At 35.8% G+C, this 60,948-nt stretch overlaps 5 protein-coding genes and 1 pseudogene across 5 annotated transcripts in view; 2 read left to right on the forward strand and 4 right to left on the reverse strand.

Moving 5' to 3' along the window:
- The window catches only part of LOC120265246 (cleavage stimulation factor subunit 77-like), an 8,508-nt gene extending 4,925 nt beyond the window's left edge, over positions 1 to 3,583 (reverse strand). The window contains exons 1-5 of the mRNA XM_039273127.1: positions 3,329 to 3,583; positions 3,159 to 3,230; positions 2,994 to 3,056; positions 2,162 to 2,271; positions 972 to 1,072 (exon numbers count right to left, since the gene is read on the reverse strand). Coding sequence (XP_039129061.1) covers positions 972 to 1,072; positions 2,162 to 2,271; positions 2,994 to 3,056; positions 3,159 to 3,230; positions 3,329 to 3,346 — 364 coding nt within the window. The 5' untranslated portion in view covers positions 3,347 to 3,583. The remainder of the gene's footprint in view (positions 1 to 971; positions 1,073 to 2,161; positions 2,272 to 2,993; positions 3,057 to 3,158; positions 3,231 to 3,328) is intronic.
- A 24,354-nt stretch (positions 3,584 to 27,937) lies between these two features.
- On the forward strand, positions 27,938 to 28,712 carry LOC120265247 (NDR1/HIN1-like protein 13). The gene has a single exon (XM_039273128.1). It carries the CDS (start codon positions 27,954 to 27,956, stop codon positions 28,710 to 28,712), a length of 759 nt encoding a protein of 252 aa, XP_039129062.1. The 5' UTR covers positions 27,938 to 27,953.
- A 13,300-nt stretch (positions 28,713 to 42,012) lies between these two features.
- LOC120264396 lies at positions 42,013 to 44,026 on the forward strand (annotated as a pseudogene).
- LOC120264397 (chaperone protein dnaJ 72) lies at positions 43,794 to 45,809 on the reverse strand. Its single transcript, XM_039272212.1, has 3 exons — positions 45,307 to 45,809; positions 44,985 to 45,054; positions 43,794 to 44,069 (listed from the first exon to the last, which is right to left on the reverse strand). The coding sequence occupies exons 1-3, from the start codon at positions 45,705 to 45,707 to the stop codon at positions 44,001 to 44,003; spliced, it is 540 nt and encodes a 179-aa protein (XP_039128146.1). The 5' UTR covers positions 45,708 to 45,809; the 3' UTR covers positions 43,794 to 44,000.
- A 938-nt stretch (positions 45,810 to 46,747) lies between these two features.
- LOC120264395 (endoplasmic reticulum-Golgi intermediate compartment protein 3-like) lies at positions 46,748 to 53,784 on the reverse strand. The gene is made up of 13 exons (XM_039272211.1): positions 53,475 to 53,784; positions 52,562 to 52,635; positions 52,196 to 52,279; positions 51,996 to 52,076; positions 51,004 to 51,084; positions 50,763 to 50,855; positions 49,867 to 50,046; positions 49,690 to 49,757; positions 49,533 to 49,584; positions 49,217 to 49,270; positions 49,051 to 49,140; positions 47,360 to 47,426; positions 46,748 to 47,200 (listed from the first exon to the last, which is right to left on the reverse strand). The coding sequence occupies exons 1-13, from the start codon at positions 53,611 to 53,613 to the stop codon at positions 47,109 to 47,111; spliced, it is 1,155 nt and encodes a 384-aa protein (XP_039128145.1). The 5' UTR covers positions 53,614 to 53,784; the 3' UTR covers positions 46,748 to 47,108.
- A 978-nt stretch (positions 53,785 to 54,762) lies between these two features.
- On the reverse strand, positions 54,763 to 59,503 carry LOC120264872 (protein ROLLING AND ERECT LEAF 2-like). Its single transcript, XM_039272748.1, is given in 7 exon segments — positions 54,763 to 55,627; positions 55,712 to 55,935; positions 56,453 to 56,667; positions 57,378 to 57,452; positions 57,689 to 57,839; positions 57,842 to 58,396; positions 58,398 to 59,503. Coding segments are annotated over 7 exon segments (2,307 nt in total). The 5' UTR covers positions 58,809 to 59,503; the 3' UTR covers positions 54,763 to 54,951.
- Between the last annotated feature and the right edge of the window lie 1,445 nt (positions 59,504 to 60,948).

Raw genomic sequence — 60,948 nt, forward strand, 5'->3', positions numbered from 1 at the left:
TTGGTCAGAAGAAGTTTTTTATTTTTTATTTTTTTTATTTTAATTTTTTTTTTGTTATCAAACTGAACAACTCATCACCAGCAAATTTTTCAGCTAGCAGAAAAAGACCTCTGGATGGGTCCAGAAGACAAAAGTCATTGACTGACTCATATCCATATTAATCATCAATAAGAAATACTGACTTATAATAGCATTCTAAAAGCATTTAAAGTTGTGTATTATACCAAAAAACCAACCAATTTGTTAGAATATGATTCTGTTTGAAATTTGAAGATTAGTTTTGGGCATTAATGAACACGGACAGAACTACGACTCAATAAAAAATTTGGCGTAACCATATTACATGGCATATATCATTTGATAGGTGAAAATTTGCAAACTGTAGGTCACCATGAACCAAAAGAAACACAGGTAAATTATCAGTTGTTGAATTGAACTGTTAGACAAGGAAGAATGAAATATAGGTGTCTCCATAGGACATGAACATCAATTCTTGATTGTGATAAAAAATTTAAAAGGTAACACAAAATATTCTATATATGAGGTACATCTTCATGGATTTCTGTGCACAAACATAGGCATGGGTACCAAATATCGCAAACATATTCTTAATAAGCAATAAATAAAAATAATAATAGGTTGGGCCAACCAATGAATATATATATAAATACAGATATATGCATAGATACCAAATGTTGCAATTTGCAAACATATTCTTGGTAAGCAATCAATAAAAAAGAAAAGATCTTTATGATAATTAATACATACATGTAAACATGCATACATACATACAAATCTTCACATCTTTGAAATAATAGATATGAGAGTGTACCTAAAGAGAGACATAAACATAAACAAAATGAAATTGAGGAATCACGGATAATTTGCACAAGGTACTTGGTGCACAAAAAATTCAAACATCACCAAAAGCAAAGAACTTCAATACTTAATAGAAACTAAATAACACCCACCTACATAGCTTAGCATAAAATCAAAAGCTTTTCTTGTCTCTTCCAAACCCTCAGCCCCCTTTTTTTCGTTGACTTTCCTAATGAAACGTATATAACACTGCCTGCAAGTTGAGAACAAGCAAGTGAAAATTCTGAACATGGAAAATAGAAGTTCTTATGAGATAATTAAAAAGAAGCATGCAAGTTTCATACATGAAAACAAACCATAAAGACCAAGAGCGACCAATATTTAGAAGGGATCATTTCTTTGTTCAGCCACAAATTGCTTTTACAAAAAAATTCTTAGTTTAGCCATCATCCTTATTCTAACTAAATTGGAGTTCCTTTGCGAACAAGGGCAAACAATTTCAAATTCTGATAGATGATTAGTGCAAAGTCGCTGTAGCAATTTCATCAGAGCATATCTCCATAATACTTTCGTTATATTGGAGCTACCTTTTCTTTCAAAAACCAATAGTATCCCTTTAGCTGCTAACTTACAAACCATGAAGACCTGGGTGGCAAGCACTTTAAACATATACAAATAGCACTTACATCAGCTGCTATTTTTTTTTTTAATCTTAACTGATATTAATTTACAAAAATATTCTCTATCTTTATCATTAGGACTAAAGACTTTAAATTACTGTATCAAAATATCTTATCAAAATACTTCAGCAGGTCTTTATTATAGAAGCCAACATATACTGTTTGTTTTTAGAAAAATACAAACAGTCACAGCAAGAATACAAGAATAACTAATTACCACCAGGAACCACCAGATGTGGTGTCGAGGACCCTGCAACAATTCCACACTGAATTTGGAACTGCATTTCACAGGGTTTTATGACCAAAGTAGACACAGGTAGATGTTGTGGTGATGGCAAAAGGCAAATGTTATGACTAAATACAAAATGAAGGCTAGCCTGTATCTAGCAGCAGCGCGGGAAGAAAGGATTCAATAATGTCCCGGGACCTAGGGTAAAAGCTTCTCATTAGGCGAAATAGCTGATCAGATATGACAACCAAATATAACTACTCAGTAAAGTCTTGTTTCCGCATGCTTAATACTCCAAGAAGCCAAAAATTAATAGCTCACATTGTATGCATTCTCTGTCTTGATAAGAATACATGAACACCACCATCTACCAGTAGTTACTAACTATAAAACCAAGATCAAAATGATCATGTTAAGCAAAACTCAAGCATACCAAAGAGTAATCTGAAGACAGTTCAATAAGCATCGACTGAATATTTGTTTTGTAGCATCATCATTGTTGGTGGCCATATATGCCTCAACATACTGCTTCCAAAATTTTGCCTACAAAATATAAAAGACAAATTCAGCTAGATTGATGGTTCAGCGCAATTGAAGAAAAATGAAGAGAAGACAAAAAAAAGACGCAGAAAAGCCAAAGCCAATTTTATGATCACTTTAACTGCAATTTAATGTACTTAACTGATCTTCGTTTTGTGTCTAAATTCCTATCTGCACCTACTTCTAGCAGTCTAATTGTCAAGACAAGAAAAGATTGGCCCCTTATATCCCCCTGAACACAACTGTATACCCAAAATATGAACTATGGAGCCAGATGATCAGTTTCATTCACTTCCTAAAAAATCACCCAAGGGGCATCATCTGAAGAGAGCTTTTCTTGCTTAATCAAAAGGCAATTTAACTCGGCACCATCTCTTTTTACATGATCTAAAAGTCATGCAAAATACTTTTAGACTATTTAATGCTGTTTCCTCCACCTAAAATAAACTTCAAGTGACAATATGTTCAACTAGAACCTGATTAAAAAAGATAATTTATCCCAAAAATAAAATAAAGTAAAACAGGAGAAAAACATGGATTTAACATTACTTCACATGACTACACCTCCTCCAGTTTCCAGACTAAGCATGCATTTTGCTCAAAAACAAAAGAGAGAGAAGAAAACAAACGCATAAAAACCAGGCAGATGCTACCTAAACCAACAGTATCGATCAAAAAGCACATAAGAACTCCAAATAAATTTCAGAGACCCTTGAATGACTTACAGCAGTTGGAAAGGTTGAAAGAAGTTGCTCATAAATCGGGGCAGCCTCCGAAATAGGCAAATGCTACACAAACCAACGGTATCGATCAATAAGAACAAGAAATCAATCAAAAAAGATCCAAATTTAGATAAAATTATCCTCAATAGCATAAAACAAAACCCTCACCAGCGCTTCGTTCGCTAGAATTTCAGCAGCTTCCACATTATAAATATCAGTAGCAGCAACTTCCGCCTCTTTCTACTCACATATAAACAAAAACTCAAGACAAACCCAAGAAACAAACCCTAACCCCAGAATTCATTCAGAAATCCACACTAAAGGGTGGTAGAACTCACCTTCGATTCCTCCATCATGCTCTTCCTTTGAATTCTTGATACAAGACCCAATCTTTGTCGCAAATCCGATAATCAAGAAAAAAAAATAACCAATTGATACTTGGAAAAATAGCACCAATTCTTCGATGAAAGGAAAGGGTTTCAAAATTTTTCTTGGATCACCAAAGAAAATAAAGAAGAAGAAGAAGAAGAAGAAGAAGAAGAAGAGAGCGAGCGAGAGAGAGAGGGGTTGAATCTTGATTCGTTCTTGGGCTTAGATGAGATTTTGGATTTCGGATTTCGGATTTCGGGCCGTTGAAAAGGGCCTGCAACCTCAATGCATAGGGCTCGCATTACATAAAAATAACCACTTGTCATATTTGGAAATAGAGATCCTAAACCCTCATCTATATAACCTATAAAAATGACAAGGTTTACATGGTTTGAATTTTGAAATTTATAAAAGAAAAAATTACCCTAAACCCTCAATTATAATATATATATATATATATATGGGAATTCATCTCCTGGGGACGTCCCAAGAATTCATTTCTAGGGATGTCCCCGCATAAGCCGTTAGATGCCCATCTAACAGCTGATACTGATGATGTATACTTTTGAAAAAGCAAAGATCCAGCCCCTCTTTTCGTCCTTTATTTCACCGGTGCTCTCTCCCCTTTCCTCCTTCATTCTCTCATCAGTGGCTGCCCAGATCTTGGCCTCCCTCTCCCCTACAACCATCATCGCTCAAAACCAAAGCTCATCTCTCAAAGCGGGCACGAAGCAGCGGCCATGGCATCAGAGAGCGACCTCTAGGGCTTGTCCTCCTTCCCATGGCGGCTTCCCTAAAGCTTTCTCTCCTCCTATGCCTCCCTCTTCCCTTCCCCTCCTCCAAGAAGCTCGACTTGAAGCCATTTCTCTTTCGCTTGCCGCCCTGCCGCGCTGCCAAGCAGCAACAGGCGGGTCTTGTGAAGAAGAGACCAGGGAAGAAGAGAGCTTCGGAGAAGAAGATAATTTCCGGCGATGATGCGATTAAGGTTCTCCGAGAGTTGGAGGCGCCGCCACGAACCAGTGGAGGACGCACCTCGCCACTTCCCAAACCACCCGCTGGCTTTGTGCTCGACCCCCATGGCAGAGCCCTTGTCGCCTCTAACAAACGCATCGCCACCATTGTGAGTTAGTCTGGCCTTAACTTGATTTTGAAGCTTATGGTTTGTGGTGTGATGGACAATTTTGAAGTGTTTGAGATGTTGTTGATGATAGGCAAGGAGAATTGAAGCTTAGTGACTGTTTGATCATGTGAATAAGGTCTCTTATGCATGTTTATTTTGAAAATTAGGGTGTTGAATGACATTGAGGTGTTCTAGCCTTTAAGATATTAGATTTTGGATAATTAGAAGATGAAATTGGAGATATGAGTGTCTGTTTAGTTCATGTATGAAGCAAACCAACCTAGATTGTTTATTCATCTTGTTGATTTCACATGCTCACTACAGCTTTATCCGATATGAGTGTCTATTTAGTTCATTTGCCTTGCGGCTTTTCTGGTGATATTTGTTTACAGTTCACTACTTTATTAGATTACAATTTGACTCCGCATATGCAATGTTTTCTTCTCTCTTTAGTTCTTTTGTAAGTTGAAGTGATGAGTTAACACTGATCAGTGTCTCATCCAAAATTGGTATGTTATTTTGTATATACTTTGCTCTAAGATGACTCTGGCTATTTAAAAATTGAATTCTTTCATTTTTTGTGATTATATACTTCTGAAAATATAGCTTCAAAAATATAATGTTTATTTCTCAACATGTGAACTTTCACATGCCTGAAAAGAAGAGTTCATTTAACTCTTGAACTTCCTTGGAGTGCTGATCGTGCCATACAACAGTTTGGCTGAACTCATCATTCTAATCAAGCATCTGCTCCTGAATATAGGTAGATTGGTATTCCTTAAGCTCATCTATTTCTCAAACATACTTGCTAATTACCCCATCTTTGTTATTTTATCATATACTCTGTAAGACCATTCTTATTGGCTAACTTCTCTCAATTGTAAGTTTAATGGTTTTGTTTGTAAATTCTAAGCTGTTATGATGTTGCAAGAAAACCCCTATCCTTGTGAAAATTGTAGGAAATTTGAAGATTTGAAAGTGTAATTCTTAGATGTCCTGCTATCTCTTAGATCCTCCAATACTATTCAGTTTTGACCATCTGATTTTTCCAGTCCAACCTACATATGGATGAGATTATCCTTGACTGCTCTATTTGTACATGTCATTTGCAGATGCAAAAAACAGATACAAGAATGATGATGTTGAGGAACTGAACTTCAGAATGAAGGGTGCAAACATCATAAGCCAACATCTTCTCAGAAAATAAACAATATTATTACTTTGTATCTTTTTTTTCTGAGTTACTTTCAGCTGTTGTAATTAAATCTAAAGAACAAATACATAAAGTGGAGATAAATAATTCAATGTTTGGTGAATGGTGTGTCTAGTATGATACTTTTAGCAAATTACTGTAATTCTTTGATACTTTTAAGCTTTAGAAATGATACTCAAGTTTTACAGAGAATTAGAACATTGAATTGAACAACAAGTGAATCACAAATGCATACATTGAATTGAAGCAAATTATAGCAATGTTTTCATCTTTGAAAAACACAAAGAATTGAGAGTAAATTAGAAGATAGAACTTCAGATAACAGTAAAAAATTTCAACTGATTTCTGCATCACTGTTGTTGAACAACAATACCAGCATTTGCTACATCTACTTCATTTTTAACTGATTTATGCATTACTGTTATTGAACTCAAATCATCTGCATGATGCAATTCAGGCAGTCCAAAAATATTGACATGGTCCTGGAAAAACTAGAGCTTCCAAGATTAATTACATTGCATTTCCCTTTAGGCAGTTAAAACACTTAGCAATCACAAGAAGAAAAATGCACCACTATACTCACCAAATAATTCTGCAATTCCCAAAAATGTCATCCAAAATTAAAATACCATAAAACATGACCATCATGACAATTGAACCATTAAAGATCCATCCAACATTTACATAAATCACTTGTCCTAGATAACTTCAAAATGGAAATCATAAGTTCACAAGTATAACATAGGTATATATAGTTATTTAAAATAAAATATTTTAATAAAATCTTAAAACATTGTAATATACCCACTTAACAATAGAAAAGGGTAATCTTACCCTTCAACCTGAAGTGGTGACTATAACCCCACTTCCATCCAAACCAAACACTAGAACTGAGAAAGTGTCAATTTTCAACTTTTGACTTCCACCAACCAAGGAAGTGGTCACTGATTTGACACTTTCCCCTACAACCAAACACATGAAACTACACAATTCCAAATGAAGTTTACACTTCCACCGAAGTTATATTTTCAAGATTCCACCACTTCAGAAAACCACTTCCGAACTAAACACACCCTAAACCTAAATCTTAAATAGGGCAAATGTTTATGATTTAGAGTTTAAATAGAGGTTTTCGTTTATCATTTATAGTTCAGGTTTAAATTTAAAGTTTAAATAATAAAAAAACTAATTATTAAAAAAATTAAAAAAAGAGAAAGAATGATATGAATGCTAATGTAGATGCAACTTAGCATACATCATTCAGCAAAGCTATTTGAAAAACCTATTATATAAAAAAAAAAAGTATTACTTATTTGAAATATGTGTTTAAAAAATAAAATGAATTTATGAAATTTGACCAAAAATTAAAATGGTTTTCTAGTGGAATGTTGTACCCTTTCTTTTATTTTTAATGCATGTGGTTTATCCACTTTTATTCAAAAAAAAAAATATTTTTCCCTAATTATGAAAAATTGTCAAATTTTCAATAGACCCTTTTCATTTATGACCCTATAAAAACTTGAATTTATTTTATATTGCCCTTCCCATGTTCATTTACTAAAGTAATATTTTAAAATGGTGAAATGAAAAAAGAAAAATCTCTAGATCCTCAATTAAAACTTAGTACTATTTATTTTAAAAAATTTATTTACCATAGCAATATTCGAATAGTATGACACTTGATAATAAAAGGTGCACGTGAGATAACTTATTCACGTTATCAAAAATATTGAGAAAGTGTTCTCTGGGGGCGTTCACAGAACGTCCCCAGATAATTTAAAGTAAGAGAGAGGCTTGAGAGGAGAGAAATAGGAATAATTTGGTAGATGAATAGTGCAATGAACAGTGACCAACCATGGTACTTGCTTCAACTGGGTTGGTGTGGTGTTCTGTGGTTTTATTTAAGTTTTTGTATTCTCCACTGTAGATTTAGCAAAAATGGATTTTGTTTGCTGAGATTGTTTCAGTTACTGTGCTCAGATTGATTGAATGGTTTAGATTAAAATACTGTGCATCTCACTTTTTGCTATACAACTATTCATAAGCACAGTGTTACTGTTCATGCAACAGTACAGAACTGTTGGATTAAAATCCAACGGCCTGCAACAATGTTCATAGATTATAAATCTATGAAGGTGAATGGAGGATCAAAGCTCATATATATATATATATATATATATATATAATTCCATTGCAACAGCTAGAAGAGTACATTATATTGACTTTGATCTATCCAACTAGTATTGCTTTGTCAATCCATTTTCATGAATAATATTTGTGAGAAAAACAGACAAATATTCTAAAAAAATATATGGTCAACAAGGATAATTTAGTATTATCTAATTCAATTTTCTATATAAATATTTCTATATTTGATCCAAGTGACAAGGAATAAATTTCTAAACTAATTTGTCATAATATTAATCCTTGTAAAATCATTTAATTAAATTGACAATATATATACATATATATATATATATATATATATATATATATATATATATGTGTGTGTGTGTGTGTGTGTGTGTGTGTGTGTGTGGAAACTAAAAGGAGGCTTTAAATCAAACCAAATCATCCCTCAATGCAGAAATTATTAAAGGAGGGGGAGAAAGGCCCCATTCCTCTTGAACATCAAACTTTGAGACAGACTTTACTAGATTGTGTGCCAAATTGTTGGTCACTCTTCTTATGAAGACCAGTTGAACATTAGTGAAGGCGCGTTGGAGCACAACACAGTCACCTAGTATAATTGCTCGCAAAGATCCATGTGTGATATTAAGGACTTTTGCTCGGCTTTCTTTTTCTATTTTTGTATGTGTACTAGTTTGTTTTGAGTATTTTGTAGATTTTGTGGTTGAAAAATGATCGTTTCTGCATTCTTTTTTTCAAAATACATAGCTAGGAGTCCTCCTGAGCATGTATACGGCCTCCTAGCATTTCCAAGGGCCACATGCAGGCCTTCACACGCCCTTGTGGCTTTCTGGTTTTGCGGGAGTACTGTAGCAAATCGGCAGAAAGCCACAGGAGGTGGCACATGGCAGTGTGCAAATGCCACACACCTGTATGGATGTTTACATGCCCATATGGGTGCCTTTATGCTGTTCTGGTGTTTGGTATTGTACCAGTGGTACTGCAGTAGAATCATTATACCATTTGTCACGCCTCGCCCCGCGGGTCTCACACATGACATACCGCCACGACAACTCAGGGGAGGTCAAACACCTGCCTCAACCCCAGATCGTCGTAAGGCTAACATGTTCCTTGAACAAAACCACTATAACAACACAAAATAATTCAATAATGAACATATACAATAACCTTATTATACATGATCATCAATGTAACACAAGGTATGAATTATAAGCAACCCTTATAAGAACAACACAACAACAACAACAATGACAAAGACTCCATCAGGACATTTTGAAGTCAAGCAAACATTTACAATTACCTCCCAAAAATACAAATCTATACCCTGAAATACATAATCATCAAATCGTCCCAAAATATGGGTATGGTTTCTCAGAAAACACTAATAGCAATATACATGAATAATTAAGAAGGAGATTCATATAAGTCGGTTGACACTGTAACCTCAGGGATCCCACACCCTACATGCCAAATACAGGAATATACATACACAAACAAAAAGAAATAAATGCACTGCAATAACCTCTTGCCAAGCACTTCACGTCCGCATGGCTTCGCTGAACTAACACCTGGGGAGAAGAAAGAGGGGCTGAGTAACTTGGTAACTCAGTAAGGGGAATCGCATGGAACTATAAAACATATATGTCCAAAAGAAATATAACCAATTTTACAATAAACAGTTTTAAGAGTTTACCAACACCCAAAATAAAGAACTTAGCAACCGTAGAGTAACATTAAAATCCACAAAGAACATAGTATACCAATAAAAGTCTTTTACAATAACAATTTATCAAAGTCCAGCTTTAACTTAAAGAGGAATCACTTTCCAAACATCTCAAAATATAAATGTTTGAGGAAAATGAATAGTTAAACAAAAATTATTTTCTTTCCACAATTTCAAACCCAGGTATTTGCATAACACAAGGTTTAATAGTTGTAACATATTAAATGATTCAAAAGTGCGGCCACAATTAAAAGAGTATAAGAAACGAGCCAAAAAAAAAACAAGATTTCAAGCTTGCGCAAATGATATACACTATAAATAACCATTTTAAATCATAAACATTTTAAAACCAATTATAATTGCAAAAACATCCGTTCCTTCCAATAACTTGATAAAATAGGTATTCAAGAAATCTCAATCGATGACCAGATCTTAGTAAATAGCCTCAAAAAATTAGATTATCAAGTGAAGGACTAAATAGGAAACTACGTCTCATTCATGAACAAATAGAAAATGCAAAACAATAATGTGCTTTAAAATTCAACAATGATAAAATATTGTAGAAATCAAGTATAAAAACATGAATGCGAGCTTTTCATCAAGAATTGCAAGTCAACAACCTTTTCATTCATCAAAGAACCTAAAACAAGTTTAAATCCAAGAATCATACAATTTTCCTTCAATAACTCAACAATTCGAAACGTTTAGAAAATAAATAAGTAAATAATTAAGTCATAAGTCGATAGTATCACAAATAGCCTCGAAACCCCTCCGTCACTAATCGTGGCCTTGGTTAGGTCGGGAGCCACCAAGATGCGCGTATCTTGGCGTTGACCACTGGGAAGTTCGTGTGGTGATTCCGAACAACCCAACTATATCCAAGTGAGGGCTCTACGCTCCCACCTGAAATGGCATAGCCGGTTTGACAGTTTTCCACGCCACCTCTAAACAGGTCAGCCCATGAAAACCATCCACTCCCTTACTGCAGTAAATACTGGGGATCCCCCCTATGTCACCATCAACAAATAACCATATCCAGCCCGTAGGCTCTGTAAATACATCAATAGGAAAGCATAAATCTCACTGAGAGATCACAAGTGTACACAAATGCCAATTCAAGAATGGATAACTTGCTTATAACAATTTCAATGAAACCATCTCTATCAAGAACGCCATACAAGAGTATTCTTTGAAAAGATATTTCAAATATAGCATCAATCTCTTCAAATTATCACAAATTCTATCATATAAGTTTTCACTCCAAGAGTGAGTAAACTATCCAAAACATCACATTTGGACATCTTTTCGTCAAATAAGCATTGTTTTGGAAAATAAAAATTGAATACACATTTCAAGAATAACTTCAACAATAACATAAAATGTGTTGCAGAAATGGTTTGCATAAACTCATTTAATATCATAACAAGAGTCCCAAGTTTCATGAAAACATACATTTTAGAACCTTTAAAACACAATAATGAAGTTTTTAAAGACAATATGACATACTTGCAAAGTATCTTTGAATGGACTCAGTCATAATCCCAAATATTGTTTTCAGATGCCATAGAAAACAATTCGAGAAACTTTAGAAATATTGACATATCATTCCAAGGAATTGTAAAATCATTTTCATCTTAATTTCACAACTTTTCACATAAATCATCCTCACTCCATGAGTGACTAATTTGCACATATCAAATCAAATAAATGTTATGCTAATCGTGAAACAAATATTTTCATATAGAAAGACACCAATTTCAATAATTCCTTGAATATGCATTTCAAAACTAAGTTTTTAAACATAAATAACATCATAGAAAATATTCTAAATATATCATTCAAAAACTCAACCATAATTTCAGAGGATTGAGTCAATTGGTCATATGCCTCGAAAGAAATACTTTTTCATCAAGAAAACATCATGTAAGAGCAGCCTTAGAAAGTATAACATAACTATAGCATCGTCACAATGAAATTCAACTTAGTCTGCACAACTCATTTAGTCGTCATAACCAAGACATCTAGTTTTTCTTGAAAATACACAATTCGAAACATATGATCCAAACCATTGGGTTTTACCATCACAAGTAACTTATACTTTGCAAATATTCTTGAAATAGGTTAAATAATAAATCATCAAGTTTCTAAATGCCATAGAAAACATTTCAAGAGTATTAGAAACAATAAATTATCATTGAAGGCCAAAGCAACTTTAACATTTGAAAACATGCATGATTTATTGTGCATAATTTAATAAATCTCACTCACAAACTTGGCGAGCTAAAAACATCCGGTGTTACTTCTCCACTGGCTCTTTCCCCTTGATTGAATTCTCACCTCCTAGAAGCATTTAAACAACCAAAACAAGCTATGAAACCTCATCAATGACTTGATCAATTGAAATGAAGAACAATGCTCAAAATGGGAAAATGAGTGCTCCTAGGGTTTGCTAAACACTCTAGCAATAAGATCTAACAAGAATGAAACTCTCATAACCCTCAAAACTAACAAGAAAAGCAAAAGAAACCAAACTTGGTTCGGTGATACAGTAACCCTAATTTAGAACATGAAAGATCTTTCTCAAATCTCATTGGATTCAAGATTATACAACTTCAAACTTCTTCTATTCTTTAAATCCAAACAAAACCCATGATTATCCATAAATAACTTCAAATAAAATCCAAATAAGAGAAAGGAAGAAGAAGAAGATCAAATAAAACACATCCTTACCTCAAAGTTTCTCAAAACCCTAAGGAAAAGCACTTCTCAAGAGAGGAAGAAGAGATCTTCAAATTTTTTCTTGATGCAAGGCAAGGGATGATGGGTTTGAGAAGTGGGGATGAAGGTTCTAGAGGAGGAGGAAAGTGGAAGAGAAAAGGTCTCAAGGAAAGGTGTAAAAAGAATGAGAAAAAGATGAAAAAAAGGGCTTTTAAACCCTAGATTTACGCCCCAAATCAACCCCCATAAGGCCCCCATAAGGCCCGTCTGACCTAGATCAATGTTTCTGGAATTTTCATACTAGAGTCTATCCAGCTAGTGTGGACCCCGGTATGCCATTCAGCCTATAAAAAAATTGTTGTAAACAACTGAATTGGTATTCGATTGACCTCATTTTTGTTTCTATTGACTTGGGGCACTCTTAAGCACACTCGCACATGAAAATTTCTCTAGAAAACACATTGAAACATGAGGGGAAAAAATATACATATATATAAATATATATGAAAAAGTCGAATTACCACAATGTTGGTACTGTAGCAAATTGCCAAAAACCAACAAAGCCATGTGAAAAATGTCACAAGGCCGTGTGAAGCTTTTCCAGTGTTTTGAGGCAAGACTATAATGGTCTTTTGCCCATTTATCTTTCCTTTTAACCCTTTTCTTCCTTATTTGTTCTTCATTTCTCCTTCAATGTGAGTTCTCATCAACCTTAAAGTATCTTCTTGTTTGATGAGTAGAATGTTGTTTAAGTAAAATCCTTTTTGTATCTGGTTGAAATCTTGAGTAACCTTCATCCTTCAAATCACCTGCCCAGGGAGGGTGGGGGGTTTACTGTAGCAATTTTCCAGAAACGCACAAGGCCGTGTGACATTTTTCACATGCTAGTGTGAGGCTTTTTCCAGGTTTTTGAGGCAAGGGTATGATGGTCTTTTACTCATTTTTCTTTCCTTTTAACCATACTTTTCCATTCCTTCATCATTATTCTTGAATGAGACTTCTCTCCCCACCCTTCTCCACCTCCTCAACTTGTGCATTGAGGGATCATCCTCCACTTCTCCTCCATTTTTCTTGTTGAAACCATCAAGGTATGGTCCCTTCTTGTTTCCTCCATGTTTTTCATTTTGGTTGAGTAAATCTAAGGCTTGTGGTGAATGATGGTTTATGAGTCTTCAACCTTCAAATGTCTTCTTGTTTGATGAGTAGAATGTTGCTGAAGTGATTCTTTTTTGTATCTTATTGAAATCTTAAGTAACCTTCATCCTTGAAATCAAGGAGGTACTGTATAACTAATGTAGCACCCGTAAAACTTGGTCTTTTCCTAGAATTATTTGGGTTAGAGTGAAGCTCATTAGGGTTGCGTTGCATGGTTTCATTATTGTCTCTCTATGTTTAATTCTTTCTTGTTGGTTGCTTGTGTGTGTTTGGGTGGTTAGGTGGTGAGGACTCGTCGTGAAGCAAGAAGCTAGTGGAGGGGTAGCTTGCTCGGGGTTTCTCACCTAAGTAGTGAGTGGGAATTTATAATTTGCATAATTCTACAAGAATATTATCTAAAGATTTCCATTACTTTATTTGAAAGTATTTCATAGTTTTTATCATATTGAATCGCTATGTTGATCAACTCAAAACTAATTTACTTGCTATGGATTCGTGTTGGAAAACTCTTGGGGTGTGTTTGGTAGGTGGGAAAGTGGTTACTTTCCTGGGAATCTTTATCAAGGGAAAGCCTTTCCTGCGTTTGGTTGGTTTTTTCACTGGAAGGTTACATTGCTATGTGAAAATCATTGCCTCAAATCAATGGAATGTAATTAATTCAAGTTATAGATGGAAAACTAGTTTCCATGGCAAAGGAATATAATTTCATAGTGTAATGACAAGAATAACCTTGACATTAGTCAAAATGTAGCTTGTAGAGAGGATTGAAACAATAACAACAACAGTGAGTAGTGTCTTGAAGCTAACCTTGCCTACGGGGTTAGCAACTTTTCTAATAATTTATAATAAAACGCATTATTTAATTATTTTAGTAATTATAATATAATAATTTATTATTATTCATATATTTTTATTATTTTAAATATTATTTAGAAATGTAATTTTTAAAATAGATTATTTAATTAGAGGTGACGTGGAGGACCCAGTTTGTTTATCCTCTTCAGGTGGCGCTTAGAACCCTAATTGGATGATACATCGGGATTCCAGAGTCACCATACAGAATAGGTGAGTCAATGTCAAGGACATGAGTACCTCGATAGCTCTGAACTTAGCTATGGCCATGACTATTGTTTGGAGGGTTTTCTGATCGTAAATTGATTTATCAAGATGCAAGTATATTATTTGAGAAATTATGTAACTTATGTAGAATTATTCTTGCATTGATCCTTCTTTTACAATTGAAAGAAAAAGACTGATTTTATGAATAGTTTTTATGGTTTGATGTTTCAAAACTTGTATTAATCTTGGTTTGGTTTCTAATGTGGAATCCTTATTTGAATCATTTATAATGGTTATGAATTTCACCTGCATATTTATATTATACTGTTTGCTATTTAATTCAAGGTTATGAGTTTTATGCTAAAAGCTTAATTATTGTTGTTTCTTCTACTTGCTTTGATATTCTTGTAAGAGTTGTGTTAACCCACTTACAGAGTGACTTAGGTTACTCACCCTCTCCCAAGCTCTAGCGGCCAGTAAGTTTGAACTCAATTTGCATGGTTGTATGTTTGTCTAATTTATTTGAAACATGTTGTATTTGGGGGCAATTTACTCCGTGAACTCTTCTATCAGGTTTTGGTTTTATTGCTTTCCCTATCTATCTCAATGTTTTCTTTTTTATATATTCTGTTCAATGTGGGTCTTTCCAGGGTTTTGGTCAGCCTTGCGGCAACTCAAGGGTTGAGTGGTATGAGTATCCCTCCCTGGGTTGTCGTGACAATTGTCGCGTGCTGGGCACGCAGGTCAGGGCGTGACAGTTGAGTATGAACTCATTCTACTAGGATTATGGATCCACTAGTGTGTTTGTTTCCCTATGTGTAGTAATTTATTGGCTTGTATGTTATCTACTATTATTCAATGTTTTGAAAACCGGACCGGACCAGCCGGTCCTACCAGAAAAATCGGGAACCGGACCGCAGTCCGGTCCGGTTTAATGCCAATATTTGACCAACCTTGGAACCGGTCAAACCCAGATAAAACCGGTGAACCGGCCGGTTGGACAGGAACCGGGCAAAACCCGGTTTTTGAAGTAGGTTTGAATCATTTGTTTTTTTTTTTGGAAATTGGAATGTTGCTTTAGTGCTTTTCTCTTAGTCTTGGTCAAGACTCTTAGTCTTGGTCAAGACTCAAGAGAGTCCAAAGACTCCAAACTCACAGCAGAGTAGCCGATAGCCTTATGCCCTGAGTGCCCTCATCCTCATTCATTCATTTTTCTAAACTTCCGATCAGTGTTCTCATTCATTTTTCCCATGATCGTATTATCTTCTCAATGTTTTGAATTCTAAGCTTGATTTTTTATTTTATAATTTTTTTAATGGTTTTTTTCAATTTTCTTTGTGCTGTTTCTAATTTGTCTTATGGATTTTTCATTTTAGAGAGAAGAATTTGGTGGATCTGAGGAAGGGGTTCAAGATCTGAAAGATCGGTATGTTTTTTGTGTTTTTAGTTTATACTTTTTTTTTATGGAAATAATTAATTTTTTTTGGTTCTGAATATTAATTTGATGGAGTTGCATTGGATGGTTGATGTTTAGTTTTTGCATTTTTGAAAATGTTCAATCGAAATTGTTGATGCGCTTCTTCTAATTGTTGATGTTGATGGAGTTGCATTGGATGGTTGATGTTTACTACGCATTAGATGGTATTGATGTCCCTTAGCTGCTTGCTTGGATGATGGAATGAAAAAAAGATTGCTTCATTTGATCTATGTTTCTTTGATATACATAAATGTATACTAAAAGTGCTACTTTTCCATTTGCTTTTACATTGGTATTGATCTGACATATTTCACAATTCAGTGTGTGCATATTTTCCAAGTACTTGAACTCAGAGGCTTTAAAGATTCATGTTTAATATTTTACTACAAATTCTTACTAGCACTCCCAATTTTCCATCTATATGTTTTAACATTTAGATATTAATTCTCCTATTATTTCTTTTTTTTTTAATAAAAACACTTATGTTTAAAAATTATCATTAAAATGTCTTAACTGTAAACATATACTCCTAGTTGAGTATAGTGTACATTTGCATTTATACATACTAAGAAAAAGACCTTGATTTCTAAAGGGCTTCTCCTTTGATCAATCCAAAACTAAGCTTTCTAACTTTCAATTAATTATCAAATATTGGTATCCAAAAGATAAATTTATCATAAATATACCAAAAGAAGAGGAATTTATCTCACTTTTTATAAAACATCAAAATAAGAATTCCAATGTTAGACACAAACTCACATAAATTAACTTAACAATAAATTAAAAAAACAAGCAAGCATCAATGAAGTTCATGAAGTTGTTAACAACAGTGGCCTTTGAGATTGGCTTTCACTAACATTGAGATTATCATCCTTATATATATAATTAAATATATGCCGTGATAATGTTATTATATATATGTATAATTAAATATATATTATAATGCATGCATGCTATTATAATTATATATGTATAATTAAATATATACCATGATAACATTATTATATATATGTATAATTAAATATATTATTATGCATGCATGCATGCTATTATAATTGTATATGTATAATTAAATATATACCATGATAATGTTATTATATATATGTATAATTAAATATATACCATGATAATGTTATTATATATATATATGTATAATTAAAAATATATTATAATTCATGCATGCTATTATAATTATCAAGCCTTATAAATGCATGCACCTAGATAATGTTTCTTAAATTTATCATTCCATTCATGTTCCTATATAACATCTTTGTTTTTTTTTTAAAAAAAAAATCTTATAAAGATTTAAACAAAATAGATACTAATGAATCGGGATCGACACCATCGAATGAAGTGCAATCAGCTAGTGTAAATATTCTACAAAAAAAAGACATTGCATGGAGATATATAAGTGAGGCTCAAAATTCTCAAGGAAAAAGAGTGTTGGTTTGCAATTTTTGTCATAAACAAAATGCAGGAGGAGGGATTAACAAAATGAAGCAACATCTTGCTGGATCAAAAGGCAATGTTGATTCATGCAAGCGAGTACCTTCAGATGTTCGGTTTTTGATACAAGGATCATTGAAAGAATATGTTCAAAAGGCCAAAGAGAAGAAAGGATATTTTGATGAACTTGAAGGTGATGATGTTGAAGACACTTCTTGTCAAGTAGGCAAAAGTAGTAATTGTGTGAGTGCAAATCCCAAAGGTAAAAGAAAAGCTTCTTCTAGCATTGAATCATATTTTACACATGGAATTGCCGATCCTACCCAACCAAGTATAAAAGCTTCTTTGCAAAGTAAGGAGAAATGGCATGATACTGATATGTCAATTGCGATGTGGTTCTATCATGCATGCATTCCACTAAATGCTATTAATTCTCCTTTTTTTCATGTTGCAATTAGCAAGATAGCAAGTATGGGCCATGGTTATACTGCTCCTAGTTATCATGCATTAAGAGTTAACTTGTTAAGAGATTGCAAGCAACAAGTAAAGTTGACTATTGATAGTTTTCAAAAAACTTGGGCTGAAACAGGATGCACAATCATGGGTGATGGATGGACAGATTCTAGACAAAGATCTTTGATCAATTTTCTAGTATATTCTCCTAAAGGGATATCATTTATTAAGTCAGTTGATGCTTCAGGGTTTATTACAAGTGCAGAGACATTGTGCAATCTCCTTTATGAAATTATTGAAATAGTTTGTGCTAAAAATGTAGTTCATATGGTGACAGATAATGGAGCAAATTACAAGGCTGCTGGAAGGAATATTACAGAGAAGTATGTTAATATTTATTGGTCTCCATGTGCCGCTCATTCTATAAATTTGATTATGAAAGATATTTCTGAAATGCCTACTGTTCATAGCTTGGTCATTCTTGCTTCAAAGATAACGGTTTTCATCTACAATCATAAATGGGTTTTGAATTGGTTGAGAAACCAACCAAATTGGACAGAAATTATTCGTCCAGGAGTTACTCGCTTTGCCACTACTTTGAGTGCATTGAAGAGTTTGCATGACCATAAAAGTTACTTACAATCTTTGGTTTTTTCTTCAAACTTCAAAAAATTTCTTAATATGCAAAAAGGGTGAGAAGTAAAGCAAATTATTTTGGATGAAAATTTTTTGGAGGAATTGCATGATAGTGGTGAAGATAATGGGCTCATTGATTCGTTTGTTATGGATTTGTGATTCTGATGAAAAGCCGGCAATGGGATATGTGTATGATGGAATATATAGGGCTCGGAAAGGCATTAAAGAATAATTCAAAAAGAAGAAACATTTGTACAAGCCTTACACTTCCATTATCAAGGAGCGGTGGAATAGGACTTTATGTACTGGAATTCATGTTTTGGCATATTGGTTGAATCCGGCATTTCAGTTTGATGAGCATAACTTGTGCCAAAAATTGGAGGTTCAACGAGGCATACTTGATGTAATGAGCAACGAAAAATGTTTAAACCAACTGAACTCATGGAAGAGATGAAAATATTTAGGGAAAGACAAAAGACAAAAGACTTTTGCTCGCCCGCTTGCTTTAAATACTAGCAAGACTACTACTCCTGGTAAGAATGAAATCACTTTATTTTAACTTACATGACATATAATTGATTTTTTTAATTTTTATGATTGTTCAATATATTAACATAGTATTGCTATATATTTTTGTAGATGAATGGTGGAAATTCTTTGGTTGTGATGTTCCTAATTTGCAAAAGTTGGCAATTAGGATTCTTAGTCAAACTGTTTCTTCTTCTGGGTGCGAACGCAATTGGAGTGTATTTGAACGTATACATACCAAGAAAAGAAATAGATTGGAGCACCAAAGACTCAATGACTTAGTATATGTTCATTATAACCTACGTTTGCAACATAGGTACAAATATTTGTGTTTTTTTTACTCTCATAAAATATTTCATATGACATTGATTTAATTTTTTTTTCCTAGGTTGGGTTCAAAAGATAGATCTTGTGATCCAATTGATTATGAGTGCATTGATAAGACCGAATTTTGGGTGGTGGAAGAGGAACCGGAAGGAGAACTTGATTATGATGAATTGGAATCTATGTTAGAAGAGCAACCAAGAATGGATGAAGAATCAACCAACTTATCTAAAGGTTAATCTTATTAATTTTTTGAACTATTACTTTTACAATAGTTAATGTCGTTGATGTTTAATGTTCTTATGATTTTTTTAGGTGGCAATGAAGATGATATGGTGGTCATTAAGGATGATGATAATACAATGGTTGGTGTCCAAGGAATGACTACCAATGAGTTGGATGAAGAAAATTGGCTTGCATGATTACATGTCTTTTAAGAAATTAGATGAAAATATTTTTTGCTATGTTGTTGATTTGGTAGACTTTCATATTTATTATTTATGTATGGATGTTGTAATTAACTAGTTAAGTTTTTGCTATGGTGTTGTAGACTTTCATATTTACGTATGGACTTTGTGGTTAACTTGTTAAGCTTTTGATATGGTGTTGATTTGGTAGAATTTATATTTATGTATGGATGTTGTGGTTAACTTGTAAAATTTTGTGCTATTTTGGATATATATATATATATATATATATATTTTGAAAAACTATGTAGGATTATTTTTTTTTTGTTTGATCTCAAATTAACTTATGTAGGATTATGTTATTTAATTATCACACAAAATATTTATAATTTATATTATTTTAAATATATATATATATAGATATATATATATATATATATGACGTCATTCGGTCCAACCGGAATGGGTCATCCGGTCGGACCGACCAACCCATGACCCAAATATGAGGCCGGTTCGCGGTCCGGTCCGGTTTTCAAAACATTGCTATTATTGAAAACTTTGTTGTACTTGTGTCCAGCATATTTCTTGAACTCTACCATCAAGCTATGATGATATTTCTTCCTTTGCGCTATTTTTGATGTTCTTTGTATTATTTTCCTCTAAACTTGTAAATTATGTCCAGTACTGTTGAACCCCGGGTTTTTGTTAGCCTTGAAGAGACTCGAGGATTGAGTAATGGGGTGTCCCTCCTCAGGTTGTGGTAGTGGTTGTCGCATGCCAGTCCTGTGGGATGGAGCAAGACACCATGTTTTAAAGTGTTGGCATTAAACTCGGTGGCTATTGTGAGAGAATCCATTTTTACTTCCAAATGATCCCACCCTAGGTGTCGTAACCATAAGAGTGACTCTTTGAGGGCTATGGCCTCAACTAGGTTGGAATCAATGGTGAATGGGATAGAACCATGAATGGACCTTGGAAAGCTTCCATCTTCATTACGCACCCCCGTACCAAAATAAGTCAAGAGGAGTTGCTCATTGATGGGCGCATCAACATTGCATTTCAACAGTCCACCTATAGGTTTAGACCATTTTGTTTGATCCCAAATCATTGGTGTCGTTGTATTGTTTGGTTATGTAACTTACCATTATGAAAGGAACGTCATAGCTTGATTGGATACCCCCAGTAGGTGTTAAGTGTCTGTTATCCCATAAAACTAAGTTCCGGTTATTCGACAAGCCCCAACAAAAGATGGCAATTCGAGATTTGTCCAGTTGGGATGTATGATTCATTAAGAAGCCCACCATTCCATCATTTTCCAAAGCTTGTTGTAGCAAACCATCCATAGCAGATGATCTCCAAACTTGTATAGCAAAAGAGCACTCCATTAATACATGGAAGATCGTATCCTCTATATCAGTATAGACAAGACATCTCACCAAGTTAAATCTAGTAGGTAACACATTTTGGCAAGCTCGCCAAAGAAACGTTTTCACTTTTGGAGGTGCAATGACGATCTAGTAGTCTCACCAGACTTGAGACCTTGGGGGCAGTTCTAGAGCTTGCATTTCTCTTGTCAATGGTAGTTAGCTTTTAACTATGAAAGTTCATGAAGAGGTATACTGCCAGCCATGATGGTCAACTATGTCTCAAAGTAGTGGCGGAGCTAGAAATCACATACGAGGAGGGCAGAAAAATTTAATTAATCAAAGTTTAAATATATTCAAAATTATATAATAACATAAATTAAATACTATATCTAATTTCTAAAAAAAATTCTTTACATAAACAAGTACTACAAATGATCAACAACAACTTAGTGAATCTTTTTATTTTGAAATCAACAAATAATTGTAACATCTACATAATCAAATATATATTTTCTCAATGTTTATTACTAAACAATCAATTAGAATTGATCACCAATTCTATTACGCAAATGATTTTTCACAATTTTATGGTAACAAAACATGCCAAAAGAGATATGCCATTGACAGGGGTGTAAACAAGCTGTGCCGAGCTGAGCTTGGCCATGTTCAAGCTTGGCTCACCATTATTTTAATCAAGCTCGAGCCGAGCTCAAGCTTTTTTTATCCGAGCCTGAGCCGAGCTCGAGCCTACATCGAGCTTCATAAATAGTAAAGCCCTCAGGTTCAACTCATTGGCTTAATGGCTTGATAAAGATCAGTCATTTTTTTCATAATTAATACATCATCATAATTATTATTATTATTTTAAATATTGTTTCAAAATTAATATTTAACCTTTTATAATAAAAATTATAAATTAATCTTATTTTTTCTTAAATTTATACTTAAAAATTAGTATAATATTTTTGCAATACATTATTATTAATGATCCCATTGATGACGATGTTAATATTACTATAAAAGTTTCTTCTATAAATACTTTACATAAATGAGATTGTTGATGATATATAAGCAATTCTATTAATGATTTTTATAAATAAACTTGTTAATAATATTATAAATGAACATTTTAACGATTCTTGTAAGAGTCATACACGAGCTGTGATGAGCCGAGCTTGGTGGTATTCAAACTCAGCTTGTTTACCTTACGAGCTTTAACAAACAAACTGAGCTGAGCCCTTAACGAGCCCAGCCTTCAAGCTTTTAACGAACTTATTGGTTTATTTACAGCTCTAGTCATATTGACAGGGCATTAAATTTAAAGGTTTATTTTCAAATTAAATGCTATAAAATTAAATTATTTTTCATTTTAAACTCAAAAAAAAAAAAATTAAAATGTTTAGTTTTATATTAGATCCTATAAAATATATGGACACATTTTTTTTACATTTGCAATACAAAATTCAAAATTTATTTTCATATTTAAAAATATATATTATTAAATATATATATATATAATTGAAAAAAAAAAGGGAGAGGGCATAGAAGAATCTGTCTGATTCTCTGCATGTCCCTCTCCTCGAATAGAGCATGCAGAAGTTAAAGAGATCTTTGACCAATAAGTCCTTTCGTCCTGGTGATGGACGTGTTTTGTATTTGAGGTTCTCCAATTGTGGGAAGCCAAGTGTAAGGGTTCTACCTTACACGCTCGGCATAGGGTGGTCCCTGGCCGAGGGAGATGGCTAATAAAGCCAAGGTTGGCCAAATTCCAAGTCCAAATAGGGCGTTGTCCGTCCGATCATCCGATGCGCGGGTTGAGTCTGCGCATGACCGAGGATTCTAGCCGGGGGTGCCGAGTGAGCGGATATGCGGGGCATGGTGTCACGCATTGCCGAGGGCTCGCTAGGCAGCGCGCGTGGCGTGATGCGCGTGGCCGAGGAATCTCGATCAATGGGCGGGTGATCGTGTGATCACGGTCTGGAGGCCGAGAATTGGCTAAGTGTGGGCCAATTAGCCGGATCAGCGTAAGCACGGGCGGTACGGTCGATCAAGGGACATGTACGGTCGGTCAGCTGATCGGGTGGGCGGAGCGGAGCTCTTAGCCCAGCCGTGGGCAGGATAGCATATGCGCGCATGGGCGCGTTACCGAGGGCCTTTACCGAGAGGAATGCGCTGCGTGAGTGCGCTGCGTGGCGGTGCGCGTTACCGAGGACCGGATGAGCGCACCGGCAAGGGATGACCGGGAGAGGGCTGGTTGGATGATCAGTGCCATTGGTTGACACTGTAGCACGATCCAGGTGTGTACAATGAACAGTGTTGTGTTTCTTGGCACTGTAGCACTGTAGCACTGTAGCGTTTGTGCTTGTGTTGATGTGACAGCCGACTCATCCTCAGCCTCTTGTTGAGGTCCGGTTGATCTCAACCTCTCATAGGTTTTCTCTATAAATATGGCTCATTCCCTTGAAGAGGAGTAAGGGGAAAAAGGGAGAGATAGAACTCTTGTGAGCTTTCCTCTTGGTTGGGCTGGTTCCTCTTCATCTCGGGTGGGATGGAGATCTTGGCTTTGCTATCCATGTTCATGGTGTAATCTTGGTTTCTAACATTGAGAGTTTATGTTTTTCTCTCTAATATCCTTGTTTGTGTGCATGGTTGCTTGTATCTTGTTCGTTGTAGCTCATCCTTGGCCGTAGGCTGGCTCGGCGCCTTGGTGGCGTGACGAGCGCCGCGCGGTGATCGTTGGTGCGATCGGGAAGGCCGTGACAAGTGGTATCAGAGCTATTGAGCTCGTTACCGTGCAAGATCGGTGCTGGGAGTAGCGGACTGCTGCCAGACAAGCAACTTCAAACAAGAAGAGTTTCTCTAGATGGCTGGAGGGACTAAGGAGAGGCTGGATCGTTTGGAGGAGATGCAAGCGCGGGTCGACAGTGTGCTGGGAAGCTTCGCCGAGGAAGCAGCACCCTCTAAGCCTGTTTGTGCTAGGTTGGTGGACTTAGACATTCATGGGCTGGAGATGAGACGTTCCGTGGAGGCACTAGCTTTGAAGGTCCAATCTCTCTCGGACGAGCTGAGGGCGTTGAAGGATGCGAGGACTCTCGGTGGAGTAGGGGAGCGAGGTACGGTTATCAAGTTCCCTGAACCTTCATCATTCAACGGAGCTCGAGAAGCCAAGGAACTGGAGAATTTCCTATGGGATATGAATCAATATCTCATAGCTGCAAAAATCCCGGAGAATGAACAAGTAGCCTTGGTGGGCATGTACTTGTCCGGGGATGCCAAGTTATGGTGGAGGAGTCGCCAGATCGATGATGCTCGAGTGGGACGGAAGACTTTCAGTTCATGGGAGGAGTTGAAGAAGGAGCTGCGGGATCAGTTTCTTCCTTGCAACACCGCGTGGGTTGCAAGAGTCGCCCTAAAGGAGTTAAGGCAAACGGGGACCGTCCGGGAGTATGTGAAGGAGTTCACATCCTTGATGCTCGACATCACCGATATGTCCAAGGAAGATCAATTGTTCAACTTCCTTAGTGGACTGGAACCATGGGCCCAAACCGAATTACAGCGGCAAGGTGTGAAGGACTTGCCGACCGCCATCGCACGTGCGGAAGCGTTGGTGGATTATCGTGATGACCCTGCTGATAAAGGGAAATCTCGATTGTGGAAGCCCGATGTAAGGAGGGACTTCCCCCGCGAGCCGGCTGGTGTCAAGGCTCGTGATACAAAAGCTCGGGAAGCATCCGTCGAGACAAAACAGGAGGGCTCGACGAGGCCGGGGTGTTTCATCTGTGATGGTCCGCATCGGGCAAGGGAGTGTCCGAAGAGGGGGAACCTGGCTGCACTTCTCCTTGCGGAGGCAAGTGAGGATGAGTCAGATGTTTGTTTGTCTCCTCTGCAGCTGCGGGAGATGTAGTTGTTGCGGAGCCGGAGGATGGCGCTTGGCTGCTTGTGATGCTAGGCGGAGTCCGAAGAGGCATCCAAGTGCTTTTGGGGTCGAGTCTTTTGTATGCCCAAAAGGGATGTGATTATTCTCTTTTGGATGTGTCAAAGGAGGTGTGTATTCTCTTTTGTATGTTTGGCACTATGTATGTGAACATGTAAACCATGAGGGCAGTCACCTCTTCATTGTATGTTTGTGCTTGTAAGCAAGAGGGTTAGGTGATCCTTTTGTAGGCAAGACAACGAGTTGGAGGCAAGGGGCTTGTGAGGCAGGAGCAAGAGGGTATCGCTTGGCCGTCGAGAAAGGCGAAGCATAGGTCGCTTGACTAGTCGACCAAGAGCGGTATGTTTGGCGAGGAAGGGGACGGGAAGCGGCGCAGTTGCTTGGCCAAGAGCAAGTTGAGAGACTTTGTTGTCTGTTACAATGAAGACAAGCAGGGCGGGTGGACCGTGGTGGTATCAGGGCGTGAGGTGAAACGGGGCTTGGGGCAGCTCCTCATGTCAAGGTGCCAAATTTGTCATCTGTTATGGATGGCGATGTCCCAAAAGGAAGGTCTGAAGTTCGACTTTGGCCGAGAGGCGAGGGATGGGGTTGAATTTTCGACATGCGGGAAATCGGACATGTATGCTACTTTGGCCGTGTGAGGTTAGCAACCAGACTTGCATTCTGTTCGACGAGGACGTCGAACTTTCTCTAGTGGGGGAGGTTTGTAAGGGTTCTACCTTACACGCTCGGCATAGGGTGGTCCCTGGCCGAGGGAGATGGCTAATAAAGCCAAGGTTGGCCAAATTCCAAGTCCAAATAGGCGTTGTCCGTCCGATCATCCGATGCGCGGGTTAAGTCTGCGCATGGCCGAGGATTCTAGCCGGGGGTGCCGAGTGAGCGGATATGCGGGGCATGGTGTCACGCATTGCCGAGGGCTCGCTAGGCAGCGCGCGTGGCCGAGGAATCTCGATCAATGGGCGGGTGATCGTGTGATCACGGTCTGGAGGCCGAGAATTGGCTAAGTGTGGGCCAATTAGCCGGATCAGCGTAAGCACGGGCGGTACGGTCGATCAAGGGACATGTACGGTCGGTCAGCTGATCGGGTGGGCGGAGCGGAGCTCTTAGCCCAGCTGCGGCGAGATAGCATATGCGCGCGCATGGGCGCGTACGAGGGCCTTTACCGAGAGGAATGCGGCGTGCAGTGCTGGCGCGTGGCGGGCTGGCGTTACGGGGACCGGATGTGCGCACCGCAAGGGATGACCGGGAGAGGGGCTGGTTGGATGATCGGTGCCATTGGTTGACACCGTAGCACCCGATCCGTGTGTACAATGAAACGATGTTGTGTTTCTTGGCACTCGTAGCATCGTAGCAATCGTAGCGTTTGTGCTTGTGTTGATGTGACGACCCGACTCATCCTCAGCCTCTTGTTGAGGTCCGGTTGATCTCAACCTCTCATAGGTTTTCTCTATAAATATGGCTCATTCCCTTGAAGAGGAGTAAGGGGAAAAAGGGAGAGATGAACTCTTGAGAGCTTTCCTCTTGGTTGGGCTGGTTCCTCTTCATCTCGGGTGGGATGGAGATCTTGGCTTTGCTATCCATGTTCATGGTGTAATCTTGGTTTCTAACATTGAGAGTTTATGTTTTTCTCTAATATCCTTGTTTGTATGCATGGTTGCTTGTATCTTGTTCGTTGTAGCTCATCCTTGGCAGTAGGGTCGGCTCGGCGCCTTGGTGGCGTGACGAGCGCCGCGCGGTGATCGTTGGTGCGATCGGGAAGGCCGTGACACCAAGCATCATGCCATACTCTAATTCGGGATAATTGGATTTTTTTTTTTTTTTTTACACTTTGCCTTTTGTCCCTTTACCAATTAGTTTTAGTTCCATTGTTGTCAAATCTCCTATCACTTACGAGAATCAGTTTAAAGCCGAGATTCCTAAGAAATCAATGGTTCAAAAATATATATATCAATTTCTAAATTGAAAAAAAAGTATAATTTGAAGTTTTAATTATTGTTTAACATACAATAATAATTTTTTTTTTTTTTGAAAAGGTGGATAAACCACTTCTATTAAAAAGAAAACCGAAACAGACCCCAATACACGGAACAACAACCAGAACCACAAGAAGTGGAAACAAAAGACAAAACAACAGAAGACCAGACTAACAAAGAAAGAAACAACAACAAGCAGGCCGCCACAACGCGCCTGCAGAGAGACATGATGACTACTCCGTGATCTGAATCTGATTCTCCTCAGAAGGAACGGCTCTTCCTGTCTCGTTAGTGGGACAGACACCTCCTGCCTCCTCCACCTGGTTGCCAGCAAACTCCAAACAACGGTGGATGGCTTCACAGGGTTCCCTCAATTTCTCTCTATGGCCCTCCGAAGCTGTAGAGAACCAAGATAAAAGCATACGATCAATTTTCCTTGTTAGGACATGCGCAAGCAGACAATTAGCATTAAAAATGCAATCATTTCTAGCAATCCAGATATTCCACACAATTGCTTTGACCACTAAGTCCCCCATGTCTCTATAAGCCGGTCTCACACCGGACCTCCAGCCCCCCCACACCAAAGACATAGAAGCGGGCGGCTCAGGGAGCTGCAGAACATACAATAATAATCAAATAAAAACTATATATATATATATATATATAACAAAATCTTACCTCCAGATACACAGCGTTTGATGCACAAATCTCAAGACAAAATCCACGGCCACAATTCCATACCAACTCCTTTCCAAGGATTCCACCGAACCACACTCCTTTGTCCTTCTCCCTCATTCCCTCTTCCCTCTATAAAATCCCCATCCAAAACAACCATTTTCCATCTTCTCTCACTCCAGCTAGGGTTTCATCCATCTTCTCGCCGGAGCTCCTCCTCCTCCTCCTCCTCGCCATGGCGGACCGCATCCACCCGGAGCCCCCATCTGGCTATGCACCTCCTCCTCCTCCTCCGCCCCCACATTCCAAACCCCCGGAGAAGAAGTCTCGCCCCCGATCCGGCACGTACGTGATCCAGATCCCCAAGGACCAGATCTATCGTATCCCACCGCCGGAGAACGCCACACTCTACGAATACTACACCCGCCGCCCCACCTCCCACCGCCGCCGCTCTATCATCCTCACCTCCATCCTCTCCATCCTCTTCCTCCTCTCCATCCTCACCGCCATTACCGGCCTCTTCTACCTCTTCCTCCGCCCCAGGCTCCCTTCACTCTCCGCCGATCGCCTCACCTTTATCAACATCACCTCCACCGAGATCGACGCCATTCTCCGAGCATCCAACCAGAACGACAAGATCGGCTTCCGCTATCTCCCCGGTGGATCCCTCTCCATCTCCTACTCCGGCGTCCCCCTCGCTCGCTCTCCGTGGCCGGAGTTCAAGCAGGTCCCCGGCAACATAACGGTGTTAGACACGGCGTTAGCTGGGGACGGCTTCCGGCCAACGGATCCCATCCAGAAGGCTTTGGAGGCGGAGCTCCGGCAAGGCGAGGTGTTGTTAGGGATGAAGATGACGGCGCCGGTGAGGTTCTTCGCCGCCTCGTTGACGACGTGGACCTTCACCGTTAGGGTTTGGTGTGACGTCGTCGTTGATCGGCTAACGGCGGACGCGAGGATCATCTCCCAAGAGTGTAACTCTGCATTGGATTTCTGATTTTTTTTTTCTGAATTTTAAATTATAAGTTATTATAACATAAAAATAGATATTTCAATGTGTTTTATTGACTGTTAATTAATTACTTAAGTATATTATTATGGTTATCATAAAACATTAATATTTATGTATTGCAATTTTCGTAATTTATCGCTAATTGTAAACTCACCAAAATGGGATAATTCTTGTTTTTTAATGTTGTTGATGAAGATCTTAATTATTGGAATTTTATTATGAAAAATCTATCTGGTGTATTAATTTCTTGCATGACCTATATAATTAAGATATGAAAATTAATATTAATTAAAAAATATTTTTAAATTCAAATTATGCTGCAATAATCAGTGTTTCATAATGTAAATCATTATCACATGGATTCATTTAAAGTGTTGTTAAAAATATTATTGATGCTTGATTGAAGAAATTAGAGGATAAATAGTCTGTTATTTTAATTTTAAGTTGAGAAATATTATTGGTATAGACATCACAACTAATTAAACCTTCCAATCTCCACCTTCTCATTTAGATGATTACTTGATTTGAATAGTAACAGTTATACTTATCATTTGAAATTTTAGATTGCTTAAATTGTCAGAGAATTTAAGAGTGTATGACACAAATCATTTTTATTATATTGATAATATGGGAATGTCTATATTTTACTTGGATATCATAATAAACTAATTTCTAGGTTATTCCCTTATATCAATATAAAAAAAAAATACTCCCTCTGATGTTTTTTATACATAGATTTAAAAAATCGATTAAGGTTATTTAATAATTTTAAATTTATAAATAATTGTATCAACTTTCCAAAATCACCTTCATTAAAAATCCATTAATATTTTATTAGGTTTTATCTATATATTATTATTTTTTATTCACCCTCTCAAAATAATGTTTTAAGATTCCAAAAAAATATTTTTACTTTCATTATTTATTGTTATTAGAAAGTATAAAAGTACATTAGATAAAATAAATTCAAAAAAATATTTAAACACTTCACAAATTTTTCTAATTAAATGGTGATATAAAAAGAAATAAAAATACTTCCAAAAGAGGACATAAAAATAGAACCGGAGAAAACACTACTAACCCATGAGAAAATTATGATCTAAAATAATTAACTTAAATACAAATCTAAATGAATCTTATTCTGAAGTTAATCTAAATAAAGTTTAAATTAACATAAATTACATTTGCATGGCATCACTCACCAAGGCTGAATTCTAATAAACACACACACACACATATATATATATATATATTTAATGATATATATATAATATATTAAATAAATCATGAATTCTGCATGGAGTGGAAAGCCATGCTGCATACATTTGTCTTGAAATCTAAGGATTGAGTTGCTCTTGATAAAGACTTCCAAAAGCAAAGACCAGCCCTGTTCAAGATTATTTTGCTGGAAATCTTGGGAAACATCGTCTTTATACTTATTATCATGTCATTTGGCCTTTTCTGTTTGCTTCTATATATATAGTTTGATGGTACTGATTATTACTTCAAATTTATAATTTATAATTATGTTCACTTAACTTGTTCTGTGTTGGCAGGACATCTGTGGAGTGTCTGCAATTCATTTGATAATTTTACAACTCTCTTATTTTATTGATTTGATTCTTAAATGTCATGTTTATGATTTCCATCAATCTCCAAATGACATCAATATATATATATATATATATGTTTGCAGAAATAGGTTCCTTCATGCTAAATACCACCATTGCACTAGCAACTTAAATCTCCAGAAGTAGCATCAAATGTTTGCTAACAGACATAAGCTTTTTGACCCCTTTTTGGTGTCTTGTGTTTGATATGAAGCTCACTTGTTTATTCATCCGACCGATTTATTTTTATATTGATATAAATTATATATATATAAATATAATGAATGAGAAATACCGGATTCACTGATCTTATATTTGAGAGAAAAATAAAATATTACCTCTTCTATTGTAGTGCTAGTAAATCTTTTCCTTCTTTTGGATTTTATAAATTTTATTGTAGTGAGCTTGTTTATCATGATATGTTTACTTGACTCATTTAAAGATTTTAATATGATTTAAGTAATAAAGTATAAACTGAAAATTTTCGGAGTAATTTTCAATCTGCAAAAACGGAAATCACTTGGCTATGTTTTCAAAGTTGACTTTGCTAAAGCCTTTGACTCTCTTGATTAGAATTTCCTTCTTGATGTCCTTGCTGCTAGAGGTTTTGGACCTAGATGGCTATCTTGGATTCACACTATTCTCTGTTCTGCAAAGACCCAATTCATCATCAATGGTACTACCCAGGAGTATATCCGATGTAGAAGAGGATTGCGACAAGGTGATCCTCTTTCACCTCTTCTATTTGCTTTGGCTGCTGATGTCTTGAGCGCTATGTTCTTTCATGCTCTTAGATCCAAAGTACTCGTGGGAGTTCCTTTGAACCAATTTGATAGCATCTGCCACCTTCAATATGCTGATGACCTGTTAATTTTCTCTGCCGGGGGTCAAGATGATCTCCGAATCATCAAGCTTATTCTTTATGTTTTTGAAGGTTCCTCTGGCCTGTCAATTAATTTCTCAAAGAGCTGTTTGTATTCGACAAATTATGGTTTCCAACCACATTCCTCAACTGCCAGAATCCTTAACTGCTCTAGAAATTGTTTACCCATCACCTATTTAGGGGTCCCCCTTTCTGGAAAAAGGCCAAGACGCCTAGACTGGGATAAACTCATTGGAGCGGTGCGCTCTAGACTCACCCCTTGGAAAGCAAATTACTTATCCCTAGGTGGTCGTTTAACTCTTATTAATTCAGTGCTCTCAACTGTTCCAGTCTACTGGATGTCAGTATTCAAACTACCCGCCTGGGTGATCAAAGATATTGATCAAATCCGTAGAGATTTCTTATGGAAAGGACCTGATTTGGGTTCCAAAGGTATTAGGTTGGTTGCTTGGAATAGGATCACTAGACCCAAAGACATGGGTGGCTGGGGAATTCTCAATCTTCGTGATTTTAATATAGCCTTGCTTGGGAAATGGTGGTGGAAACTATCTTGCAACCCAAATTGTGGCTGGGCCAAAATCATATACATCAACTACCTAAACAGAAGCCCAACTGGAGTTTTGTCTTATACTCCACCCAGAAACAAATCTTTCTTCTGGGCGGGTGTTATTCCCGCTCTTTTACCTTTTCGGTCTTGCATAAAATTAAACCAGGACGATTCTCCTAACTGGGTTTTGGAAAAAAATGGGAAGTTCACTGTCAAATCCTTTTACAAATTCCTTATTGACGGTGGATTGCGTAGTCCACTCTACTCGCATTTCTGGAAAACTCGTAGTCCTAGCAAAATAACTATTTTCTGCTGGCTTGCTGGAGAGGATAAAATTCTCACTCTTACAAATCTTTTCAAAAGAAGGTGCAACTTTCAAAACACCTCTGATACTTGTGTTTTATGCCACAATGCCTCAGAGGACCTTGATTATCTTTTTCTTAATTGCACCTTCTCAAACCGAATCTGGGCATTTTTTTCTTCAACTCTTTGACCCAATCTTCCCTCCACAATCTATCCCCTCGCTCTGGACTACCTAGTTACCATCCATTAATCTTCAACTCCGATGCATCTGGGATTTCATCTCCCGAGCGATCTTATGGAATATTTGGATTGAACGGAATACCCGTATTTTTCAACTTAATGCTTTACCGTTCTACACTATTATTTTTAAATCTGCTAACATGCTACTCTCTTGATTTTCTTTAGCTTCTGACCGTAACCAGCAATCTCTCTCCGAGGCATCCCTACGAATCAAGCGCTCTCTCAATTTCCTTAGTGCCAGAGTCTCCACTCATTCTGGCGATCAAGATCCAGATGTAGCACAGGAGTAGTCCCTACACCTATCTGACTGGACAGGCCTGATGATCCAGACTGTGTTTTTCGTTTGTCCAGCTTTTATCTTTGCCTTTTCCTCGTTTTCTCGTACGTTGTTGTTATGTTGTACTTAGTTTTGTTCCTCACCTCCGGTGAGAGGGACCGTTTCTACTCGTATCTTTTTACTATTTCAATAAAAGTCGTGGTTTATCCACATTTTTCAAAAATTTTCGAGTCAATCATCATAAATTTTTCGTCTAAACTTTTGGCACTCTTGGCTAGTATTTTATGTTGAATAATTCCTCTAATAGTCTCCTTTGTGTCATAATGAATTGGCTTGATTTGGGCATTAAACTCCTACTCATTAAATTATTTTTCATAATAATTATACTATAAAATGGGATTCATAATAATTTCATTCATATTTTTAACTAGTTCCAAAAACTTAGTTGATCTTGGACATTTAGATAAAAGTGGGAGAAATTTTGTGAGTTAGGATAATTTTGAGAATTTTGAGGATATTGATAATTTTGTATTTTTTATAAAAAGAAAAATTACTAAAAATTTTAAAAATTATTTGAAAAATTTGGAGTTTGGCAGAATGGGGAGAAAAATATAGGTTTTGTTTGAGAATGTGGGGCTAATTGATTAAAATATTGTAATTTTTTTAATTAATTCTCAAATTACGTATTTCCGTAATTATTTACGGAAATCCTCATTTTATATTTTTTTTATTATTTTTTTTAAAATTAACGGTCTCACTGTATTTTTTTAATATTTAAATTTTATTTTTTTAAAAAAAAACATCGGGCCCCATTATTTTTTTAATATTAAGTTTTTATTTTTTAAAAAAATTGTGGTTCCCTAGGAATGGGGGTGGGGCGGGGAATCCCGGTTCCCCGCGGGTCCCCGCCCCGACGGGGCGAGGATTCCCCGAAACGTCCCCTGCAGGCGGGAGGCGGGGAAAAAGTCCTCCCCGCCTAGCGGGGCGGGGCGGGTGCGGGGAATGGTCTCCCGCCCCGCGGGGATCCCCGCCCCGCTCCCCGCGGGGAACCCCGTGGGGATTCCCCAAAAAAATATATTATATATTTTTAATATATTTATTAAAGATTATTTTCAACATTAACATAATATTATATATATATATAATCAATAAATATTTATTTGTTAATATTTTTTTAGTTATTATTATGGAACTCATAATTATTTCATACAACTTATTAACTATTTAAATTTATATATTTCATTAAAAACATATTTATTTAATAAAAATCTTAAATTATTTTTAATAAAATTATTGTATAATATATCTACAAAAATTAAAAATTCAACCTTCTAATTTTCAAATTTCTAATATTCATAAAAAAACTAATTATTTATTTAATTTAAATGAATTGGATAATTAGGTAATTGTAATTTATCTAGATTTTTTTATTCAAATATCCATGTGTTACTACATATAAGCATTATATTTTTATTCAAATATCCATTTGTCTCAGATTTTTCATCATACATTATATTTTTTTATTTTTAATTGTATATAACATCTTTTAGACGTAGTAATATAAATATATTAAAAAAATATTATAGTTATTTATAAAAAAATTTTTATATTAATGTTTTTAGGGCGAGGGCGGGGATCCCCATGAGGGGAGTGAGCGGGGAGGATTTTTTTCCTCCCCAGTGAAATTTTAACCGGGAATCCCCGCCCCGTGGAGAGCGGGGATGGGGACGGGGATCCCATTCCCCGCCCCACCCCCATTCCTATGGTTCTCGGTAGTTTTTTAAATTAAAAAATTTTACATCTGAGACCTTATAATTTTCATTAATTTTTCTTATAACTTATTTTTTCTCACTTCTATTATGTTATTTCTACTTTCACTACAAGCAACCGTAGTGGAAGCTTGTTCTTTTTTTCAAGAGTCTTTGCCGTTCTTGGTCGGTGTTCCTCTCGACCAAGGTTGTCACCTTTGTTCAGTATGACAAAAATATGAATTTTGCTAGATTTAATTTAAAAAATAAAATAACTTTGCAAGAAAATAAAAAACCTACAATGAAAAAAAAATGTAAAGAAGAGCTTCTCTCTATATTGATATTTTTTTTTTCTTATAGAAATATTTGTGTGTTTTAGAAAAGTAACTTGGAGGGTTTATATAGGCCTCCACCTAACAAATGGATGTCTAAGATCAATTTCATCCAATGGCTCTTATGAATGGGGTAGGTGCTACATGCCACCAATAATTCATCCCAACAACCCCTTATTATGAAAAAATATTAAAATTATTTATGTAAATTATTAACAATCGGTTACAATTAGTGAAATTAGAAATAACATAGTAGAAGTGAGAAAAAAAATAAGTTTTAAGAAAAATTAATGAAAATTATAAGGCCTCGGATGTAAAATTTTTTTAATTTTAAAACTACCGGGACCTGTAGTTTTTTAAAAAAATAAAAAGTTAATATTAAAAAATAATGGGGCACTCTTTTTTTAAAAAAAAATAAAATTTTAATATTAAAAAAAATACAGTGGGACCGTTAATTTAAAAAAATAATAAAAATAAAAAATATAAAATACGCATTTCTATAAACAATTACGGAAATGAGCAATTTAAGAAATAATTAAAAAAATTATAATATTTTAATCAATTAGCCAGAATGTGGGTGCATATATATATATAGAGATAAAACGTTTAAAAAAAAAAAAGAATTCTAACGTGGACAAACAGAGAGAAATGGGTGAGTTTGGTTTTAAGAAAGTGTCTTTTTGCGTTTGTTTGAGAAAAGAATAATTCTCTGCGTCACAGCTTGTATAATGTGGAAACTTACTTTGCTGGTTTTAAAGAATTTCGAACATATCATAAGAAACCACAACATTGACTTGAATTTTTAAGAATCTAATTTTTAAAAAAGTAAAAAATAAACTTCCATATAATGCTCAGAGTTTCTATAATAACCCATGTCATGTCATATACAAGTGATCACTTTAACATTGAATTTAAAGATGCGTTTGGTTAACTGTAATTGAAAAAACAGTAGATTTCATATTACAATGTAATTGTAAATCCTGTAATTGAAAATGCAGTGAAGTAACAAATCCAGTGTTTGTTTGGATGTAGCTGGAATGTAGGATTTTAGAATTTTATGTTTGGATGTAGCTGGAATCAGTTTTCTCCATCTCTCTCTTGCTCTTGTATGTGCAAAATGAGATGCATAAAGCTTGTAATAATTAATATGTGTGTCGAGAATGTAACTAGAACATAATGAGATGAATAAAGTTTGTAATAATTAATATGTGTGTGTCCAGAATGTAACTAAGAACATAATGAGATGAATAAAGCTTGTAATAAATAATATGTGTGTGTCCAAAATGTAACTAGAACAATGAAACATCACAGTCTGCAGGTATTCTTCTCTCAATTAAAATTTAATATGTGTGTCCAGAATGAGCCCAAATCTTTGAAAGAAATCTAAATCCATTCCCCCCACGAATTACTATTGTCAGTATATATTAAAGAACCATGACAACTTAAAACCAATCTACCTTGAAGAAATCACAACCATAACATGACATATATACATGAACAAAACCAACTTGACAATGATCATACACCATCTATGCAAATCCCGACATCATTCCAACCCACACCATTCAAAATGCAGACTAGAAAAGTCCAATCATATGAAACACAAAGCATACAAGCTAAATTTAAAATACACAACCTCTCAAGTATTAAGGAGACAAAATTATTTGACCAATAATTAAGAGAGTAACAAGGAGATTCAAACCTTCTGTTTAGTAGAATAAATTAGAATGAACAAAATTTAAAGCCTGATGTTATATATATGTGTCTGTGTTGGGTTTTAGAGATCATGGTTGTTTGTGTGTATCATTGATCCCTATCTTCAAGCAAAATGCACAATCAATAAAGTAGAACTTTTAAGAAAGATTTAACATGAAAAGCCTGATTTCCTCAGCCTACAATGATATGAACTCTAGTTATTGTTCCTGATTTCCTCAGCCTAGAATGAGAATGTTTTTCAGAACTATTTTGATATCTTTCTATCAAAAGAGAAAGAAGTCACCTTGCTTTTTCTTGATGTTGTGGTTCCGGCGACAAGACAAGATGGTGAATTGACAAAAGAAGAGCAAGGCGAGGGGGCAGGGCGGTGTTCACTGCCCAGATCTTAACGATGAAGGCCGACAAGGGGGCGGCGTTCTCTGTGCAGATCTATTGGATGAAGGTTGGCGAGGGGCAGCGTTCACTGCCCAGATACGTTTGATGAAGACTATCTCTCTGAAGAAGAAGAACTGTGCTAGATCTAGAATTTGGGCTATTTATGCTTTTCAAATCCTTGTATTCAGTATTACCTTAGATTTCAAGGTAATCCAAAACACATCTGACTGTGGATTTAGGGTTATTTAGAATTACACTTGGATTTGCAAATACCCAAAACAAACACCATGTTTTTAAAACTGCAGTATTTGCAATTACATGTATTTTCAAATACCCCCAAACAAACAGGCCCTAATTTTTCATAGATTACTCTTATGAGTGAAATTATGTAAACGAAATCTCACAAGCTTTTTTTTAAAATAAATTAGAAATTGAATAAAATACTGAAAATATAGAACACTAATAACAAAACTAATTCCGCCACATAAATCTTTATACAAAAAGTAATAATAGTAAATAATAATATAAAAGTTTCTGATTAAATCAATCAACTCATTTGTCATTCAAAACAAAGAATCAAAATATACGAAAAATGCACGTCACAAAGGGGCACTATAATATTTGGGTGAATTTCATACATATATATATATATATATATATATATATTATTTCACAAAGGAATGGCAGTGCTTGATTCAAAATCATAAAAAGTTTGTTACTTTTATTCTGGATCACCAAATTTACATTGGGGGTTACCATTACATGAATATATGTAGTACCCTTTAGATAATCATAAAAACCTTCAAGTGGCCATGAGAGTGCCACCACTTTACTCATACAAGGTGCAGTGCCTCTAGTACGTTGGATTAGGCCCCATATATTACCACTAGGGTGCCAGTCTTCCCTATACTAGGGTTTGTAAGTTGCGGTAGGGATGTCAACCATCTCATGTAAGGCTTTTTTGGGGTGGCTTTTGGTACCGGGTAAAATGCCCAAGTTTCTTAAAATGTAATATAAGGGAATCATTTTATCATGTTTAGTTGATTATTTATTCTGAAAAGTAACATTGCTAGAAGAGAGTGACTTCATCAGATTGAGGTGCTATATCTACTAAGTAGGGACATCATAGGGTGCCACTAAAGTAGTAATTTTATTGCACAAAGTGCCTCTTGCACCTTAACTGAGGCTCATAGGGTTTACCCTTGTTGTCATATCACCCTCTTGTCGGTAGTGATCAAATGGTTAGTGAAGTTGTTATAATTTTTTCAACTGTTAAAAAATTTGAGGAAAATGGAGGGTTTTAAATTCTAAAATTTAATTTAATTTAAGTGAAGTTTGAATAGATGTTTTTTGTACAATTTATAAGATAGCTAATAAAGTTGATCTTCTATACTTCTTATTATTGTTTCAGCCTTCGAATTAATTCTAAATTTTGCAAAGAAGTTGGTTTTTTTTTATGGATTCCATTAGATTTTTTTATAAAGTGGATAAATTACAAGCTATACAATTAAGAAAAAACAAATACAAATACATAAAGTAAAACAAAAGAAAATAGGCAAAGAGAACTACACACCACTACAAGATCATACAACACTAATCCATTAGAAGTTGAAACAAGATACAACAACAACAACAACAACAACAACAACGACAAAAGATAAAAACAGGTAGAACAACTAAAAATAGACCTCCCAAGTAGAGATGGTGAGGGAAGTCTTTAGCCAGGTTGGTTAACCAGATATAATTGCCAGACTTAACTAAAGGGAAGACTTCACCTAGGCCATTGTCTAATCTCTCTTAGGACCCCAAAATCTCGAGGCTCCATTTAACTATAGAAGCCCAAGTCTTTAAACTTGATACTCATCGCATTTGGAAATGTAGCAACTACAATAGAAATATATATTATTAAAGGAAAATTACTTAATCGAGCTTGTATAGTTGCAAAGTGATTTGCAAATACTTATAAGGTCTTCTCTTTTTTAATTGACCAGTTTACCTCCTCAACCCACTAGTGTTCCCGATCCACCCTACTGATACTTCTGTTCATTATCACTCGTGGATGTTTGAAGTGCCAATTGCTTATAAACCTGTGTATTTTAACATGAGTATTGGTTTTGAGAATATTTAGATTTCTGATTTTATTATTAATTCTCATTGGGATACTTATGCTATAAACTCATTATTTGGCAATGTTTGGGATTCTCCGGTGGTCAATTATGGGAAAATCACACAGGGGAAGCAAATCACTAGGTGCGGTTTCCCAAGACCAACATTAACAAGATCACAAGCTAGTTCTATTTATCATTTTCTTAACATCAATCAAAATGTGAATCAACATTGGCATGGGTGGACCAATGTTTGGAAGCTTAATGTGTCTCCCAGAGCCAAATCTTTCACTTGGTTTATGCTTCAAGGCAAGATCAAAACATTAGATTTCTTATACATATGAACTTAGGTCCTCCCGACCTATGCAAGATGTGTGGCCTTGACTCAGAGACTTCTGATCATCTCTTCAGAAAATGCATCAAAGGCCAAATTGTTTGGAGACTAGTGGAGAATCTATCTGCTATTTCTATTAATATTCCAGACAATGTTGATTATGGGAATTGGCTTGATTTCAGTCAGAATGGAAATTCCAAAGCAATTGCTTCTTTGATTGCTACCACCATTTGGTACATTTGGAAGAGTCGGTGTGATCTAATTTTCAAACATAAAGTTCCTGATTTCCTTTAGATTACCAAAAATGTTGTTCAGCATACTAAAGAGTTCAGGCTTCACAGAACATACCATAAGCTAATTAATTACTTACATCCATAACCGGCCCACCCCAAATACTTTGGGAGTCTTCTTGGCAACTGCTTGGAATGAAGCAACGGGTAAGGGTGGGATTGGTTTCATCATCATTGATTCTAATGCAAAGGTATTTTGTACAGGTTTTGGTCCCACTAGAATGGATGCAAGAATTGAACTGGAGTCAAAAGCTATAGTTGCATCCATGGGAATCATTAGAGAAGCTGGGGAGAGAGAAATGCTCTAACATTTATATCATCTCTAAGGAGATGTGGAATGCACTCCAACGGGGACGATGAAGCTTATCATTGGAGACATTCAGACTGCATTAATGAAACTAGGAATTTGGTACATTTGGAAGAGTCGGTGTAATCTAATTTTCAAACATAAAGTTCCTGATTTCCTTCAGATTGCCAAAAATGCTATTGAGCATACTAAAGAATTCAGGCTTTACAAAACAAACCATAAGCTGATTAATTACTTTCATCCATAACCGGCCTACTCCAAATATATTGGGAGTCTTCTTGGCAACTGCTTAGAATAAAGCAACAGGTAAGGGATGGATTGATTTCATCATCATTGATTCTAATGCAAAGGTATTTTGTACAGAGGTTTGGTCCCACTAGAATGGATGCATGAATTTGAATTGGAGTCAAAAGCTATAGTTGCATCCATGGGAATTATTAGAGAAGCTGGGAAAAGATGCTCTAACATTTATATCAGCTCAAAGGAGATGTGGAATGCGCTCCCGGGGGATGATGAAGCTTATTATTGGAGACATTCATATTGCATTAATGAAACCAGGAATTTTCTTGCCTACTTCTTCCGAGATCAGATTTAATTCATCAGGCTTGGAACAAGGTTGTTACTGCATTAGTTGGTGAAGGAATTAAAGCTACTCATCTGTCTTTATTTCACAAGGGAATGGAGAAACTAAAGTGGATCATGAGAATGCTCAACCATGATGGCTTTACTCATTGATTTCTGCAGCTTTTCTTCTTCCTTTTTCTAGCACTTAATCCTCCTTTCTTGTGTTTCTTTTTGCTTTTTCTGGTTTTCCTGTTTGGTTGTAAGTTTGGGTTCCTTTTTCAATAAACAGCTACATGGTAGTGCTTTTATCTAAAAATTAACTCCAATTGACACTTTGGATAATGATCTATTTAAATTTTTAAGTAGAGCTAATCCTTTGATGATCTACTTAATTTTGAATACGATGGAAGAAGTCAAAAGAAAAGAATTCTTGAAGATGCAATAATTTTTTTTCAAACCAAATAATAATATCCATTACAATTTTTTCAATAACCTCAAAACAACAAATACACATTTATAGAAATGTATATATATACTAGAGTAGACTACCAAGTCCACCATGTGTTATGCCAAGGAAATAACAATCAGTTGAATGACAAGAATTTGACTGGAAGGTGGGTTTGCAACCAACAAAGTACACGGTTCAAAGTTAAGGACCACAAACAAGAGCAATTTATTAAACCAAGATTGCAGGGCAATTTCCCAAAAGAAAAATTGCTTATTTACCCACGAAGTCTGGTTAAGCAAAATCGAAAAATATTAATATAGCTAATTTTATTAATTTAATGTTTTAACCGTATTTAAGCAAAATATAACAACATTAATAAAGTATATATGCAAATGCCACTCCAATGGAAGAGAGCACATGGGCACAACACAAGCATCTGGGATTTCTAATTGTGGACCAAAAAGAAGGAAAATATCTACTTTTAGATATTTTCCCATTATTTCTTCAACAACTCAAAATTTAAAAGCTGTGAGGATATTGTTAATGTCAACAACCAATTACTTTATTATGTTATAAATTAATAGTTGTTTTTTTTCTATTACACAAGTGATAGTGTATGCACAAATATGCTATCAAATGAGGATATGGGGTTTAGATAACAAACATGTACCCATAATCGAAGACTCGAGATTTTTTAAATGCTTCACATTCATTTTTCACAATGTGACCAATACCGTTGGACTATGAGTCATTTTATAATAGATTTTAGTTTTAATTTATATATATATATATATAGAGAAAATATAATCTGCGGACGTTTTATGAACGTTTGTAGATTATAAAAAGAAAAAGAAGTACAAGGGAAAAAAAAAACAGATAAAATGGTGTGGAGAATGGATTTGGGTAAGATTAGAAAGTGCTAGGGTTTTTATAAATTTTTTTAGAAATCCGACATTGAGAATTCATCATATGTTATGCACTGTTCACCTCAATTTATTGTTTATAGCATTCCAAATTAAATCCGTTGGATTTGAATTGGGCGGCAATCTGCAAACTATTCCTAGATATGAACGTTTGATCAAGTTTGCAGATCAACCTTTCTGTGTGTGTATATATACATTAAATTAAAATAGTAAAAGAATAGTTTAAATTACAACAAATCTAAAAAAAAAAAGCAATACTTCATGGCCAATGAAGAACATAGGACAAATAAAAGAATTCAAAAAGTAAATTTCCCAAAAGTATACCCCCAAAGAAGCGACCATAAAGACAAACCCTACTTGAAACAGCATGGCAACTCACACAAAGACTCCCACTACATGTAATTATATAGAATTTCAGGGTTGTAAATGCAAAAAAAAAACCCCATTTAAGTACAGCAACCCTTCAACGTTAATCTCAAGCGAAGAAGAAGAAGAAGAAGAAGAAGAAGAAGCAGCATGGCGTTCTATGCGGCGATGGCGGAGACGATCCACGCCTACACGGGGCTCTCTCTGACGGCCTTCTTCACCATCCTGGCTCTCATGTTCGGCGCTTACCGCCTCGTCTCCTCGATGTTCGTCTCTGACGAGCCAGAGCCGGAGCCGGAGCCGATGCAGCCGCCACCGCCGCCGCCGGAGCCCGTACAGCTTGGGGATGTCACTCTTGAAGAGCTGAAGGCCTACGATGGGACTGATCCTAAGAAACCTCTTCTCATGGCGATCAAAGGCCAGATCTATGATGTATCTCGTTCCAGGTTAGGGTTTCTACCCATCTTTCTTCTTTTAATTGTTAATTTTTTGATGGTTGAATGAAATCCATGGATTTAGGTTGGAGGATTTAGAGCTTATCAATGATTTTTTTAGGTTATTAGAAGTCCAAAATCCCACATTTTTTTCAAAGAGGATTTAGGGATGTGGAATTAGGGCTTTAGGTTTTGTTTCTTTGTGCTAAGTGTGTGTCAAGGAAGTGAGATGACTGACTTCCTTCACTTACGCGTTTGTAAAGTAAAAGTGTGGAAAATTCCACCTTTTCCCCAGTTCCGGACTTTTCTTGAGGTAAGTGGCATCACACTTCACACTTCCTTCAGAACAAACACTAGAAAAAGTATCACTTTACCGTATGTTTTCCCACTTCTTTCATCTCACTCGAAGAAAAAGGGGAAGAAGAAATTGAAGTGAAATGTCACTAGTGGAGTAAAGTTGAGTAACTTCTAAGTTTTGTTTTTTCAGAAAGTGAAATACTTGCTAAAATATATAACTTTTAACTTAAACCCTCTTTGAAAGTATTGAAGATATATGCCAAAAAGCCAATGACCACTTGTTCTATTTGCACCTGATCCTTGCATAGGGTTTTTGCCTCCTAGCTCAGGAGGTGAGTACTCATGCAGATGAGAACACAGGTGTATTAAGGTAGTAATTTCATGTCTGGCATGATTTGTACATATTTCATCACAAAAAAATATATATTTGCTAAACTATTGTTTACTTTATTAGTAGTGTCTATTAGTTCCCCATCTTCTTCTCTGCTACTTGGAGGCTCATTGCTTTGTTTACTGGGTTTTGCTTATAATCTGAGTGTGATTCAGTTACACTATAATGTTCACAAATCCTATGAACCTTTTCTATATCAGTAAAACCAAAGGCTACCATCTTAACTATGAATGGTGTTATTGAGTAGTATTAATTATCATGCAGGATGTTCTATGGACCTGGAGGGCCATATGCACTGTTTGCAGGGAGGGATGCAAGCAGAGCCTTAGCTCTCATGTCCTTTGATCACAATGATCTCACTGGGAACCTTGAAGGCCTCAGCTCAGCAGAGCTGGAGGTCTTTGCAGGATTGGGAATACAAGTTCATGGAGAAATATGTTAAAGTTGGCCAGCTAATTTCTGAAAACCCTAGAAATGCAGATGATAATGAAAGCAATGAGACGGCAACCGATGCAAATCAAGATGCAGATAGACATAATGAGGATGTTAAAGAGAAAGATACAGCTGAAACTCAAGTTGCTTAAAATGGGCATGTACCTTTATTTTGAGCGCCGACGCATACACTGGCATAATATATGTGAATGTTAATATGCTTGCTTTGCAATGTTATGTAGTAATTTACAGTGAAGAACTTCTGATTTTGGGTTTATGTGATGTGATCACAAGCCTGACTGAAGTCGGGGTATCTTTTTGATGTCGAGCTTGTTTGGAAAGAAATGAGATTTACTTGCTGGTATCTTTATGTGATTTTCCTCCCTTCTTGATGGATTCTATTGTTTCTTCAAATGATTTCTGTGCAGAAATGAACACAAATCTATTAGAATGTGCAGGTCTTTATAATATTATCAATCAAACACAGATTCAATGTGGCCGTGTGTTGTGTTATGGTTAACAAGAACACTAAAAACTCACTGGATTCAGTGGAGACTGCATCAAGAATTGGAATTACTAATTTACTTCATTTTGGAGGAGAAAAATAGTTAGCATACTTGATTAAGGAAACTACTTTGTGCTGTAAAGAGAAGTTGAAATGCAATCTACATTCTTAAAGGTGAGATCAACAGAACATAAAATTTGACAAAAATTAAAGGATGGAAAAAGTTTTTGAGTTAATGAACTGAAAGGCTACAGACAGCACTGCAATTGCATCAAGCATGGATGAATTCATTGACAGATTTATGGCAACAATGAAACTCTAAGATTATGCCAAATGATCTTGAATTATCAGGGGAAGTTACAATGAGACTAATCACGGTAATGAATTTATCTGCCTTTTAAAAAAATAAAGAACTAAAATAAAATTTATAGCATAATATGGAACCTACAAAAACCATTTATGATTCAATAAGATCTATTAACCAGCAAGAGAAACAAACAGCTATAATTCATGAATGTGGCTACTAAAAACATTTATAATTCAAGAAGAACTATTAACCAGCAAGAGAAACAAAAAGATGGATAAGATCATTTCCTTATCCCTCTTTTTTTTCTTCAATCAAACAACCTCAAGAATGCAATTTTCCTTTATGTTCTCTTTACTTGTCCTTTATTTTCCTTCAATCAATTCCTCAATTTTTCCCCCTCAATGAAAAACAACCAAACCAACCATAAATTTCATTATTATTATAATTATTATAGCCAAAAACACACCATAATAATCAATTTTCATGAATCCCAAAGGAAGCCAGAAAAGAGCAGACAACATACCCCAGCATTGTTCCTCTTCCAAACTTTTTCCAAGCTATCCTCCATCACAATATAAGCCCCAAGCAAAGCACTGGAGAAAAAAAAAACTATCTAATTAAATAACCACAAAATTCAGTAAATCATAGATGCACATTATCAACAAGCTTAAGCTAAATCATTATTGATGAAACAAAGAAACAAAATTTCCAAAATTTTCTAAAGTTTTGAAATGATTTAAGAATTTGGCATAATAAATTTATAATTCAACAATTAATGATGTCATGAGACGGATCTTTGAAGCAAATAGAGATAAAAAAAAATGGGAAATTTGAAGGACTAGTACCCGGCGACGGCGAGCTCGATGAGAGTCCGGCGTCTCATCAACCACCGGAAGACGATAGCCGGATCGAATTCCGACGCTGGAGCTCGCGGCGGCCGGTAATACCCAGAAGAAGAAGAAGAAGAAGAAGGAGGAGATGAAGAAGATTGAGGACCTTTTCCAGACCACCGAGGGAATCCAGCGGAACGAAGCCGGAGATCATAGTCGGCGCGCTTACGCTCATCGATCAAAACTTGATAGGCTTCGGATGCACGCTTGAATCGAAGCGAGGCTTCATTCCTGGCATCATCGGAGGAGTGAGAGTGTTTATCTGGGTGGAATTTGAGGGCGGATTTGCGGAAGGCTTCCTTGATCTCCTCCTTGTTGGCACTGCGATTCAGCCCTAGGGTTTGGTAGTGATCCATGGGGAGGATTGGAAGGTTGGTTTGGGAATCGATGAAGCAGAGGGGTAGGGTTTGGGGGAAGCTTCGCCATTAGAGAGCTCGGAGACACGTTAGGTATATTATATAGCTTTTCAGGTTGAGGACGATGATACGTGGTTGTGCTGTTTACAACGAGTTTATTTTAGATTTTTTACATTATCACCCCTGACAATGCCAAATTTAGAAGTCAATCCATTTAGTTCCATAAATGATATATATATAGCGCATTTTGTATGAATTTTCATAAAATTCAATTTTACTATGTTTATGTTTCAGTCATTGGATTGAGAGGACGTTCATTTCACCGTAAATAAAGAAAAATCAAAAAATGGGAGAAGTACCACTTCTCTGAAGTAGGGGAAAGTGATATCATTTTCACAACTTCTGATGTTTATTTGTCTGATAATTGAACCGAAGGATTTAGATGTTGGATGAAGTTTTATGAGGAAAAAAAAATTTTAGAAGTAAAAAAAAGTTAATTTTTATAAATTGACCCACTTTTCTCCACTTTAATAAAAAAAAAATACTGAAATAAACTCAGTTCAAAATCTATTTCAATCGGAAGTGAGGGAAGTGTTACTTCCCCCACTTCAACATCAATGAACACCAAAAAAGAGAAAAATTAGACTACTTTCTCCCTACTTTCCCTGAAATGAAAATTCCTCCTATTTTCCCTCAAATGATAGTCCTTCTGTCTATAAACCGTGCAAGTATACAGTCTTATATTTGGTTAGTCTTATAAACTCCACCAGACACCCAACCACCCATTCTCCATGCAAGTATATATTTGGTTATTATTCATGTTACTATTCTTGCACCGATTTGTGTCTGGTTTTTTTACCTCTACCTTTTCCTAGTCTAGCTTTTGAACGTTCGAACATCCGGAGTTGATGAATTCCTATATATATATTATGTTTAATCACACATCAAGGATTTTTTACCAGCTTCACCGCTTGTTATTTGGGTGACAAAAGAACACTATGAAAAAAAAACATATTTTTAAAGAAAAAAAAGATACTTGGGACAAAATCACAACACATTACTCTGCAACAGCAAACTGCTGTACAAGCTTTCAAAAACTAAGTACACCTTGACAAACAAATTAACAGATCTGATCAATTCATTAGATCAATAAATACCAAGAAGGAGATAAATAAGAGGGAAAACCAACATTAATGAAATAGAAATTGTACAGGATGCTCAAATTAACCAGTCCAGTATGGTGCTGCTAGATTATCATAAAATGACATTTGAAGTTGTATGGACTATCTCTGCATCACCTTTCCTCGCTTTAGGATTTTCGAACTCCCATTTCCATTGCAAGAGTTTCACATGGGCTTCGAAACTCGAAAATTTGGGCAGGGCCATTCATTTGGAAGCAGATCACCTATACTTGCCAAGTTCAATCTTCTTCTTGATTGCTCGATGGCCATGATAAACAAAGGCATCGATAATTCCAGAAACAGTGAAAACACCTGATTCAACCCAAAATTCTCAAGCTCCAGTAAATATCACATTCATTACACAAGTTCTACTGGGGTTATAATGCGCCTACTATTGCATAGTAATTTAGGATCTAGCTTGATGAAAATTTGTTAAGAAAACAAAATGGTTTATATGGTTTGCAATATCACCTCCAACAATTGCACAGATATTAGTCAGGAAGTGCAGGAGTGATGTATTTCCTTCTGTGAAGATCACCTGCAGAGTGTATAAAAGTTATATAAAATGGATAATACATCAGAGACAAATTCTACAAATCCTTTTGCGAAGCTAAGATTAGTGTGGAAATCATGTTTGACAAGAATAATCACAAAGTTCTGAAAGAAAATTACCAAGGTGAGGAATTGAAAACTAGGGGAAACCAACTTTACTATGCATTTGAAGGTAAAAGAGTTGCTGTATTGTCAAAAGAAACAAAATGAATGCACTCGATAGCTCTAGAAAGACTACAATTGAAAGTCTGAAAATACATTGTTAGTGTTAGAATCTCTAATTACTATGGTGTCCTTATTTATCTTTTCCAATTGTTAGAACTTCCTTATCTACCATTCTCCTTTCTAGTTTCTTCCATATTATGAAATTGTCTTCTATTTTAATTTTTTTATAATTTCTTTCCGTATTATGTAATTCCTATTATGATTTATCGCCTCTCTGTTTACAGAAAAAATTCTTCTCAATAAAGTTATCTTAACCTCATTGCATTCATATGGTATTAGAGCCAGGTTCCGAGAGCCTGATCAGAAGTCTCAAGAACCCTAGTCGTCTAAGGCTCATCCACTCACGCTCCAACGACCTCACCGTCCCGGCGGTGACAGTCATCCAAGTCGCCCGGCTGTGTCCTCTATTCCTTGCACTATTACAAAGTCTCATAGTCTTCATCATAGGTTCATCCGGGTCTTCAAAAGTTAAAGAGAATGGTTCCTCATTTGTCTCATTTGTCTCATTTGTCATCCTTAGAATGTGAATCCCATTAGTTTGAAAAACACATCCGGTCTTCTTTTCCATATAACGTCCAGACAAATTCTAACAGGAACGTTGTCCAGTCACATTCTAATAGGAACCTTGCCCAGTCACACATCTTTTCCAAATAGTGTCAGTTTGGAAAACATGTCCGCTCTTGTTTTTCAAACATATCTGGTCTACGTGTCAACTTGGCAAGCATCAACTTATAAACTTTCTACTTTCATTAGAGATGTTGTTCTTCACGGCCAAATTTCTACTCTTCATTGGGCTACTGAAAATCTAGGAGACATCTTTACTAAAGCTCTTTAGTGCTCCTGTTTGGCTACTATTACTTCCAAACCAGGCATGATGGATTCATATGCTGCAGCTTGAGGGAAAGTGTTAGAATCTCCTATTATTAGAGTGTTCTTATTTCTCTTTTCCTATTGTTAAAACTTCCTTATACACCTTTCTTCTTTTTTAGTTCCTTCCATATTATGTAATTTTCTCCTAATCCTTTATGATTTGTTTCCATACTATAGAATTCGTATTATGATTTGTACCCTTTCTATTTACAGAAGACAATCCATCCAAATAAAGTTATCTCACTTTCATTACATTCACAGTAAGCATATGACATGCATCCTAAAACGGGATAAGGCATTATTATTGAATGGTTCATACATTTTATAAAACTTCACAAGTAGAGTGAGTTTGTTCAATAATATAACAGCAGAAAAAGCATAATCATTGTGGACAAACTCATGATTGTGGCTTTTGTTCATCATGTCATGTTCTCCAAGTAGGTTCAGAGGATCCACCAAAAATAAAGCCATATATATATATATATATATATGTATGTATATATAAATTCACTCACCTTAATTGGTGAGAAGTCATAGATGAAGTACACCCCAGGAGGAGGCCTAGGGTAAACATTTCCCTCTCTGAAGTGCTCTGTCACTGAAAACTGCAGAAAGATTGATGGCAATTCATGTTTCAGGTATTGCTTCAAGGCATACAGAGACAAATAGATAAGAATTTACCTGGTTAGAGTGGATCCTGCGTCCCATAACATCAGTGTAAATTGTGGGAACAACCTGAAGAATGCAAACAGTTCATTACTGAATCACTGATTGCTACTTCTGCCAACATATCTAAAGAATATATTAACAAAAGGATCAAGGCTAACAACCATAGAAGCTCCCAAAACTTGAAGACATTAGTTTTTATTGACCCATCAGAAACAATAAAAATGTAATATACTAGAACTCACGAGATACAAATTCAATCTTAAATATTAGAAGCAAACCTAGAACAGATGTAAATTTCCATTAAGGAATAATCATATGCAGTACTCACTTTGATAAAGTATTGATACATTCCAGAAGTTGTTGGCTGGGTCCACTCCACACTGGATTTTCAGCCAAAACAAAGGGGTATTGGTAAAGGAAAAAGGGCACTGTTAGACTTATTTACAATAAAGAAAATCAAATATATCTTTATCTGTTTAACTAACCCATCAAGGGGATTTACAACACCAGGGAATTCATCACCAAATGATAGCTTGTTAATCTTGTGTGTAATCTGCCCTCATGAAAAGGAAGAAATGTTAGTTTCAGAACTCCAAAGAGAATAAGAAAAGGCAATAAAGGCTCCATGAAGGAAAAAATGCACTATATACATGCTCACTCACATTATAGTTTTCAGTTTGAAAAGCCACTAAATCTTGCAAAAAAATGTTGGCACCATGAAAGCTTTTCCCTGGAGCAAAGTGAAAATTTCCTGCTACTTTATTGACATCTAAGAACCCATTGATGTTGCATCCTTCACCTTCTTCCTCTTTAACTTTTTGGACATAGCCCTCTCTCTTACACTGAAACAACACATTAATAAACATCAATCTCTGAGGGTGCTGGGAAGAAACAAAATGGATTCCACATAAACACTAAGCATGTGACCAAAAAATAAAAATTAAATGATACCGAATAGAGGAAAAGCATCAAGTATGTGTGTATTTATATTGATATACTATGGACTATTCACCAAGAAACCAAAGTTTTCAAGATTATAAAAATATAAGATGTGTTAAAATTTTCCCATGCTACTAAGCATTTTGTTAAGATCTAAGAGTGCATACGTAACACTAAAATATAAAGATTACATGTTTTATTTTATAAATAATAATAGACTCACCCGTATAGAGCAACTAAGCAAAGTTGTGAGTTTGATACTATACACATTAACCATGAAGTAAAGTGCTATTTTTGGGTATCAATGGAAAAAAAATAAAGGATGGAGCTCTAATTTTGAAAGAAATCAAGGAATCAAGGGTGCAAAGAACAAAAAGTTAAGCCATAGGATATTAACATCAGTTTATGGTAATATGACATCAGATCCAAGTAAAAAGCTGCCTCCAAAAGAAACCAAAACACTATCATTTTTAAGTTTTCATTCACTGGTACATATTTATGAATTCAAAGATGGCAAATCTTGATCCAATACCCAGTCAAACTAACGATGAGAGAATAAAATTAATTTATTAAAGTGAACAAGAAAAAAGCACAAAAGTAAAAGTGGAACACTATGGACCTGGTCAATTAGATCTGCATTGGACAGACCCCATCCTTTTTTCCGGTATGCTTCACGGACTTCTTCACATGAGTTACAGCAGTCATCATCAGACTATAAGAGAAGAATGTGGCAATTAATAAATGAGAAGATGGCACAATCATATTCATGCCATTATCAGATCAATAGCATCCCAGAAGGACCATAGAAATAACAGTCCCATAAATGGGAGAGATTGAAATTTTGGTGCTTAAATGAATACCGCTTCTGCACCATAACAAGAACCGCAGTAGGCCTCATTATGATCCAGTCTTCCTCCATGCTTTTGCAAAGGCCTTTCAATCTGATGAAGCACAAGACACAATATTTAACATAATAAACATATCCATATGCTTGTATGAAAATCTGCAACCTAAACCTAAAAACAAAGAAAGTCACGATAAACTTATACATAAATAGGTCCATGAAAGCCAAAACTTTTCTATTGTATACTAAAAAGCACAGCCAGATATGTAGGGAACTCAATCCAGACTCAAGCAAAGTGGATGGAGAACACTAAAGCTTCTATATTTTCTTGGAATATAGAATGATGTCTTCTACACATATGAATATCAATTAGTAATATAGCATTGGTGTATATAGCTAACTAGTTTCAGAAGCAAATTACATACACAAACTCCAGAATTAAACATTAACATAAAGAATAAAAGAAATTTCCTGTACCAAAATTTTTTTTTGAAAAACTTGGTGTGGTATGTGAGCATCGAAAGACAATGGGCATAGCTTGTTATAGAAAATAAGCATATAAATCACTAAGAATTAGAAGCACAATGGCTTGCCCACGTCCTTGTAGTAGAAGTCAGAAAATTCTTACAACTAGAAATGATATTTATATTAAATTTGCAGAAATTAACTATACAATACTATTCATAAATACAGAACACCATTGTTAAGATGCATATTGCGCAGTCAAACACAGGCCATAATTTTCTATATCTCAAACCCCATCCGCTAAACAAAATAAGTAGTACAAATTGCAATAGTCATTGGCAAGCACACCTGATGTTCAGATGTCATGAAAGTGCCAATATTCACATAATGATGTAATGACAGTGCAAAAGTTCACTTAATAATTTCCAATATGACCATAAAAAAATTCAATAATAAAGATAGCCCTTTTGAAGAACCTCCAAATTTCCATTTATACTTGAACCCATAATTTGTGTGCTAAATGTAAAAATCATATAAACCAACCTTGGGTGCACCAACACCATCCTTTTTTGACTCTATCACGTTACCAAGATGATCTAGTCTTCTTTTTGTAATGTCATGTCTCTGCATTAAAAGATACAATCAAAACTTAGAATCCATTTTTCAACATAAAAGCACACATAATTGATATTTATACAAGAGTAAAACATCAAAATATAAAAAACACCAATTTGTAAACATACAATATCATAATGCTGCTCTCCACTGATATCCATGGTATCCACACTAAGAAGTGAACATGCGAGGGAAGGAAATGTAACGTCAAACTGCAAGGATAAAAACTCATATCAGCCTAATCAAATCACATACAGTAATACTATTCAATCATAGAAATTAAGTAGCTATTATATTAATAGTAAGCCAACCATCAAGGAAAAAAAACTAGGTATACAAGCTTTACGATCCAATGTATGCACAAGATCCATAATCCCGCCACTAAATGTTCATATTAATCTAATGACTAAACAGGAAACATATGCAGATGATATAAATAAACAACAAAAACCAAAGCATATTGAAATTGATGAGAGAACTAGAATAACACTTGCATGGACATGAAATCTTTCTCCTCTTGAAGTATCAACTATGAGCTGAGTCTCGGTTGGCGCATATAGATATAATCCTGCAGCAACAACATAGAACACCATCATGGGCTGTACAAACTTGGAAGATCTCCAATGCCACAAAGCATATAGCTATGGGCTTTGAAATATATATAAATAAATATGATACCATCAATAAAATCAGACGAAAGCCAAACTATAAAATAGAAATCAGTAATCATGAAAACACCTCCTGCACCACAAAGGATGTGCAATCGTGTCAATACCTAAGACTATTCTGTTGTTTCACCTCTTATTTATAGTTTTACGAGGCTAGATCCTACAACACACAGTTGAGCTTGATCGCTTTATTTGGCCTGTTATGGCATTTCACTTTCTATGGTGCCTTCAAATTGCATTAAAAAGGCATTTTAAACTAGAAAGAATTACGAGAAAAATAGAAGTCTGCTTGAAACATCCAATGTCAACAGAAGGGAAGAATCAGCACTATTGTTTTTCTTTTTTTCCTTTACTTTGTGCAATTCTCTAATAAAGTAGTTCATTGGCATTTCAATGAACTAGTGCCATTAAATCCCAATTAAATGTCCAAAAAAATTTTAAAGTACTCAAATAATACAAAAAAAAAAGGAAAAAAATAACGCAAAGACCACACAAGAGAACATCTTTAGAGAAATCATCCATATATAAGCCCCTGCATCAATGTCCAAATCCAACAGGCACAAATACTAAACCATAAACAATGCCTATAAATACTCAAATCATCCCAAAATTTAAAAATCATCAATGACCTTCATTACGATTCCCTCCAATCCCTCCACATACAAATCAACAAACCAAATTCCAAAATCCATCAAACCAAAACCTAAAAGAAAATCCAAGAGAAGAAAAAACTACTGACTGATCTCCGACAAAAACAAGAGGATCATAACAACGGTCGAGACGATGGTGATTACTCCCCCGGAAAGAGTCCGGCTGTAGAAATCCTCATTGATCTTCGGGTACGCATCAAGGTTTCTCAGCTTGCCAATGATCTCCATCTCGAAAGAGAGAAGAAGGGCCCCTCTCCAACCGAAACCCTAGAATTGGATCTCTAGAAATCTAGGGTTTCTCCTCGGCCCTCCTCCTCGCTCTCCTCCTCACGACGGAGGCTCGCAAAAGAAAACCAAAGCCCGAAAACACGGACGAAGCTCTCGGTCTCTTTCATCGGCCGCCCTCACAATAAATAGAACTAAAATGAGGGGGTTTTTTGTAATTATTATAATTACAGGGGTTTTTTGATAATTTTATTGAAACCATGACGAGAGTTTATTTTGTAATTTATCAGGAAGTATTTGGGTTTGTTTGCTAATATTTGACCTGAAATGACCAAAAGAGACGTTGTTGAGGATTGATTCAGGTCTTTGTTGAAGGGTAATATAGTCTATGAAATTTTAACGGGGATGATCGTGTTAGGATCCCGAGGTGGGAAAAGTATCTTCAATAATACCTCATTATTGAATATTCAACCAATTGGAAACTGCCACGTAGTTATAGTCAACCAATTGAATATTTTTGTTTTATTTATATAACTCTTTACTATTTTGATAATTTATTTCAATAAAAACTCTATAGCATTCAGGGTTAATTAATATTTATAAAATTTCTCAAATTTACATTTACCTTCGTTGTAATAATTATTTTTAAAAAAACAAGATTTTACACCAATAAAATAATGAAAAGGTTTAAAACTGTATATATAGATATATAAATCCAATAGTTATCCAATATTTAAGAAATAGTGATACTGTATTTATAAATAAATATAGTAAAAAATTGAAATACACATAATCACTTTAATAATTATAATCACTTAAATAATTCTAACGTTTAAATTCTAATTTCTATCAACACATACAATAAAATTTTATAAAAACTAAATACCCACCTAAGAACATATTTGTATCTATGTTTACTATCACTGCACCACTATATTTTAACTGTACGAACATTCATAGAACATCAACAGTTTAAAAGAATCCAAATGAATACATAAGTAAAACAAAACCTTAAATTGACAAAATAATACTAATAATAATAATAATAATGCAAAATTCTTTATTAGTCAGTACTTTCCCATGGAGCATGGCAACAACAACTGTACACAAAATTATTATGCAATTGCCTTCTTATCTCACCAACCAAACTCATCAACAAACACTTTTATACACAACACATGTACAAAGCACTACTTATACATTCTCTTTATTCCCCTGCATCATTTACAAATTGCCAAAGAAATACATCAAAATCTATTCATAATACCTTCTGTGAATCATATGATCAGTTTTCTTACCGACCTTTTGCAGTTAAAAGACAAAAAAAATGGCATTCATGTTCTAGTCTTTCTCATAAGCCTCGCGAGCAGCCTCTATCGACATCTGAAGAGCACCATAGCTTTTCAATGATGATTCCGCAAATGTTTTCAATTGATACAAAAGGTTTGCAAGACCCGATTGAAAACCGTCGAGATTCCATTGATCAACTTGGGTTTCATTCCTCTGAATGCCTTCTTTCAGTTCTTCGTATTTTCCTGCATTCTTCGAAAGCGAGAAAAGTGGTTTTGAATTGCCATGAATCTTTTCTTGATGAGGCAAGAAGTGAGTTGTGATCGAAACTAGATTTTTTATGGCACCCTCCACTTCACGTGTCGGCAATTCACTGAGCATCTTTAACCAATCCCGGCACGTCACGAAGATGGGAGGAGCCCCGTCTCTCCGTGGAGAAAACTGAGAAAACTCTGAGTTTCTCCTGCTCCTCGAGGATTTGTGCCTCAAAGGGAACACACACTTGAGAAGCCATCCGTTGATGGCCTCCAAGTAGGACTCATGCGCAGAGATCCATTTGGTAAAGCTTGAGTAGAGAGAATTCAGCTCAAACACAACGAGGGCGGCCACTTGCCGTTGAGATTCTGGCCTTACTGAGACTTTGGCACTGCCATTGTTGGACACTGACGAGATGATGATGCATTGATGCTTGTGGCAGTCGAGCATCCTTTCCCACATTTGTGCCAACCTGCATTTAAGAACCAGATAAAGAATTGAAACACACAAGTGATACGAAACAAGAATAGCGAAAGGATAAAACCATGAGCCATACCCTTCAATTAACTCCTCTAGTTGTGGTTGGAGCTCGTTATCCCTTAATTCTTCGATCTTCTTTGATATAGAATCAATTCTATGAATTGATACTTTGACTCTTGAGTGCAAGTCCTTGACACAAGCACGGGTTTTATCAATCTTATATGGACTTTCTCCTCTGGATTCTTGATGTCTAAGCAGCCTACATTTCGCGTCATATTCTCTTCGAATGATGCCACTGGCCTGAAGTTAAAATAATCCATTAAAGGGATCGGAACTTTTCAAAGGAAAAAGAATGATATAAACTGAAATCTCTCTAATTAACTAGATACTAAAACCATAAAAAAAAAATCTCCAATAAGTCAGTATCTCACATCTCATTATAATGTGGTTTATCTTTTGATAGACCTCTTCTCTTAATGAGTTTCAAAAGAATTGACTGATACAGTTCAACACAAAAATGTTTATGATCATATAAACAAAATGAACCTTCTTGGGGCATTTGTCTTATAGAAGTTCATAAACACTTAGTTTACCAAAAGTGCACTGACTGAGATCATTAATTCCATTAAATGTAGTTATCACTGAAGAGCAAGATTGGAACATTATGAATATGAATGACTGTATTTAACCGTGGTTGAAAAAGGTGAGCTCTATGTGTTCTGTAAATGAGGCAGTGTGCCTCAGAATTGTCCCTCAAATCATTAAAAGAATTAAATGTAACAAGACAACCACCAAAGTATTTAAGTTGAAACCCTACCTTGACTTCATCATAGAGCTTTCTCTCCCATGCATACAGCCTATCTAACGTTGATGCATGACTACCTGAATTCATAAATCTGCTGTTAAGTATATTGTCACTGAAGCTTGCACCATCATCTTTTGAACTCACACCAATTAAATTTCTTGATGATGAAGAGAGAGATGATTCCGACCTATGCCAGGTTAAATACTTTGTCTCATTTGGAGCAGATTCTGCATATTAATGAAAGATGTTAGATGACCAATTATTGATCCAAAAATGGGACATAGACAGTATATTCACATTGATTATAGGATTTATTATTGCATATAGAAACTCTATTATGCATCAGAATGTCAAAGATGACAATTTAGCGGAATAACATAAATTAATCAGGAAATCAGAACATGAGTACAATCATTGCTTGAGTGTTCGTGTTAACCAAGCAATTTGCCTGAGACTACATAGATTTGATACCTGTGTTGTGCGTTGCAACACATATATGTACCCACAAAAGCATAAGTGGTGAAAAAGATATGCAAAGAAGATTGAATTTCAAATAGAAGACCATATGAAGAAAGTGGTTGCCACCCTCAGGATAAATTGACTGCATTTGCTTTCTGGCAGAAAGCAGAAACAGGATAACAGATAAGCATGGCATATAAACTGATCTATAATGCATCATACTCAATGGAAATTTGATATAAAAGCATTGAGCATTTGGTTTTGACATCCACATCAAAGAATACGCGATTCTCATACAATCTTCTTAAGCATTGCTCACAAAGACTGATTTAAGTATACACTGAAATTTCTGAACCAATTCTATTTTTATAGGTTGTACTATATACGAGATTTACTAGATTGAATAATTCAGAGAGAAAGCTCAAGACTAGTAATGAGAGAAACAAACTTTGCCACAAAACAGGAGGGGAGAACCTACCCTCATGAAGAGGGGTTTCTTCGCCGCACCAGCCCACACAAGATGCAAGATAAGCAGATGCCTTCGATCTGCGAGCTGCAAAACATATTCAAGTCGGAAACTGTCATTGTAAAAGATAAGGAGAAAAAGATCATCTTGCAAAAGGAGAAGGTGTAGAAATAATTCATAGAATTACTATGTTCATTGATTTACTGAAGGATCTATGATAAAAAACAGTGTCCATTGATTTACTGAAGGATCTAAGATGTAAAACAGTGATTATGTATTAACTGACATTTGTATATGTAATGGCCCAAACATTTTAAGCTGACCTTTATATTCACTGAACAAAGGGCGGAAGTTCTCTTTGTAAGCCTCCAGCATCCTGGGAACTTCTTTTCCAGATTCAGAAGCCTTTAGAAATAGATCTTCAATTTCCCAAACGCATGTCATCAAATCCTTTGTGGCAAATTTATTTGCAGAAACATGCTGCTTTTCATGGCCCATTGATAGGCAGTAAACACAATGGATGGTTCTTTTGGCGGAGCCTGTGGAGCTGCTTCATCAGTCTCATGCATACCATCCCCAATCATCAGTTTCTCCTGATTTAACTGCTTAGCTTCTAAAATAGAATTTTTCTCAGTTTCATTGACAGAAGACTCTGCGGTTGGGTTGGAATCCAAAGCTGCATTCCTATTTTTAAACGTTCGAACTAGGGGTTCAGTCAAAGGTTGGTCAAAATCATCCTCTGAGTCAAAGTCATCCCTTCCATTACCAGAGACATGTTCTCCTTCCTCTTCCAATTCAGGAATGCCTTCTTCTTCTCTGAGACGTTTAACATAACTAGCATTGTCTAATCCAAGGTTCAAAGGAGCGTCCTCTTGAAAGGAGAATTGGTTGTCAATTGGGTGGAAGAGGCCAAAATAATCCCATGGAGGTGTCTCAGGAGGTAGCGGAGTTTCAGCAGTTGAATCCTCATCCGTTACTGATGTGGTTCCTTTGGGTGTGGTGACCTCAGTTTGAAGAGTTGAAATTACTGGGAGTTGGTGGCTTCTCTTTGATTGTTGTGGTAAAACTTCTAAAAGCTTTCATGTTGTTTACATGAAAATGCTGTGAACTGAGGGGTGAAGGAACCGGGGAAAATGACTCAACTGCTTCTACATGCTGTGAAAGAGCCGGAGATGAGCTTGAGATCTGTGAAGCTGACTTGTCTGTCAAAGAAAGAGGTTCAGGGGTTGCCGATGTTGATGTATTCAAGGAAGATTCAGTTGGGGCATCAGACTCCACAAATTTTCTAAGCACAGTTCCAGTATTTCTGAGGGATTGAATATAAGAAACATGCGACACTGCCAGTAAGCATCTTCCATCAAGAGCCTGCCTTACAAAGCGCCTTCTGTCCCGGCACAACAGAAGGGCCTTGTCATCTTCCATTTTAGAATTGGAAGCCCCCATTGCAAGAAGCAATATTTTCAGTTCCTATAGCTTCTCCAACAGACAACAGTTCAACTTTAGACCTGAAGAGTTTATGTGAAACAAGAACACCATGGCTGGTTTAGATGATCAATCCAGTCTTAAAAGTTCATGAAAACTACTACAATTTTGTAATGACGAAAGCATTAAAAATCAAAAGCCATTGCAATCTGCTGCTATAACATAATATTCAAGGCCCAGTAGATAGCTTGCAATATTCAGTAAAAGTAATAAATAAAAAGAAACTTTTTAACAAATAAGAGTAGCATTGTCCAAATTCTAGGAGCCCTTATATCTATAGTTAATAATTCTTTCATCATACACATATGAACAAAACTATCCATTAAGATAAGGATTGAACTTTGTCTGCTATACAGCTCACAGGAACATTGTGCAAGCTATTGCTTTGTCCAATAAATGTTTTTATGAACATGGTCCTTATTAAAATCAGGCTTGGAAAACAAGATAAAACCAACTAAAAAGGCAACCATAGCATAGCAATGAACCGAAGAAAATAACAAGGATAGACTCAGGTAAGTCTTTAGTCAAAAAGCAAAGAATGAAGTCAACATTAAGTTTGCATCAGGTCATAAGTGATCTCATGTAAACCTTATATAGAATTGCTAAAAAAATGGCCAATTTCTACAATTCAGATCTCATAAATCAATAGCACAAAACACGCAAAAAAGCAAAAAAATTAACCCTATTAATTCACGGATAAAAACAATCAAAAATCAGATATCACAAAAGGATACCACCTATCCTTCATTTTGTAACAAACAAGCAAATTAGTTCACCAGAACACTGATTAGAATATCAAGTTTCATCTCTCTACTTCCCTTCCACAAAATTAAGAAAACAATAATTTAAAAAAATATATAAAGAAAGGGCCCAGGAAAGACGAAATATATAATTAAACTAGCAATTCTTCAGAAAAAACACAAAAACCACATTATAACTAAATCAAAATACAAATAAATTAAAAAAACACCACCACAATAAACAATTGGATCAAATGCAAAGTTCTATTCAGAAGAATTCTGCATACTAGAAAAGCCAATTCAACCGCAGATGAATAAAAAAAGAAGGGGAATTTTACTTCAAAAACCAAACCCCTGCCAAAATACGCTAAAAAACTGACACCAGGAAGCACAAACCTTGAATCAAAAGAAAAATTCTATCTATTCAGGAAAAAAACTCTCCCGACCAGAGAAGCAAATTCAATCACGGGTAAATCAAAAATAAGAGGAATCTTCTTCAAAAACCAAACCCCTGCCTAAATTCACACGGAAAGAAAAAGACACAAAGAAACGCGAATTCAACAAAGATCAATCAAAAGAAGGGAAATTTCCTTCAAAAACCAAATCCCTGCCAAAATTCACTCAGGAAAAGAGCCCAAGACACGCAAATTCAATCAATAAAAAAACAAACCGACCTCAAAGAAAGCCAAATTCATCGAAAAAATGGCATTTTTTTACCAGAAGAAGCATCAAGAAGCCTTCTTTTCGACGGCGCGTAGTGATAACTGATAAACCCTACAGGCTTTTCATGCAAAAAAGCATCGATGGATGGCGAAGGGGATGGAAAGGTAGAGAGTGTGGAGCCAGCTTTGCGTTCGTCCTCAGCGCCATTAACCTCCCACGATGAAAGACTTTGACCAAAACTCGCGATTCGTTTCCTCATGGATGCCGAATCACTTTTACCTTTTTGCCCCTACTATTTTCCATTTGACAGATTTGCCCCTGTCCTTTCTTTTTTTCCTTGTCTATTTTATTTATTTTACAAGAATTAAAAAATTGATTAAAATTAATTAGTAATATAAAATTTATAAAAAAATATGTTTTATTTAAAATAGTTTAATAAAATATTTAATTAAATATAATTTTATTAGAAAGTTGTAAAAGTACATTAAATAGAACGAAACTCTTCTCCGAAATGGTTGCACGACTGACGTGGATCATATTTTCTCTCTCCTAATCAGCATCTTATCACTCGTCTCTCTCTCTCTCTCGTCTGAAGACCTTGGCCCTAATTCCTCTTTCTCGCCTAACCCCATCACCAACGCCGACGCCCTCCATTGTCTCTGAACCTCTCTTCTCCAACGCCATCCAAGTCATGCTGA

This window comes from Dioscorea cayenensis, chromosome 7, assembly GCF_009730915.1.
Source record: "Dioscorea cayenensis subsp. rotundata cultivar TDr96_F1 chromosome 7, TDr96_F1_v2_PseudoChromosome.rev07_lg8_w22 25.fasta, whole genome shotgun sequence".
In the NCBI taxonomy this organism is placed as follows: Eukaryota; Viridiplantae; Streptophyta; class Magnoliopsida; order Dioscoreales; family Dioscoreaceae; genus Dioscorea; species Dioscorea cayenensis.

Coding starts and splice junctions, on each gene's coding strand:
- LOC120265247 (XM_039273128.1), top strand. CDS start 27,954: ATGGCGGACCGCATCCACCCGGAGCCCCCATCTGGCTATGCACCTCCT.
- LOC120264397 (XM_039272212.1), bottom strand. CDS start 45,707: ATGGATCACTACCAAACCCTAGGGCTGAATCGCAGTGCCAACAAGGAG. Junction 45,055..45,306: donor ATCGAGCTCGCCGTCGCCGG/GTACTAGTCCTT, acceptor TTTTTTCTCCAG/TGCTTTGCTTGGGGCTTATA. Junction 44,070..44,984: donor GGAAGAGGAACAATGCTGGG/GTATGTTGTCTG, acceptor ATTTCTGCACAG/AAATCATTTGAAGAAACAAT.
- LOC120264395 (XM_039272211.1), bottom strand. CDS start 53,613: ATGGAGATCATTGGCAAGCTGAGAAACCTTGATGCGTACCCGAAGATC. Junction 49,758..49,866: donor TTCAAACTGAAAACTATAAT/GTGAGTGAGCAT, acceptor TCATGAGGGCAG/ATTACACACAAGATTAACAA. Junction 49,141..49,216: donor GCAGGATCCACTCTAACCAG/GTAAATTCTTAT, acceptor ATCTTTCTGCAG/TTTTCAGTGACAGAGCACTT.